The 70,958-nt window shown below is 45.3% G+C and overlaps 2 protein-coding genes across 6 annotated transcripts; one reads left to right on the plus strand and one right to left on the minus strand.

The window, feature by feature from the left end:
* The first annotated feature begins 6,826 nt into the window (after nt 1-6,826).
* Nucleotides 6,827-26,520, plus strand: SRRM2 (serine/arginine repetitive matrix 2). Of its 5 annotated transcripts, XR_006416441.1 has the most exons (16): nt 6,828-6,908; nt 8,407-8,682; nt 9,576-9,680; nt 9,843-10,022; nt 10,508-10,585; nt 10,759-10,821; nt 11,192-11,218; nt 11,571-11,621; nt 11,717-11,806; nt 11,928-12,120; nt 12,228-17,182; nt 19,518-19,802; nt 20,978-21,103; nt 21,254-21,370; nt 22,318-22,406; nt 25,272-26,520. XR_006416441.1 is itself a non-coding variant. In XM_044447777.1 (15 exons), the coding sequence occupies exons 2-15, from the start codon at nt 8,444-8,446 to the stop codon at nt 22,325-22,327; spliced, it is 6,519 nt and encodes a 2,172-aa protein (XP_044303712.1). In that variant the 5' UTR covers nt 6,828-6,908; nt 8,407-8,443; the 3' UTR covers nt 22,328-23,410. The 5 variants fall into 5 exon arrangements, 3 of the variants coding, with proteins under 3 accessions (XP_044303712.1, XP_044303714.1, XP_044303713.1); XM_044447777.1 differs by lacking the exon at nt 25,272-26,520 and having other exon boundaries at nt 22,318-23,410; XM_044447779.1 differs by lacking the exon at nt 25,272-26,520 and having other exon boundaries at nt 19,539-19,802; nt 22,318-23,410.
* Nucleotides 26,521-53,319: 26,799 nt separating this feature from the next.
* Nucleotides 53,320-60,167, minus strand: ELOB (elongin B). Its single transcript, XM_044448068.1, has 4 exons — nt 60,042-60,167; nt 57,491-57,625; nt 55,500-55,608; nt 53,320-53,678 (listed from the first exon to the last, which is right to left on the minus strand). Exons 1-4 carry the CDS (start codon nt 60,042-60,044, stop codon nt 53,566-53,568), a joined length of 360 nt encoding a protein of 119 aa, XP_044304003.1. The 5' UTR covers nt 60,045-60,167; the 3' UTR covers nt 53,320-53,565.
* Between the last annotated feature and the right edge of the window lie 10,791 nt (nt 60,168-70,958).

The raw sequence follows: 70,958 nt of genomic DNA on the forward strand, positions 1-70,958 counted from the left end.
CTAGCCACCTCATCCTCTGCTGTCCCCTTTCCCTTTTGCCGTCAATTGTTCCCAGCATTAGGCTCTTCTCCAGTGAGTCCTTCCTTCTCATTAGGTGGATAAAGCATTTGAGTTTCATTCTCAGTATCTGACCTTTTAAAGAACAGCCAGGGTTGATTTCCTTTAAGATTGACTGGTTTGATCTCTTTGCAGTCCAGGGGACTCGCAGGAGTCTCCTCCAGCACCACAGTTCAAAGGCATCAATTCTTAAGCGCTCAGCCTTCCTTATGGTCCAGCTCTCACAGCCATACATTGCTACTGTGAAAACCATAGCTTTGACTGTGTGTGTGTGTGTGTGTGTGTGTAAGCTGTAGCCCAAAACAACTGGAGAGGGCCAGGCAGCCTACCGCTAGGCTTCCCCCAGGGAGCTGGCTAGTGCTCTGGAAACAGCATGCTGGCCTTTGAGTATGATGCAGCACTGTTCATAAAATTGCACAGGACTGGGCACAAATCAGAACAAAATACCAGCGTGTGAAAATGGCACACTCAACATACCATGATGCAACACCACCGAGCCTGCAGTCTTATCTACGTGGAGCAAACTGAGATGCGATTAAGATTTCCACTGAAATCTCCTGCTAGGTTTGGAAAGTGGAAATGGAAGTCCTTCCAAATTTATTTATTTGTTACATTTGTATACTGCCCCATAGCTCATAGCAAGAATAAAAGCACTACAAAACAATTAATTAGAACCAAATGCAACAATTTGACAACTCCTGGTGATTAAAAATTAATATAGGGTGTAAAACAGTATAAAAGCAATATTAAAATCAATCTATTTTTAAAGCACTTAGTGAATAAAAAGGTCTTCACTTGGTGCCGGAAGGAAAACAATGATTGCACCAGGCACACCTCCTTGAGGAGTGTGTTCCAGAGAGAGAGTGCAACTGCAGAGAAGGCCCTTCTCCTGACTGTCACCCCCTTTACATCTTTAGGATGTGGTTTTTGAAAAAGGACCTCCACAGAAGACCTTAAGGACCTGGTAGGAACATACGGAAAAAGGCGTTCCTTCAGATATCCTAGCCCCAAGACATTTAGGGCTCTGTATTTTAGCGTCAGCTCTTTGAATTGGGCCCAAACTTCCAACAGGCAGTCAGTGTAGCTGGTAGAGGACTGGCATGATACAGTCTTGTGGGTCAGTCCTTGTGACTGGCTGCTCTGCTGTGTTCTGAACCAATTGAAGTTTCTGGGCCGTTTTCAAAGGCAGCCCCATATAGAGCGTATTACAGTAATCCAGGTGAGAGGTTACCAGAGCATAGATCACTGTGACAAGGCTCCCTATGTCGAAAAAAGGGTCATGGTGGGAAGATCAGTCTCAGCTGATAAAAGCTGTTCCTGGTCACTGTGTCCACCTGTGACTGGAAAGATAATTCTAGGTCCAGGAGCATCCCCAGACAACGAACCTTGTCGTTTAGGGGGAGTGCAACCCTGTCCAGGACAGGTTGAATACCTCCCAACTGAACAGATGGTCTAACCACCAACAGCTCCTCTGTCTTGTCTGGATTGTGCTTCAGCTTATTGGTCCTCATCTAGTCCATTACTGGCTCAGGCACTGATTTGGAATGGCCACTGCTTCACCTGGGAGGAACAAGACTGATCAGCTGTTCTGCCCTGTTCTGATCTGTTCTGAAGCTGAGTGTTGTCTGCGTATTGGTGACACTTCAGCCCATACCTCTAGGTAACCTCTCCCAGCAGTTTCATGGAGATGTTAAATAGCATGGGGGATAGAACAGAGCCCTGCAGAACTCCATGGTATACTCACCATGGTGCAGAGCAATAATCCCCCAGCACCACCTTCTGGAATTGGCTGGTCAAGTAGGAACAGAACCACTGCATAGCGGTGCCACCTACTCCTAACCTGGCTAACCTATCCAGAGGGATACCATGGTTGACGGTATCAAAAGCTGCTGAGAGGGTCAGGAGAATCAACAGGGTCATGCTCCCCCTGACTCTCTCCTGGCACAGGTCATCACACAGGGCAACCAAGGCAGTCTCTGGAGGTTCTGCAACTGGGCTTGAAACCCTATTGAAATAGATCCAGATAGTCCGTTTCACCCAAGAGAGCCTGGAGTTGTCCGGCCACATGCTTGTCTTACTCTAGGTTGGTTTCTTAAATATTTGAAAGCTGCTGTCATCATCTTAATCATTTCTTTGTTGGCCAAGTAAGGCCAATGTTTCCAGCCTTTCCTTCTCCATCACTTACATTCCAAAGTCTTGACCAGTTTTTCTTCTTTATTGCTCAGGTGTATGGCAATAGCTGTACAGTGGAGAAATGCTTGCAGGAAATGAAACCACCAAGAAATGCTGATGTAGATTTTGCTTCCACACTAGTGCTCTCTAAGTGACATCATGCACTTGTGCAATTACTATGGAGAATCCAGCTGATGTCTCTATAAACTCATTTCTTGCAATTGCCCCATTTCTTTCTCCTCCCCTCCATGTATCTGCTCCAGTTCCTGGCTCTGACCCCGCCAAGATCTCCCCTATGGCATTTTTTCTGACTTAGAGCAAAATCACAGTAGCCACTTTTCGTGAAGCCCCGCCTGTCTGCATTGCTTGCCATGTATTTCCTGGTGTTACCATCACAGTGACCTGCTCTGCAGCATGGAAGCCTTCGCAGAAACTAACCATTCTGCAGATAAGCTGTTCAGAAGAAGGAGATGAAGTAGCTTTCCTTCCCACCAATCAAGGAGAATAAGGCTATCGAGGGCTACTAGTCATGATGGCTCTATATTGCCTCCAATATTAAACACAACGTGTCTCTGAATGCCAGTTGCTGGGGAACATGAGTGGAGGCTGCAGTCGCACACCTGTCTGCCTGTGGAATATTAACTTGTGTTGGCTGCTTTGCCTCTACAGTCCACCCCTTCCCCCAGTATGTTTTGTGCTCTGTTTACCTTTTTCTTAATAACAACTATTTGTTTTGTGTTGAAGCATAAACATGCTAATTAAAAACACAAGTCTAGTACAAACATGAAGCTCAGCTTTCCACATTAAAAAGCTCTTTTGAAAAATAGGAATACTGGTGGGTGTCCTTTAGCATCTTCAGGTGCCTTTCTTTAATCAACCCTTCCCCAGCCTGATGAGTTGGGCATTAGTGTTATTATTAACATTTCTATATGACGCTCTCTGGGTGGTTTACAACAATAATCATACAATCACACACTCAAGCCACCCATCCAAATTCCAACCAAGCCTGACCCTGCTTAGCTTCCAAAATTTGGCAGGATCAGGCACTTCAGGATATACAGAAGCAATTGGGCATGATGCATGCGAGCTGGGCATGAGGAGTCCTCTAGTCCAACACATCTGGGGAACACCAAGCTTGTTTAAGCTCTTTATATTTCTGCCATCCTGATTGGTATTTAAAGCTACACATGATGGTATGACATATATCTGCTGTACACAAAATGCCCTTTAGGGCAGGGTATTAAACATCCTTCAGCCCAGGCGTCTAATTCAGTGCTGGGTAAGCTTTGGGACCCTTATTACAGTGGTGGACAGAAACAAAGACAAATGATGTTGAGCTTCTCTTTCTCTCCGAATATAAATATATGTATAAATATAAATCTATACTTTCGTGTAAGGGTACAATCCTATGCATATTGAGACAGAAAATAGTTTTACAGTTTCCAGCATTCCACAATGTAAACATGCATACAATTGTTCCCTAAAACTCTTGCAGCCATCTGTCTAAGAAGGGCACGTTAACCTTTTAGAATGGGTGGAAAACATGCAAAAGTTGGGAAAACACCAACCAATTGGCAGTGACGAGAAAGGGTGTAGCCATGTAAGGATATGTAGAGGGATGGATTGGATTGGGGTCCAAGATGGCTTGGACTGGGCTGAACCTTAACTCTTGCTTTATGCAGTGTCCCTTCCCCCTGTGACTGAGTTATACTACATAGTCCCAGGAGGTTCAAATTTGTTCCCAATGTTAAGAAGTTCCCCACAGAGGCACCAACTCTGTTTCTTTACATTGCCAGGATTAAGACTGCCCTCTGTGCATAGGTATTTAATGGCATTTAGTATTTGGGGGAATTTTAAATTTTGTATCATGTAAGTTGCTGTTTTTGTTTTATCTGTACTATGTTTATTGTTTTAATGGAACTGAAAACTGCCCAGAGAAGAATGTATACACTAAATAAAGGAATAACAACAACAACAACAACAACAAAATCTATGTGCCATTGGTGGAGGTTTGTCTCAAGGCACTTGGAATAAGCAGGTGGCTTCTAAGGATTCAGTCCTATCAATTGCAACCTCTCTGTTCACAGAGGCCTCGGAATTTGGAGGCTTCTGAAATTTCTATGTCCTGAATGTCTGAAGTTTCATGATGGGGGTAGCGGTAGGCTGTTGCCTTCTGGTTGTCCTTCATTAGTGACATTTCCTAGATCAGGGGTCGGCAACCTTCAACACTCAAAGAGCCATTTGGACCTGTTTCCCACACAAAAGAAAACACTGGGAGCTGCAAAACCCTTTTGACATCTAAAATGAAGATAACACTGCATATATCATTTTTTACCTCAATGCTATGTATATCTTCATTATGATTTAGCTGCAGCTCTTGTTCAGTCACTAAAAACTGTTATTTTTAATCTTACATTATAAACTAATAGGACTCCTTTCATATATTTTGAATAGGAGAATAGCTTCCTGAAGAGTCAAAGTCAGTGCTAAAGGACTGCATGCATTAAACAGCAAACCCCATAAGTTCGTCAGCAGTAAAAGCAAATGAATCTATCCACATATCATTAAACTTTTGGTTTTCTTCAGAAACTTTTATTTTCTTCGCCTACCACGGGAACTCGCAGATATAGGTGTGTTTAGTGACTGATTAGCAGATAAACAGTGAAGTGATGTGAACTGTGACTGGTCCCAAGCTCAGCTTATATCATTCAGAGGAAGGAGATTACATTTGGACAAAGAATCTTTCCAGTTTCGTGTAACATGAGAGCCTGCAGGAAGCTTGTTCCACTCTTTCCCTGCAATGTCACAATTTACTTGACCTGCTAGCAAATGTTCCTGAGTGGAACCTATTGGTATTTTGTAACTTGGAGCCTTGGTCACAGATCAGCGGCCGTGACAAGTATTTTGGGCCGCAGAGGGATTCAAGAGCCATGTGCGGCTCCGGAGCCACAGGTTGCCGACCCCTGTCCTAGATCAACATTTTAGCCCAACTAGCAATAATGGTTTTGGACTGAGAGGGAATAAGCCTGGAGGAAGCTCAGGGTATCTCATATTGTGACCTCTCTGTCCCATAACTATCAAAATTCTTTAGCCAGCCATGCCAGCTGGAGGTTTTTGAGAACTGTAGGATTTTATCCTATCTACGTATGCTCAGGCTGTCTTTCTAAATTGTCTTATTATATGCAAACTACTGCGAGAATAGTTCTATTGAAGGCAGTTCATAAATGTGGTTATTAAATAAAATGTCTGTGTGTCAGGTAGTGTAGAAAAGCATTAGCGACAACTAATTCAAGATTGAAACCCAGCAGCTATCCTAGTCATGTTCCGTACCAGTTTTGCAGTTTCTGCTAGCAGATTAGCCTGCATCCATTGCTAGTCTAATTTTAAGTCCCAGTCATTTCAATGACCTACTGTAAGTAGGGCAGACATTAGATACAATGCATAGTCTCTTCATTTGGGCAGGCTCTCTGTGTAATTTGGAGAAACTCTAGGAATGCTAAAGCTCTGTGTAGGGTGAATCCCTACAAAGGGGCAATCCTATGTAAGTTTGAATTAGACAAAGCCTACAACTCCCAGCATGCCCCAATATGGATGCAGTGGGCATGCTGGGAATTGCAGGCATTTTTCTGGCTGAACTTACATAGGCCAGTGTCTTATCTTCCCAGTAGATGAAAACTGCATTTCCCAGAAGGCATTGGGCCTGCGGTTCGTATTTTATGCATCCTGGGTAATGTAGTTCATTAAAAATGTAAACTAACTCGACTGAATTAAAAAGCGACCATTGCACACCACGCTCGAGCGCGGTGTACATCATGAGTAGTAAAATGGCAGACAACTGCTTGATGGAAAATATAAGCATCACTTTGCTCTAACCCTACGCTTGTAAGTCTATTAAAGATATATTTGAAAGATCAACATTTCCCATTCGCATTTGCAGGAAAGTCCCTGTAGAAATATATTCTCCGCCTTTTCCCTTCCCGAGGGAAAAGGGTGGAACAAAACCATACACGTTCAGCTTGTAATGCTTTCTGGAAATTGTAGTTTGTCTATCAATAGGGACTGTGGTGTAATTATAGCTGCTGAACTACATTTCCCAGCGTGCTTCACGGAAACGCGACCTACACGGGTTACCATTTGAGAGACGTATTCATAACGCGCACTCCGCTCCCCAAGGAGCTCTCGCGAGATTTGTTGGGTATTCCACTCCCTCCGACTCTAATTTGGGCAGCGCGCGGTGGCTGATGGGAGAGACGTTCCGTTTCCCTTGGTTCTTCTGCACCCGCGACCAGCTGTCTTTTCTGGACTGCCTTGTGCGTAAATCTGATTGCGGCGAGAAAGACTGAAAGGAGAAAAAGAACCTTGGGAAAATAACAAGAAAACTCCGCGTTAAGGCACCTATCTCTATCGCTCCCGCACTCAATCCCAGAGCGCTTTAGAAAATGGCGGACGACCTTCGCGCTACTTGCCAGGCATTTCGGGATCTGTAGTCTCTTCTCTCGCGGAGCCTCATCGGCGTGAAGGGCCTGGTGCCGAAGAGAGACTACACTGTCCAGAAGGTCACGGGCGAGGCGAGGGACAGACGGGAGCGAATTGGACGGGAGGGGGGGCGGTTCCAGCTTTCCTCCCCTCCCCCTTCCCCTCACCCTCCGCCTGCGCCGCGGCTGCTGCTGCTGCGTCGGGTGAGGGAGCGCGAGCGAGTGGCGCAGGCAGAGCGAGCGGCCTTCCCTGGGCAGCGTCAGGGAGGGGGGTGAGAGGCCGACTAGGGCGGGGGGGGGGTCGGCCGGAAGCCAGCAAGCAAGGGGGTGCGGGCGGCCTGGCCTCGGGAGGGAGGGGCCGGGCGTGCTTCGCGGCCACGGTGCTCTGGCGCGGGAGGGGGCCCTGGTGGTATTGAAGCACGGGCGGGTGAGGTCTTCCCGCAGAGGATGGGGCGGGGGCGGCAGAAAGGGTATTGAAATGGGCGTGAATGGGGATAGCAGGCTCCGCCAGGCCTTGAGATGGAGGGGCGTAATGGGTGAGAGTTCTATCTAGGGGAGGCCCAGTATGAACTGATAGGTGCAGCTTGGAACTGCAAAGGGACGGCTATCTAGGCTTCGTTGGCTGAGGTGGGGGTTGTGGAGTTTTTGATAGAAATGGGAGGGGGTTGCCAGGTAGGAGGAAAGGCCCGATCAGGGCTTGAAAGGGTATAAGTAAGTTATAGAACGGTCGATATACTGAGTTAGAGAATGACGGTATGTAAAAGTGAGGTTTGTAGTCAGATAAAGGGCTGTTTTGGACTGGTGTTCAACCACATGAAGTTACAGTGGGAGGATTACTGCCAATTAGAAGATGAGGTGCTGCAGTCTTATGTGTGTTTACTTGGAAGTTAGTCCCACTGAACTTTCAAGAATTGTGTGTGGTACTGAAATCTTAGTTGGAAAGAAGGGGTTGGAACTTGGGGTGGAGTGAAACAGAAGATGTGTATTTGCGTATAAGAAGTACAGTTCAGCACTGTAGTACTTGAGGCATCAGGTACAGCTTGTTGTTGTTTGCAGCTATGGAACATGATAAGTAAATATTTTCTGAGCAGATGAGAAGTCTTGAGGATTGCGGCAGGCACTGTGGACTGGAAATTAAGTTCCTGAGACTTAGTACTTGGGTTTATGCTAAAAAGAAACAGGTAGCTGGGGAGTGATGGCAGTTAAGGATTTGTGTAATGGCACATTTTCCCTGCGAAGCACATATTTTGGGGATCCTTAGATCAGAAAGAGGATACACATTTTGTGGTGGAAGATTTGAGTAGTCAGGAAAAAGTGTCTAGCTGGAAAGATGGTGAAGGATGGGGCAGTTCTCTATGGGGTAGGTGGCAGGATTTGAGAGTGTGGTTTCCATAATGGGGTAGGAATCCTGGGAGGCATACAATGTGCGAGAGGCTTTAGCAAGGGGTGAAGTTGAAATTGCATACATGAAGGAAACATGCAAGCGGTTGTGAAATAAAAAAGGGGAGTGATTTATGGGACAGAATGGGGGATAATATCATAACTTGTTTATGGGAAGGATGCTGTATTTCATGACCTCTTTAGGTTTCATTCTGTTACATATGGCTTGTTGCTCTTGATTGTAGGGAGGTAATGCTGGTATGTGAAAAACATTTGGTGAGATGCTGGCAGCTCTTGCTATATTCTCTGTGTTTTTGCTCAGGTATCAGAGGCACCAGTGGTGCTAGCCGGTGAGAGCCATGTACAATGGGATAGGACTCCCCACTCCCCGGGGCAGCGGCACCAACGGTTACGTGCAGCGCAACCTCTCGGCCGTCCGCCACAAGAAGGATCGTACCGACTACAAGTCAGAAGAGGAGTTGAGGAAACTGGAGTCGTCTCTGGTTAAAAAACCAAACCAGGACATCCTGGACCACGAGCGCAAGCGGAAGGTTGAGCTGAAATGCTTAGAGCTGGCTGAGCTCATGGAAGAACAGGGGTATGTTGTTATAAGGTGGCAGAAGACACTTGCAATATTACAGGGAAAATTTAGAGCTTAAGTGGGGACAGCGACTAGTGACTGTTGGAATGAGCACTCTGGCAGAGTGCTTGTGTGTGCTTTGCCCCCAGAATTTTCACTTTGAACTGTTGGCCACTCTGATCTTTGCAGTGGATCTAGATTATTGATTTAAATAGCTTTGAATAGATAGCACAATGAGGCTTTTGAATATACATGCTGGATGCGGTAAACATGATATTATGGCATTGGCTGCATGCCTTTGTCCATGCTGAGTTAACACAACCCCTGTTGCTTTCAGTGGGACTTGTTCATATTGAAGTGATTTACAGCACCATCTTGTATTTCAGTGATAAAAAGAAGCTGAAGAGAGAAATATGAATAAATCTAATGGAACTTGGCTCAGTCAGTTCCATAAGGATTGCAAGTATAGTATTGTTTGGAAAGATAGCTCTGCTGGATATCAGGAGTGAAAATTGCGTTTTTTATTTGAAGTGGAAAATGATCCTTCTTGTAGCAGTGAAAGTACACCCCATTTATGTATCTATGCAACATTTAAGACTGGTATCTCAAAAAACTTGTAACAGTCCTGTAAGGCAGGTTAATATTATCAGGAATTGCTTATGGTGGATTGGGATCTAGCTAGTTCTTAACAAGAGAAAGGATTCGAAACAAATTTATTCTGGTTTAAGCTTCAGACATTGTTGTTATGCTAGGTGAAAGTAATTGTCAGCTTTCAGGATGAATTATTGGAGCTGTTGCAATTCATGCATTGTGGAAACATTTTGTGGTGTCTGATTAGAGAAGAGCTATTTGTGCATTAAACATCCGTCTGGTCAGCCTTTTACGTTATCTTCTAATGCCTTACAATCCAGGTATGGTGAAGGGGAGATCCAGGAAAAAGTAGCCACTTTTCGGATAATGCTTCTAGAAAAGGATGTAGCAGTGGTCAAGGAGGGAGAATCCCAGCAGAAGCCAACGTAAGTAAGGCATCTTGGAGGATCTTGGCCTTTTTGCCTTGGCATATTGTTTCCTTTTGTTCCCATGCAAGGCTTGTTGCTCTGCAGCTTCCATCCCTCACAATCACATTCCTTCCCCTCAGTGCTCCAGTGGCATCTCTAACTGTTTTCACTTCTCTGCAGTGTCACAGAGACCCATCAGCTAGCTGAGGCCAATGAGAAAAAGAATGAGAAGCTTCGTGCTGCCTTTGGAATTAGCGACAACTATGTGGATGGCAGCTCCTTTGACCCCAACCGCAGGGCCAAGGAGGCAGCAACAGCTGCAGCTGCCAAGCAGCTACAAGAGCAGCAGAAGCAATACAGGTATCTCAGTAAAGAAATGTGCTTCTCTTTTCTTTTTTGCTCTTCATGGATTACAAGGCAGTGCTTTTAAACCTTCTAATGTTTAAGAGTAATGCAAACAGCAATATTTTAAACAAAAGTCTTGCGTTAAGCAATGTAGAAATCTAATTTATGGTGTTGAGATTGCATCAGATGAAACCTATTTCAAAACGTATCTAAGCTGTACTATGCTGTGATATATAAGGTAGTTAGTGCATATTTAAAGCTATGAAGTTTTGATATAGAGCTGTCATTTGGCTAATGTACCTGTGTTACACTTCTAAAGTCTGTTACTGTGGTTTTGTTGTGTCATGAATTCTTAGTAAACATTTTCTTGTTTGTGGAGGAAGATCAGATTTTGAGGTAAAAGAGACTATTCTTGCCTGCTACCTCAGCTGCTTGCAGAGAAAAATGGGAAGTCTGTCTTTTGGGACTTCATCTTTCACCACTTGTCTTTATCTCCTCAGTCTTGTCAAAGAATCTAGCAGCTCCCGTTCACCATCCCCAAAGCAGAAGAAGAAGAAAAAGAAGAAAGACAGAGGCAGGTGGGTGGGTGAACCAAGACATGAATTCCCTCTGCAGGGCTGAGATGCAGGGAAAAGAGTTCTGGGTTGAGTTTGGCATTAGTGAGAGGGAGAGGGCAAGGGAGCTTGGCTTTGGGAATCCACCTTAGTCCTTTTAAAAGGCATAACATGCTCTTTTTATTTGATCCTTCAAGATCTGAAAGCAGGTCACCTTCTCGAAGAGAGAGGAAGAAAAGCTCAAAGAAGAAGAAACACAGGTAAAGTGCCTATTGTGGGGTAATGACTGGCTTAGGGAGTGAGAGATAGAACTGGAGCACAGGATCTTTTTCACTTATTTTCATTCATCTAATTGAGAACAGATGTTTCTCAGAACTTTTTTTTAGGGAAAAGATTCACATGGTTATTAGGGGGTCTTAGGTCTGTGAGCATCACCTGTCCTTTTGTCTCCATATGTTTTTTCCTGACCTGTCCGCTTAAGCATTGTGTGCAGGACTGGAATAGGGTGGGGACTCACACTCCTAACCCAGCACAGGTTCTTGCCAGGTTAATATTTCTGTGCATTGTGTTTGGCTATCTGGCAGCCACCTGTATCATACAAGTCTTTGTTTCTTTTTTTTTTTCTTTCAGATCAGAGTCCAAAAAAAGGAAGCACAGGTTAGTCTTGGTAGCTATTTCCTAGAGTGCTTTTTGGTGGAGGCAGGAGTCTGCAATTTTGCTTACCGTTCTCAAACATTCTTACTCAATGGTGAGCAGAGTTCTATTGGTGAGCTGCTTTGTTGAGTGGATGCTAAAATCTGGTTCTCCAGCATCCAAACCTGACAGGATTGGCTATGCTACATTGATTTTCTGTTATGACAAAGGTGGCAATATTATTCTAGGGATCAGCTTTTCTTGGAAATCAGTAGGGATAGAAAGTGGGGTTTCTGCAGTAGGTAATGTAGGAATTTAGGGTACACGAGCCTTTTTGGTCTTTCCAGAATGTTTCAAAGCAGTATTATTTTCCCAGGACTCCAAGTCCCAAGAGTAAACACAAATCCAAGGAAAAGAAACGAAAACGGTAAGGGCATGTTTTCTGTCACTGCTACTTTGCTCTCTCCTTGCTGAAGCTGACTTTCTACACGCCTCCCACTCATGATTCTAATTTTGTCATAGGTCCACCAGTGAGTCTACATCTCAGAAAGGCCGCCGCGATCGTTCTTCTTCTCCGGATGGTTCTTCCTCCTCAGATGCTTCTCGCAGCAGGTATGGGTTGCAATGGAGATCCAAAAGCTGGGTCTTTTAACTAGATTACAGATCTGGGAAAATAAATAACTTAACTCATGAATAACTTAAGCATCAATGTATGATCATTACTCATTTACAGGTCAGGCAGTGTCACTGCTCAGAAACGGGGGGGCTTAAGACGCCAGAGCAAATCTCCCTCTGCCTCTTCACGAAAACAAGGAGAAACTGAGGTGGCTTCCAAGAATCTTCCAGAGCGAGATCGTTCAACTTCTTCTGAGCCTGCCCGGCGGGGCAGGAGCACAAGCCCTCGAGAAAGCAGAGAAAAACGGGAGGTAGGGGGAAATTTAGAACTGCAGGATTCTATTAGAGGTGGAAGGTGGAAACTGTGAAGTCTGAGTTTCTGTTCTAATTGTTGTTTATTTGCCCTCCCATTGTTCAGAAAACTTTGTCCAAGCATTCTCCGGTACATGAGTCCCGGCAGCGTTCTGCTAGCCCATTATCTCCTAACAAAGAGAAGGAAAGAGAGAAGGAGAAGAAGTCTGCTTGGCATGGGGGTCGTAAAGCTACTCCTTCATTTGAGCTGGATTCAAGGTTCAAGCATTGCTCACCAGTGCCGAATGATCCTACTCGGGAAAAAACCTTTGGGCACAACCGTCCTTCCTCTAAGGAGAGGAGGTCACCTCCCAGAGACTCCCCACAGTCTAAGAAGCAATCAGAAGATCGTAATGGAACTCTCCCACCATCCAAGGCGAAGATGTCCCCTGACCAGAAGGAGCAGCTTGCAGCTTCCTCATCTTCTCCTTCTTCAAAGGCAACTGAGACCAAGTTGAGGAAGGACTCCCATGATGGGTCTCCACCCCAGCGTACCCATTCTCCTTCAGAGAGTGGTAGCTGCTCCTCTTCCTCCTCCTCCTCTTCTTCCCCTGCAGACAAGCCAGCCACAGTTTCCCGTAGCTCTTCCCCAGAGGAGCCTCCCAAAAGACAAGACAAAGAGAAGGCATCTACACGCAGAGAGAGGTCTAGCTCATCTCCTGAAATCTCCCGCTCTGGGCAAAAGCAACCTGCCAAGGCCACATCTCGACGTGAACTGTCGGGCACCCCTCCAGCCAAGAGCACCAAGTCTAGGGCCAGTCGGAGGGACAAATCTCTCTCCCAAACACCCATTACTCGCAGAGGTAGATCTCGGTCCCGCACGCCACCTAAGAGAGGCAGGTCACGCACACGCTCACCACCAAGGAGGGGGAGATCTCGTTCTGCTCAGAGACGTGCCCGTTCCCGTTCCCGCACTCCTCTAAGAAGAGCCCGTTCTCGCAGCCCTCAGTGGCGGGGCCGATCGAGAACACCCCAGCGGTGGGGCAGATCACGTTCACGTACACCACCAAGGTGGGGACGATCTCGTACACCTCAAAGGCGTGGCTGGTCCCGATCTAGAACTCCCCAAAGGCATGGATGGTCTAGAAGCAGAAATAGTGGAAGATGGGGGCGGTCAAGAACACCACCAAGAAGGGGGAGGACACGTTCAAGAACCCCACCAAGAAGAGGCAGGTCTAGATCTAGAACTCCACCCAGGCGAGTAAGGTCTCGATCCAGAACTCAAACAAGAAGAGGCCGATCTAGAACAAGAAGCCCTCCCAGGAGAGGGCGGTCTAGCTCTTCACCGAGGAGAGAGAAATCTTTGATTTCAGCCAGGCGAAGCAGGTCTGGGTCATCTCCAGACCGGAAGGTTTCCAGGATTTCTTCAAGGAGAAGCCGATCTGACTCTTCCCCTAGAATGAGAGAGAGGTCCCGAAAAGCACTGAGACGTAGCCAGTCTGGATCATCTCCTGAATCCAGAAGCAGATTGCGAGTGTCTCCCAGACGCAGTCGATCTGTATCACTTCCAAAGACAAAAAAGAAATCCCAGTTATCTCCTCGGAGTAGTCGTTCAGGTTCATCGCCAAGAACAAGGAAGAAAAAATCAAGAACGCCTCCACGGCACAGTCGCTCTAGTTCTTCTCCGAGGCTGAGAAAGAAATCCAGATTATCTCCAAGGCGAAGCAGATCCCGTTCTTTTCCAACCCCAAAAAAGAAGTCTAGATCTCCTGCCAGGCGTAGCCAATCTAGGACACCTCCAACACTGAAAACTAAATCTAGAATGTCTCCAAGGAGCAGATCTGGCTCATCTACAAGACTCTCAAAGAAATTTGATGCCTCTTCAGTAGTTGATGAGAAATCTAAAATGTCTTCCAGAAGGAGCCGATCTGGTTCATCTCCAGCATTAAGGAGGACATCTAACTCTCCTGCAAGACGTAGTAGATCTGGGTCATCTCCAGGTGTAGAAGAGAGATTGACAAGAAGACGAAACAGGTCTGAGTCTTCTCCAGAAGTGAAAACCAAATCAAGATCAGGGTCATCACCAGGGCTCAAGAAGGAAGTGATGTCATCTCCAAGGCAAAGCCGGTCTAGTTCTTCTCAGTCATCAGTAAGAGAAAACTCTCTATCACCTTCAAGACAAGCAGCCTCCTCAGAGCCAAAGTCCACACCTCCATTGCAGCGAAGCAGGTCTGGGAGATCTCTAGCGGGAAAAGAAAAACCTAGATCACCGCACCCAAGGCAGAGCAGGTCTGGATCACCTCCAACTTTAAGGGAGAAATCTGCATCACCAAGAAAAACTGCGTCTGGATCTTCTGCAGAACTGAAGAAGAAATCAGTTTCACCAGTGGAAAAGTGCAAAACTGATTCTTCGGAACTGAAGAAATCCAGGTCATCACCAAGGCGAAGCAGGTCTGGCTCCTCTCCATTGATCAAAGAGCAGTCTAGATCACCACCTAGGAACAAGTCCAGATACTCACCTGACGGAAAATCTGCATCACCTTTGAAGCAAGTCAGGTCTGGTTTCTCCCCTCCAACTATGAAAGAAAAGTCTAAGTCACCTACCAGGAGAAGTGGGTCCCACTCCTCTCCTGAACTAAATGGCAAGTCTAAATCTCCACCACATCAGAGTAAATTGCAAGAAACAAAAGCCAAATCTGGATCACCTCCACGGCACAACAAATCTGGATCTTTGACAGTATTGGGGAGAGCTACATCACCATGCCAGAAGAGTAAATCAGGTTCTTCTCTCTCTGGGAAAGAGAAATCACAGTCACCCCCAAAGAAAGGTCAGCCTGGGTCATCACCAGTACTTAAGAAGTCTGAGATTCCATTAAGGCGAAGTAGATCTGGATCATCCTCTTCCTCCTCTTCCTCCTCGTCTTCCTCCTCCTCTTCATCATCATCCTCTACATCATCATCCTCTCCAGAGGATGATAAATCTCGTTCACCCCCAAAATTAAGTCGTTCTGCTGCATTATCAGTTAACAAGAGCAAATCTATATCATCTCCAACACGCAGCAGGTCAGATTCCTCTCCAGAACCAGAGAACACCACATCGGCAGCTGTTGCAAAGCACAACAGACCTGGAACTTCTCCAGAATCAAGAGAAATGTCAAGAGCTGCAGTGATGGGGCCTAGATCACCTTTGGAGAAAAAAGATGTGCCCAGAGATGCATGTAGAAGGAGTAGGTCAGGGTCATATTCTGGGGTTAAAGAAAAGTCAAGAACACACTCCAGTGAGAGTAGTTCAGAGTCCTCCCCAGAACGGAAAGAGAAATCTGTAAGCAGGTCTGTCTCACCTGTGAGACCGGCTGTAAAATCAAAAACTCCTCCAAGACGTAGAATGTCGAGGTCACCACCCAGGCCTAGAGCAAAATCCAGAACACCACCAAAGCGTGGCAGGTCTGGATCACCAGCAAGACCCAGAGTGAAGTCCAGAACACCACCAAGACGGCGTAGGTCAGGGTCCTCTCCCAGACCCAGAATTAAGTCCAGAACGCCACCGAGACGACGCAGATCTGGATCATCTCCCAGACCCCGAATGAAGTCCAGAACACCACCTCGCCGCCACTGCAGATCTGGATCATCTCCAAGACCCAGAATGAAATCTAGAACGCCTCCACGAAGACGGAGGTCTGGATCCTCTCCACGAGCCAGAGAGAAGTCTAGAACACCAATTACAAGAAGACGGAGATCTGTGTCACCACAGAGTCCTAGGCGGAAATCTCGAACTCCTCTGAGGCGTGGAAGATCCAGATCAGTCTCCAGAGAGAAGTCAAACACCAGCGTGCATCCACATAGGTCCCAGTCATCATCCCACTGTGATAGACCTAGAAGTTCCTTGCGACGGGGGAGATCTGGCTCTCCCTCACGGAGGAGTCGTTCCCGCTCATTCTCCAGAAGAAGAGACAAATCTAGGGGTTCATTACGGAGGGAAAGGTCTGTCTCCTCTCCAGGTCGAAGCCGTTCAAGGTCCCCTTCTCATCAGGACAGATCTCGCTTCCCATGGAAGGGTGAACGCTCTGTCTCCTCACCACGCAAAGGTCATTCCCGATCACCAGCACGAAGAGAGATGTCAAAGCTGTCTCCACAACGCTCTGCTACCAGTCGGAATGCATCTCGTTCACCGCCCAGGTTAGATGCTTCACGTACCACAGCAACCTACAAAGGCACTGGGTCCAGAGCATCTCCTGACTTTCGGTCGTCTCCTGTGAGGAAGCATTCCAGGTCAGGGTCTCGGGAAATGTGCACCTCCCCAGGAAGGAAATCTCGCTCCCCCCCTGTGCTGGAGAGATACCCCAAGTCTGATGTTCAGGAGAAGCCAGCAACTTCTTCCCTTTGGCACAGCAAAAGTAACACTGCAATTCCTCACACTCCAACTCCACCTCGTGAGGGATCTCCTAAACCACGGAAAAACCTGTCTCCTGCTCCATCCATGCTACGGGAGTCACCTACCGTGTCAAAGAATGGGTCTGCTGTCGTCCGAGATAGCCCAGGAGAGAGGAATCAGATGGTCCATTCTGCCATAGTTCGAGATGATACAATTGCTGGTACTTCTGTGGCGTCAGGGAGAAGCAGTTCCCATGCAGGCTCCCCTTCTCCTGTTAAAGCTACATCGTTGTCCCCCTCCTCCTCCTCTCCCTCCTCCTCTGCTTCCTCTAGCCCCTTGCCAGCTCTGGTTTCTCTGCTAGTCCCACCCTCCAAAGAAGAGGATTCTGCACCGGAAGGGAAAGTGGCTGATAGGCCTGAAGTGCACCTCCCCACCCTTGAGGCTGAGCCACTGTTGACTTCTGCCGCCGTGGAGAACAACGCCCGGAGCAGCTGTTCCACAGCCCCTCAGCTGGCTCTTCCCTCCCCACCGCCTTCTGCCCCCTTGAAAGCAAAGAGAAGTTCATCTGCTTCGTCCACCACTTCTTCATCATCATCATCCTCTTCGTCATCCTCGTCCTCGTCCTCTTCTGATTCTGAGTCCAGCTCGTCTGGGTCCAGCCCCCATGATCAGCCACTAAAGGACATCGAGGCTGAGATTGTACTGAAGCAGTAAGAGCATGTCTTTTTTCCCCTGCTCCCCCAAAGTAAAGCTAGCAGTGATTGTTGCCCTTAGATCAAGCTGGTCCCCATGTCTAGGTTGATAGTGCTGCTATGTTTGCCTTTTTTATCCGTACCCTTGGCCCCACTATCCTCACTCTAATTCTTAAAATTTATGCATTCTTCTCCATAAGGAAAATACTAGGATCGTGGAGAATCGCATTAATTGTCGTTCTTGTGGACTGGAGTGTCCACAACCTTTCCCACCAGATGTTTAAAGTGCATGTTGGTGTCTGCATGTCCGTGGTGAATGCAGTGGAAAGCAAGGGGCACACAGGCACCTCTGTGCATATGCCAGAGAAGCAGTAACATCATCTTGCAACTTTGCTGTGCTGACTGGACACATTCAATCTTGGCATATTTCTAAACCAGCCTTGTAAATAAGCCTACCAAAGTGAAGAGGCTTGGTAACCCGAGTTGTCATAATGGTTAGGCGGGAGGGGGTTTCACTTAGCCAAGGCTAGTGTAGGAACCAGTTGGCTGGAGGACTCGTGCTGGAGTTTTCTGTTCCTGCCTTAAATGTATAAGCCATAATGTGACTTGTGCAGCTTAGCTATCACACATTTTTGCTGCTAATGGTCACTACATTGCCTTTTTAAACTTGGCAGGGACATGTCATAGGTCGTAACTCTTGCGTTTTGTGGCCTTCTGTCCCACTGTCTACACCTTTTCCCTGTATGTCTGCCAGCTTAGAACAGCTGGTGCAGCTGTTAGTCTTTCAAGTTCCACATGACTCTTCCTTGGGTTTGTTTGCTTCATCACAGATAACCCTCTGAAAGTCTTCATTCTGCCCATAGACTTTTAAATGCTGTGATTATGGTCCTTGTCCACCAGGGGCCACCCTTGTTTCACTTCACTGGTAGAACAAGGCATGCTGTCAATCTTTGCACTCTGCCTCACTACCAAATATGCCAGATCCTTCCTGCAGCAAAGCAACTCTCATGAATCTGAATGCTAGGCTCCCTTGGAAAGGATGTAGTTCTGTGAATTAAATGTGTTTGCCTAGGCTTATATATTTTCAATGATTATGCTTTCAGGATTCCAGTGTTTTTGTTATTGCTGTTACTACTAATGGTACTACTATCACTATGTATTATATAATTTAGTAGATTTGGATTTTTTTGGTCAAGGTTAGCATTGCTGAGCAAGGAAATAGGAGTGTAGTGAATTGGAGAGAGGTAAGAGGTGGCAATAACAGGGGTTCTGGCAAAAGGCCGATCTTAGAATCCTTCGTGGAGTGACTGTTTTGATTTAGTTTTCAGCAAACCTGAGATCCTCTTGAGATGACATTTTGCTGGTGAGAGTGCTGCTCCTGAGTTAATCCAGTAACGCTTGAAGTTTTCTGCTCCCTGAGCTTCTGTGCTGCCCTGGTTAGCAACCATGCAGGGGGGACAACCATACCCGCTTTGGGAGATACAGTTGCCAAGATGTGGAAGTGGGAGATTGTAAAGGTTTTATGATTGAGGAACAGCACCAACCATAGCAATAACCTGAGTTTTAAGGACTTGATGGGGATGATTTCCTGCACTTTTCCCATAGACAGCATGACTTGTGAAGTACAGTGGTACCTTGGCTCACGAACTTAATCTGTTCCAGGACTCTGGTTGTGACCAAAATGGCCGTGAGCCAAGTTAAATTTCCCCATAAGGTTCAATGTAGATAAGGTTAATCCGTTCTGTAACTTTTTTTATCAGAAAAAATGTGAAGCAAAGTGACAAAGAACAACAAAGATCAAGACCATCTCCCCACCCCGCTCCCTGCACGACCGCGATCGAGCCCGTTGCACATGCCTGTCATCCCGATGTGCTCGGGGGGAGAAGTGTGCAATCATGGGTGTGCTGGGGGGGGGGGAGATGGGAGTGATCGAGCTGGGGGTGGGGGAGATGGCCGAGATCACGGTTGCGCTCCTGCAGGAAAGGGGGGGGCAATCACGGGTGCGCTCCTGCAGGAAAGACAGGTGTGATCTCGGCCATCTCCCCCCCCCCCCCCCCCCCCCCCCCCAGCACGATTGCGGCCATCTCCTTACTTTGGGGTGGGGTGGGGAGATGGCCGCAATCATGGTCACCACCCAATGTGGAGTTCGTGACCTGAGTGAAAATTTTTATGAAATTTTTGTTCACAATCCGATTTGGTCGTGAACTGAAGCCGAGGTACCACTGTATGTGCTTTTTTTTCTTTTTGGAGGAAACAAAACAGTTGACTTTTTGTTTTGTTAACCTGCTAAGGTCTCTTTAACAGAACCATTCTGCTTGACTCAGATCCATAAAGTCCTTTTTCTTCCCCACTGGCCCCTTTCTCCCTGCTCCAGGCCACCAAGCCCAGTGCTGAAGGAGGGCCCACATGATGAACGGCCTCTAGAAGTGGGCAAGCGTAAGCGTCGCTCTCGGAGTTCCAGCAGCTCCAGCAGCAGCTCTTCCTCCTCCTCCTCATCGTCATCATCGTCTTCCTCCTCCTCCTCTTCAGCCTCTTCCTCATCTTCGTCCTCTTCCTCTTCAGCATCGTCGCCTAAGACTGGGCCCCAGGCCGTCGCCAAGGTGGTTCCCAAAAAGAAACCGTCTCCCGAGAAGAGAAAGTAAGCACTTGGCTATTGAGGAAGATCTGCATTTGGCTGCCATTCCTTGTTAGCAAGGATTCTCTTAATGTGGGGGCAGACCAATCTCCTCCCTGCTAGTCTGACCTGCCTCACTGAGGGGCTGTACTTGTGTCCTCCATATTAACTGTTTAGCTTGGCCAGTGGCAGTGAATACCCAGTGCAAGTGTTATGAGGAGAACGAGGCGGGCAGAGGGGAAGCATCCCTGAGACTGGCAAGTGGATAAGGAAGATAGAGAAGTTTGGGGGTGACTTATTGAGGAGGTGTGGGATGGTGCTGGCAGATTGTACTGGGATGTTACAAGGAAGGTTGTGTATAAAAGCACCTAATCCTGTGCAAAGGAAAGTAAAACCATTTACTAAGAGAAGTTGAATGGGCAGAGTCCTGTCTTTAATAATGCACATGATAGGGAAACTTGTATCTCTTGACTGGTGCTGCATTTTCCTGCTAGCCACCAACAAGGACTAGGAATTCTCTTGTGATCTGAAGCTTTAACCCAGGGTTGATTGTTTGTGGCCCTTCAGATCTTTTAGCCTGTGACTCCCATGATCATTAGCCAGCAGTGGTGAAGTCTGATGGGAAATGCAGGCCAGAAAATTTGGAGGACCACAATTTGCCCACCCCTGCAGGTAAGTGTAACTTCTAGGCAACTTGCATAGCCACCACTCGGCTCTAGTTTCTGAGATTCTGCCTGACATTTCCCACACAGGCTGATGCATTTGCAGCTTTAAGGATTGTGATAAGATCAGTGTCAGTAGCATGATTGGGCCCTCTCTGCTAATGGCCTGCTGATCCTGCTCCTCCTGAACTGTTCAACCTCCTGCTGGCCCAGAGGTGTTGCTGAATGAATGGTATCAGAAACAAGTGTGAGGAGCAGCTTTGCGGCAAGGAAGCAGTGCCAGTGAGGAGGCCAAGGCCCCCTGCCAAAGTCATGCTGAAGTTTCTCAAAACCTAGAGTTGGTCCTGGGTTCAGACTTTTTTGTAAATGAAAGGATTCTGAACACAGTCTCCTAGTCTGCTGTGTGTGTGCTGCAGTGCAGGCTTTTGTGAAATCTTCACTGCTGTCCACTGCTTTGTTTTAGAGTTGAAAATGTGCTGTCCAGTGGCGTGTGGTGAATGCCACTCTAACTAGTCTCTCTTCTTTCTCTGCCCTGAGGTCACGCAGCCCCCGAAAGCCTGCTGACTCCTTGCGTGACTCGCGCTCCCTCAGCTATTCTCCAGTAGAACGGTGTCTGGCTTCCCCTCCGGTCCAGCCACCCTCTGCTCCAAGGGACCGACGCAGGTAGGTATCTTTTAAACCTTTCTGCCTTCCTCTCATATAGGGTCCTTGTGGGTATTAGGGATCTCTTTAGGGTGGGGAAGAAGAGAATATGGGAGAACTTAGAGAAGCAGGACACTTGCATCAGTTCTGTGGTCTCATTCCTTTGCCCAGGGACAGGTCCAGGGACAGATCCTTGCAGAGAAACAGGCGAAGCATCAGCAGGTCTCCAGGACGGAAACGGCGGCGTAATTCTCCCAGCTCCCGACCCCCCCGCCGCAGAACTTCAAGGTAATGACTAAGTGGCTTGCTAATACTAGAATCCTCTGGCATGCTCATGCTGGCTTAAGTAAACCAGAACTGAACTATTGTCAGCAGTCAACTTGATTCTGCCTAGCCAGCTTAGATCAGGTGCTACAAAAATAAGTGGTAGGTCTCTCCTAAAAAGATGGAGAGACTGTCAGTGCATGTAGTCTGAGTGAATGTCCTTGGGTAGGAGCATCCTGGGTTTTCAGAACATCTTCATCTCCAAATTCCTATTAGTCTTGGAGATTGAGATCCAGAGCACCATTTAATGGCTTACAGACACTTGGGGCAGCTCAGTTATTCTGCAGTTGAAGCTAAGGTCTGGCTCTATAAGCTGTCTGGATGGGAGACTACTTGGTTCCCATATGAACACTGCTCTGAGGTTTGTCATCTTAAGTTAATAATATCTTTTCAAGTGAAAGGTCATGCAGTAGACTTCCCCTTTGATATCTATATATGAGTAAGCTTTCTTACTGGTATACCCAGCTTGCAAGTCAGGATTGGCTCCTGAGGCAGCTTATAATTAAATTCTGCATCTGGGTAGGTTGTATTATAAATAGCAAAAGTGCTACGACAGCTGCTTTTTGGCCCCTGGGACTTGCTGCCATAGTTGATGGGTGTGAAGAAAGGATACAAAAGGGGAAGGTGCTGAAGATGGGCTAAAGGTCTGGTTGATAGTAAAGATGCTAACCCCAGAAGCAGCCTCTCTGTTACGTTTATATGGAGACCATGGGACCCCTTTGGAGTGGTTCCTAACCGTGTTCAGACAAGCCAGGCTCTCAGAGCCTTTGTTGTTAACACGGTGAAACTGTGTCTCTCTTGCCTTATCACCACTGGTTTCTTTTAGATGATGTACCCAGGTGTGTTTGTCGCAGGCCAGGTTGCCCGCTCGTTTTAGAATCAAGCCTGTTTTTTCTCCCCTTGTTCCATAGGTCCCCCTAAGTCTCTTGGAGAGTCTGGAATGCCCTTGCCCGTGCAACCACAGACTGCGCCACCCCAGCCTCCCACAGTGCTGTCCCAGGTGGGAGCCCCCCGCCTCCCGATACCCACTGGAAGCCAGTGTGCTTGTGTGTTGCGGGGGGCTCTCCATTTGCCATCGGCTTTTTATTCTCATTAGTTTTTTCCTTCACTGTCCCTGTCTTTATTGCCCATCATTTGTCGGCAGCTACATTCTCCTCTTCCCTGGACATTTCTGCTCAGCACCCACCAGGATCTGCCACCTCTGCGCTCTTCCTCCTCCTTCAACAGTTGGTGACGTTCATTTGATTTTTTTTTCTCTCTCCTGTGAGCATTTTTTTCTGTGCGTTTTACAGCTAAATCTTTACTTCTGTGTTTTGAGAGAGGGGTCTCCTTTTCGTTGATTTAGACATAAAAGGTTAAAAAAGAAAAAGAAAACACAAAAAGGGTGGGTGGGTGGGGAGTAGGGAGATATGTGAGCTAATCTGTTTGATTTAGCGTTTCTCAGGCACTCCTCTGAAATGGTGGAGGGTTATTGAAAATAGGGGAAGGATTGCATGTTGGTCTTGGAGATCTCCCAGAGTTCAGTGTGGAGGGTCTCTGTCATTCGCTAGCCCTCTCTCTGTTGCTCACTGTTTCTGGGTAACTCCTCAGTTGCAAGCAGGTGTTCTTTGACGGAAAGGAGGTAGCTTCTTTCAGTAACCTGCAGCAGTGGGGTTTACTTTTGATGGTGGCAAATCAGAGGATTAGACCATTCCTGCCCCCCAAAACACTGATTTTAATATGCGGCGCTCTTTTTCCTTTTTATCCCTCCCTCAGAGCAGACTCTTTCATATTGATCAGTTGAGCCAGGTCAGGAGGGGTCAAGATAGGGACTGGAAAGGGGACAGTCAGGCATTTTACGGGGGAAGGTGATGGAGATTTTGCTGGAAAGAAGCCGAGAAACCCTAAATCAGGGAGGGATGGGAACAGAAGTTTCTTCATATTTCTTAAAAGCATTTAATTTTTTTTGATATGTACAGCAAGGAGATTTTTTCTGTCAAATAAAAAACTTAAGAAATGCAGAAATTGTTGTTGAATCCCTGAGACTTTTCTCTGCGTCGTTTCTGGGGTTTGCCATAGTCAAATGAGACCTCCAGTGCCTGAGCAGGTGGGTTTCTCCTGCTATGCTGATTTTTTGTCTCAACAGTATCTTTCAGATGTTGATATTGGATGGCTTAGTTCATCTCTTGGCACATCCACTTTATAAAGCATAGCACTCCTTCCGTACTACATAGTCCTATCCAACATTAGACTGCTGTTGCTTCAGAGGAACATGGTTATTGATTTTACTTAGAAAGTATGCTTTGCCTCCTCCATATACCAGAGGTTGAAGCATATGGTAAAAATAAAAATAATTTAAAAAATAGCTTGGGCATGCACATCAGCCTAGTCCAGTCAAATGGTTCACAGTAAAAAGGAGCACTTCAGCATAAATGCTGTTAAGCATGAACTTAGCTGACTTTGCTGGGCAAATTTCACAGCCGTGTTGGAACCACAGCAGGAAAGCACTAGCTTTATTTCTTTTTAAATTGGTTAGGAAAGGGACTGAGCAGGCCCTGTTTAGTTGACTCTGGTTGGAAGGTATGATAGATACATACATGGAAGAGGGAGCCTGGTGTTTCTAAATAGAAGTAATAAAACCATCTTGACCTCCTTCATGTGACACATCAGATCAAGGAGGACAAATTCTATATGGAACAAGTTCTCAGAAATGACTGACCAAAACGACTCTGTATTCCCACTGAGTAACAGTGGGAGAAGTGAAGGCACTACACCACTTCTGATATGGAAAAAAAACACCCCTCTCAAACTCCTGCGCTTCATCCCAGTGGCTAAATTTGATACAAGCTTCTAATAGCAATGATTCTGCTGAAATAAGAACTAAGAAATATTTCTATCCTGACTGGTTATCTTGGATTTAGATTCCTGCCTGAAATGTGGGAAATGCCACTATTTCACATTTGATTGCTTTCTGTCATCTGTTAATCTAAATTGTCTTTTCAAAAAACATATTTCTTACAAATCTGATTTCCTTATGGAGTGGATCCTCCACCCCAACCTTAGCTGTTCCTCAAGAGAATAATGAATACTTCAGGATTCTTGTTTAAAATCGTGGGTGGGGTGGAGGGAGAAAAGGGAAGCAGCAGAAGCTGAGTTGCTTCTCTACTTTCTTGCCTAATACTAGTCTGCTCTTGCCCATATCACTCATTTTGTTATTTTGATCTCGAAAATGCTTTCCGTGAAGTTGTCCGGATTAGTGCATGTTCTTGTCCCCACTGGTTTGCTAAGACTGATGGCAATTCTTTGCCCCTTTCCTTGTACCGCTGAGAAAAACCTACCTGTTTTTACTATGCCAGGCCCACCTTTCCCATACCCAAAGTGATGTGTTTGTCCTACTGGCTCTTCAGCTGAATTTCTTTGTTCTGAGGGAAGTTGTTGCTAAATGGTTCTGCAAAATAGGTTTCTATGTACTTTGATGTCACTGCCTGCAAGTTCTGCATTTGAGGCATTCTTTGGCAAGACTCAGAGCATCAGCTTGCTGTTGTCCAATTGACTGTCTTCTCTCTCGCAGACCAAGAAGAATGTTTACTTTTAATTTTCCTCTCTGGGCAAAGCATACAAAGCTTATTCAACCTTTCTTTGTACTACTCATTTTTTGACCTTTGATAGACCTTTATGGTGCTCAACCAAATAATCATAGAAGGGCTGTTGTGTTCCTTGCAAGGTCTGTTTTTATAACTCCCTTTTTAATGGCAGGCCCTTATGCCATATCACGTTATATCAGTGATTCCAAAACTTACGTAGCTTGGAAGGTGCTGCTTTTTAGTGATGTGTAAGGCCTAAAAGCCCCTTTGTGCCAATAGAGCTAGCTGTGTTTTCCTTTCAGATCTCAGCCAATGACTTTATATGTGAAGAAGATAGCATGAATGATCTAAAACGCAAGTTCCCTTTCTGTTGCTGCCTCATGATACTCCCTCCTCGTCCCCTGGTTTGCCCTTTTGGTTTTTCTTTTATCAACCCTCTTTACTCTTGTCATATGACACATCAGCGAAGTTTAAAATGGGCTTTGCTTTTCAACATGAAACAGAAAGTGTCTGTCTCATGTAGGCTAGAAATGTTTGAAGTTTAGGGCCTGAGCTTGTACTTATTTGAAATAAGCAAATATTAGCTGTGTCACTTTTGGAAAAAAATGGTATAACAAGTTAATGAACATTTATTTTTGATGTGTCTTGGTCTGTTGAGCAGAGAATAGGAAATACATGCATTTATGTAGAAGAGTTTTTTTCTACCAAGCTGGTTTACAATTTTGAATACTAAAAAATTACAAAACAGTTTTCTCATCTAAGAGGAGACAGCACAAGCTCCCTGGCCTTCTACCTTTTTTTCTGCCTTCCCGTGGGGCACATAGGTCTTATATAGTCCCAGGGAAGGTGTGGGGACTGTGAATGATGGTAATTTTGCTTCTTCCTTGTCTCGGGACTCATCAATCTTGAGGCAAGGGAAAGTGGGATGTTGCTGAATGGAAAGCCAATTGGGGATTCTAAGATTGTACAGACTTAACAGAACTCTCCTTTCTCCTTGTCGTCTGAACAACTGCCAGTTCTTTGCAGTTTGTTTTCATTCTCATTGAGGCTTATGTGCTTTTAATTTTAGAATGAAAATAATAATCTTGGTTCGTAAGGTCCTAAGCAAGAGGGCCACAATTAGCAGAACAGCTCACAGCTTGCTTTCATGGTGCTTGCTTTGTATGCCTGCCTGCCTTTGGTGTTTGTGTAGTGATGCTGTGAATTTGCTTTCACAATGAGATACTTAGGGGGACCCTACACAGTTAGTTTAATTAAATGTAATGGGCTACATCCAGATAAGGTTTTTTTTTTTTTTAAACTTAACTGGGGGGAGATTGCTTAGTCATGACTAGCCTTTTCCATTTATTTCAGTGGGAGCTAAGTGCAGCTAGATCTTCTCTGATCCAGCTAGATGGTTTTGCGTCAGAAGCCAGGAAAGGCATAGTTCTGATTCTTAATGATACTTTACAAATAAGCTGCCTGTGTGAAATCCAGACCCAGACCCTCCTTTGTTCCATCTTACCCAGAACGTTTCTACCTTCAAGAATAAACAACAACTATACAATTGTATCAAGATTGATTGTTTATTTAAAAATGATATAAAGTTGGTGACAGCTATGAAGTACATCTGATTGTGTCAAGCACATAGCCACAGCTAATTGACCTCCAGGCAATTCTGGTAACACCCCCCCCCCCCAGCAAAACAAACCCCACTGTGATTACAATGGTGAAGTCCATTAAGCTTGTGCTGGACTGGGAAGGGCTTTATAATTGGCTTATATTTATTATTTATTTATTGATTGATTTATAGCCTGCCTTTTTCCTATAAAGGGCTCAAGGCAGCTTACATCTTCTCCTCCATCTTATCCCCACAACAACCCTTTGAGGTAGGTTGGGCTAAGAGTCTGTGACTGGCCCAAAGTCACCCAGTTGGCTTCATGGCTGAGCAGGGACTAGAACCCAGGTCGTCTGAGGCCCAGTCCCATGCTCTTAACTACTACACCACACTGCCTTCTGTGTACATTTTTCAATGGAAGCAATTCTCAGGATTTTTGCTTCTCGGCTTGTATATAGGCTAGGACAGGAAGTCCAGCATGAAGGGATGGTGGCAATGTTGTGTAAGGAAATTAGGTATAGGCAAAATCATTTTTTGTACATTCTTACTTGGTGCCTTCCAGATGTTTTGAACTCAACATTTCCCAGACTGATGAGGGATATTGGAAGTTGTAGCCCAACGTATGTGGAGGGCACTACAGTGGGAAAGGTTGCCCCAGGCAGAACAATTTTGGTTTTTCCTTACCTGCTGTCCATGCATTGTGTTCTTTCTCTCAAGTTTCATCCCACCTGTAGTTGGGAGTATCACATGTGTGGTATTTGGGAGAAGATAGGTATGGTGATGGAGCAAGAAGGTGTGTGTGATGCTTTCTACAATCACATGATTCTTCCTTCACTTTGTGCTCCCCAGCTCCCTTCCCCGTTCTTCTGCTGGGCTCTCCTTGTTGCCTCCGTTGCTCACAGTACACTCATCCATAAAGTAGGAAACACTACACTTGGACACGAGCGTTTAGTAGTGCTTTCTACTTTATGGATGAGTCCACTGTCTTTAAAAGCTGCATGCCATAACAGGCTCTCAGAGTTGTCTTCAGTGCCAATCATTTCTGTGCTGGCCCTCCCCTGTTGTCTCCCCTGACCCCACCCGCTGGCAGCTCCCTGGTTGTGAAATAACAGGGAGACACTTGCAGGTCTGGGAGGTTTGACTTGACATTGTCTTGCGGGGTTGGGTGAGACAGCATGGTTATAGAATGCAGAACATCCTCACTACCCAGATGGGCTCACAGTCTACATCAGGTTTATGCTGCTTCAGGGAACAGAACAAAAGGGTGAATAAATCAAATCTCTGTGTTTACAGCTTGTACCACACACACACACACACACACACGAAATGGCAAAGAGGCCCAATTCCTTCATGCCTACTAATACTTGTACTTTGCTCCGATACCCAGTTTCTACCCTTCTACTTGGGCGGACACTCTCATATACTCTGCATGCAGAAAACTCAAATTCAGTCATTTCCTGAATTAGGGCATATGTACAAAAAGGAGAAAGAAACTGGAAGAAGTAAAAGAACACCCCAGCTCCACCACCCTCAGGCATCTAAAGGTCTCTTGCTGTTTTAATAAACCTCATCCTTCCTTTCTTGCTCTCCTACATCCCTGCTGGTCATATTGTCCATTTTTTTTCAAAGCCTAGCTTTTCTGTGAGGCATTGAGCCTAGCTTTCTAGAGCTCAGCCCAAGTGCATACAACCGAACTGAATGCATCTTGTTCCCCTCTTCACATTCACTGGTCTTTCTGTTGACACTCTATAAATAAAGCATCAGGCAGATTGTGCTATTTAAATAACTAATACAGGGAAAAAAATTGGAGATGGTGGGACAAAAGATACTGCTCCAAATCCTGCTCTTCTAACCTTGCCTTCTGCCTTCTGGAAACTTTGCTACTGCCTTCTGGAGTGGGGGTGGATTCTAAAACCCATTGAGTTCTGGTTTACCTGACATGGACTAATTCCCAGAGCTGGGGACAAAGCCAAACATCCTGACTGAATCTTCCTCTGATCAAAAAACACCCATCTTCCAAAAAGACTGGACTCCTAGTTACCAGGCATCAGTTCCCACAACCTGCTCTTTACCACTTTCTCTAACTACCTAGCATTTTCTATGTAGCGTGTGGAAATCTAGAGAGCAATTGGTGAGAATGCTTTGTTAGAGGTGATTTCCTGTTCCTGTTCCTGTTTTTTTTTTTTTAAAGCTGGAGTGGGTCATTCATTTTCAGACAAGGAACTAAGAAGAACATGCCAAGGGAAATCAGTTGTGAAAAATGTCTTTGGTATTACATTTTTACCCTTGGTTCCTTAACCTGGAAGTGTTTTCCTGGTAGAATTAAATAAAAAATAGCTTTTTCTTGGGTATTGTAGGGACTTAAGAGCTTGAAGCAGGTCCATGTAAAGAGCTTTGGCTCTTTCTGGCAAGATTGGAGAGATGATCCCTTGGCCTATATGTCCACATGCTAATTTTATAGGGTTTAAAAAAGCCATGCTCCTAAGTAGAAAAATATTTTATTTCTGTTTTTACTTGGGGTTTTTTTGGCAAACTAGTGCCATTTTTAATAGCTCCAACAGACATAATTGAGTTTTAAAATTAACATTTAAATATAAGGGGGTAGGCTCCAAACCCCCTTGGCTGAAAAAAGTTAATAATCCCTTACTTTGTTAATCCATTGGGAAGGTTTGGATGATACGTTGCACCCAGGGTGCCCCTACAGCCACCCTGATCTTAAAAATGCCCTGGGAGCCCCAGCTGTGCCTGACAATCAGGTGCAATGGGGGCCTCAGACACTGGCCTCCTCACTCCAGTCCACCCAGGGGGCTGCAGTGCTGGAGCAGGATGACAGTTGCCTAAAAGGGGCATTTTTGGCAGCTGTCCTCCCTGCATTCCTGTCGCTGTGAGCAATCCCACTCTCCTGGCATTGGCGGGAGTATGGGGAAGGGAACCTGCCATGGGGTGGTGTGAGCTGTCTCTGAAGGGCCACCTCACCCTGGACTTAGAGCACGAGGCAGCCCTTCCTTCTCTGCTGCTCTGCCTTGGTGAGCGGTAGGGAAGGGGCATGGGCCCCCTTGCACTGGGCTCTGAAGGAAGGGCAGCCTTTCCTTCCTCGACACTCAGCTGCTAACTGCCCCACCAACTCCAGCAGCAGCATTCTGACTAGTGTGGCTTGGGGAGGAATTGTACCTGTCAGGACTACACATCTGTAGGGTGCTGATAGGCAGAATTCTCTCCCTAACCCTGCCAGTGAGAATTTCACCATTGGGTTGGAGGGGTGTTTTGCTGCTACTCTTAAGGAAGTGAAGCTTCCTTCTCCAACTGTGCACCTCTGTTGTCTCCTGAGTAGGGCTTGAGAAGGAGGGTAGCCAGTGGCCAGAGTGGTAATCCTCCTTTGCCCCTCTCACTAAGTAACCTGAAGATTTTTTGGCTTGATCATGCCTTGGCGTGTCATTTGGGTTTGTACAGCATGCTAAGCCATGGAGGATTTCCTAAACCCTACAGTAAGCCATGATTTCTTGGGCTTATAAACCACCCCAAGGGAAGCAGAGATGGCTTACATGATGTGTTCCCCTCTCCTCCATGTCTTAGTGTGTCATGTGAATTCAGTCCTTGCTAGAAACATACCTCACTGGTGGTCTGGGTTTTGTTTCAGAGAGTTACCTTGCATCCCCCCTCACTAAATTACAGAAATACAGCTCAAAATCAGTAAAAATAGCTATAAAAACCGCAAACAATGTATTAAAAAAGCTAAGTGTTGCCCACAAGCTAAGTATGGCAGCTTGCCAGCGTCCTCTGCTGTTGTACAAGCTCATAAGTTGGGGGTTCTAATGTTTATCCAGAATAAACTTCAGGATGTTAGATTTTTTAACAAATCTAACAAATATTATTTGTTTCTATTCTAATTGTGTTTGGGCAATACAGGCAATTGGGGCAAATGCAGTAATTTCATTAATCCTCCAATTTTAAATAAAAGTCAAGGTTTTATAAATAAACTGTAGTACAACATATGCGGTATCATTATCCTTGTTTAACTGCTATTCTTCTGTTTAGGAAAATATTTTTTCCATAAAATGGCAGCATAAAGGTCAGCTATGAACCAAGAGGTGACATGATTAATATGTTAATAGGCAGCAAGAACCGACCTGGAGACCTAAACACATTTACTTGGAAGTAAGCCGCCCCAGTTTTGGTGGGACTTCCTCCCCAGGAAGATGTAGTGTGCTGTAGCCTTTGTTCAGTGATCAGTGGCACAAAATGGCGGTGGGAGCATGTTGTGCCTTTCGAGTTCAGTTCAGCTGCACTCCTACGCTCACTGAACTTGGGCGTCAACCTGACTGAGTGCAGCAAGACACTTCTGAGCTAAAGACCAGCGGAAGGGCCTTTGGGATGCAGTCCTGTACCTGTTAACCTACGAGTAACCCAAGCAAACCCAGTGGGACTTTTGACTCAACAAAATGAATTGGATAGTTAGAATTTTTCTCCATGACAGAGCCAAAGGCCTTTGCAAAACAGTTTGTCCCCTGCGGTACAGTAATCTGTAGCCATACGTTTGATTTTTAAAAGAGCAGGGAAGAAAGTTGGATGAAGGTCATTTTCCCTTCCCCCAAAATTAGTTTTCTGCCAAAGAAATCATGGCTTTGGTCAAAACTCTATAGCACTCGGGGAACATGAAGATGACCTGATGACAACCGTTTGCTCAGATCTTTATCTCAGCTTTCCCTAAGCTGATGCCCTCCAGATGTGTCGGACTACAAACTTCAACTAGCTAGTGATGTTGGAGTTCAACATATCCGGAGGGTGCCAAGTCAGGAAAGGCTAACATGCATGTACTTATTTTTCTCTTATCTTCCCCCCCACCCCTGACCCTACAACCTCTTGCCCTTATTTGGAGGTTTTGGCTGGATCTCATAATGCATTAACTCATATTACTCGCTCCAACTGCCAGTGCTTTTTCAAAATACCCCTCTACCTTTCCCTCTACTTCTTGCAAATATGTACTGGGTATAGCAGGAACTCCCCTTCTGAGAAGTTTCTTTGAAGTCCCGCACATTCTAGAATAGGAGGGGGGAAAAAACTTCCTAAAATGGTTTTTATTCTCTTTCCTGTGTCACCCTGTTAAGATTCCACTTGAGGTTGGAAAGCTGGGAAATGACTGCTGTATTCCATACCTTACCAGCTGCCTTGGTCCATGTGGTTGTCTCAGAATAGGGTTCTTGAAAGTTGAGGAATTATGTTCCCAGACTGCAGTAGGGAATCCTGGATCAGCTACATTGCATCAAGAGTTTCATCTTAGTTGGGATATTCACACCCTCAAACACCGCATATTACTGCATGGAAAGGAGATTAGAACAAATGGGAGGAGAAACAGAATTTAGGCAATTTCTGTTAAGCTCCTGCTGTACAGAGAGATGTAGGTTCTCCTTCATAACACTAGAGGGCACATGGATTAGATTTCCCAGAAACCTTGTAGCTGGCTGCCCCAAATGTAAGTGTGCATTCAGTGCAGCGGCCATATTTCCCCTTGCATAACCTGCCAGACTGTATAACTTCCCCATTCCCGTTTCCCATTCTAAGCATGCTTAGAAAGAGGGTAGGGTTGCAGAGTTGGCATTAATATTCTTTGCACTGGTGACCTCCTCCCACATTTCTACTGCCCCCCCTTTAAAAAAAAAAAGCCCAGATCTTCAAATAACAAGAAAAACAAGAAACTAAGAGACTAGAATTCTGGTTCCGATCCCTCTTCCTTCCCCCAACCGCCAGACTTTTTCCAGAAATGCCTATTTCCCCCTGGAACGCACAATAGAACCCCAGGACTTCTAAATCAGCCTTCTCCAACTGGCTGGCCGAGGGTGCAGAAAGTTGTTGCTCAACCGACCTGGCAGGCACCAGCTTCGGAAAGGCTGAGTTAGAGCCTAGCACTCACCCAACGCGCCCCAGGGCGTGCTCTCCTCTCAAAGAAAAGGAGAGCTTTGGTTCCGTATTCCATTAGACCCAAACTTCCCCTTCCCAATCCTGGTTTTAGAAGCCAGGGCTGCTAGTCACATAGCCCCACTCTTCCCAACCCCCGCTTAGGAACCCAGAAAGGGGAGCATGGAAAACTACCTCTTGGTCACGCGTAATCAGGCCAGCCAGAGAGAGCGTTGCCAGCTGAACTGGAGAGATGGCGTTAGGGTAGCTTGGCCCATTTATAGACCGCTTGACGTCCCCTCCCATTCACATGACCATAGCTATCAGTCTCCTCCCTGCCCCAAACCACAGGAAATGTCAAGAGGCCTCTCTTCTTTTAACTGGGGCAGGAAACTGCAGCTCCCCTCCCCAAGCTCAGTCTCGCATACCCCACTCCCCACCTGATGCACCGAGCAGCTGTGGTTAAGTCTTGGGAGGGTGGCGTGGTGGGGGGGGGGGTTCTTAGCTATGTCGGGTTCCAACAGAGGGACTGGGGTGAGAGGGTCCCAGGAGGGCACTTCAGACACCTGCATCCTCTTCTGAGCTGCAGTGTTGTCTGGGCTTCTCTTGTGAAGGCCCAGCTATAGAAGCCTGTTGCAGCACAGAACTTATTTCTGTCAACTTTTTTTTTTTTTTTTTTCCCTTTGTAGTGGAGAGAGGGGACATGCTCATCTGCATCCTTCTATGGCTTTGTTCGTGGTCATGGAGCTATGGCAACATCTCAGACCACTTGCCTGGCTGTGGGCTTAGCAGAGGCTGACCCAGTATGCAGCCATTGCCAGGTTCGCTTAACCTGAATGTTGTGTTCGGATGCATGGAAGTCCCTTTCTCTCATGCCCCCCTTTTCGCTGGCTAAGGAAATGTTAGATGAGGGTGCAGATGTTGCTAAAAGAGGGGCAAACGCCTTGCTGGCTTTTTCATCCACTTAATCAGAATTAGAATCGGCAAACCTTTTCAGCTTGATTGAGAAGTGGAAGTGAGTGAGAGTGTGAGTGGGTGGAAGCAGAGCAAGAAAGATTGTCATCCATTTTATGACTGAGAGGCGATACATCCTGGGAAACTTAATATGTACTTTGCCTGATATCCCTGAGTGAAAAGCCCTGCTTGCTCAGAGAACACAGTCACATAGAACATGTGTGTATGTTTTGTGCATACACAGACCCTGTGCGTTTTTGAGAATCTGCCCAGAATAGTGCAGAGGTGCTCTCCTGAGAGATAGGTCAGGGCTTTCTCCGTGATGGAAGCCACCCTGTAGAATCCTTTTCCTAGAGATGTTTGCTTTTTGTCTTCTCACAGCTGGCAAAACAAGCCTCTTTTGGAAAATCTTTCTCTTTGTGAAATGACTTAGCTATTAAACTTCTGGCCAATGGCTTTTGTAGTGCTTCTAGAAGTTTCGTAAGCCTTTACTCATCCACTTGGATTGTGTTTTACTTTTGTTTTCCAACTGGGAACTGTAACATGGTCATGCATTTATCATAATTTTGTATCTTGCTTCACAGAAGTGTGCATGTGAATACATATAAATAAATCTCATACTTTAGTGTGTGTTTGTGTGTGCACAAATATCTCCCAACATAATGTCTGGGGCATGCTGGGGGGGTTTAAAGACTTTTTCTGTCTAAAATAGGACTGTGTAGGACTGTGCCTTCTATTCTGTCCGACATTTTTCTTGAGGCCTCTTTTCTGGTGCACTGACTTGAGGCATTTGGTGATAATAATTTAGTCAGCTGGCTGCTGCAAGGCTGATGGATGGTCGTGAACTGGCCTTGTTGCCCTACTGGTCCCATCCAATTCCAGGATGCAGTAGTCTCCTTAGGCATCATCCATGGATACAGCTGGAAAACCAAATTTTGCATAAAATTTTGGGGAACTTGCTGGTGGCAGGGAAGGACCATAGATCCAAGTCTTGTAGGAGTAGGAGATGTTCAGGACTTAAATATTTTTCTGGGTAACTAGACCTTGTGGGAAAGTAACCATATGCATGTTTTTAAAATTGCAATTAGTACACATTCTTGAGAAGACTCGATATATAGTAAATCACACCTATCTGTGATAACCCAGGACATAATCTGTGCCAGTTATATCTCACATTTTGTTTTTGACACAAGATGGAGTTTGTGAGTGTTGTAACTCAGCATCAGAGCAAGCCTGTAAGTGTTTAATTGGTGCATCTGTGATTGTTGGAATTTACATACATGGTAACCAGATAGGTTTCTGTTTTCCTTTTTATAAGCAAAAAATGTTATACAAGAACGGTCATTTCTTTGTGAGAAGAAAGTCTTGTTGATTTAAGTGGGTACCCTGTCAGTTTAAATTCTCTCTCCTGTAACTGGTGATGTACGTGCTTCATTAAAGTTCCTTTTCTTCAACAGTCTCTGGTTAAAAGGTGAAGTCACATCTGTTAGCAGTCTGAGACCCAGTCTGAGTAAGCCATATTGGGATAAATTGGCACGTAGTCTGACTCAGGGCATGGCAATGATAAGGGTGCAGGTGGTGGACCCAAAATGTTCTCAACATGTTCCCTGTTGACAGGGAAAATGTCAGAAGTGGACAAACTCTCTTCTGGGTCAAGCTGCTTGCAGGTGCCAGGATTCCTTGGGAAATGCATTGAGAAAAGCAGCTCAGGGCAGTCTTCCCCAACCTTGTACCCTCCAGATGTGTTGGACTGCAACACTGATTCCCTGCCAGGCTGGAGAAGGCTGGCTAGAGGAAACTTGGATGCACAGGGTGCGAATGGAGACTACTGCCCAACTCCAAATCCTGAAATCATGGCTCTTTCAGCTAGGCAAACATTGCTTTTACTTTTGCATAAAGTTACACAGTGTTGGAACTTTGCTGCAAAGAGCATTGGAGGCATTGGGTCATCCAGGGTGAGGAACAGGGAGCTGGACTAATTGGACTGCAGCTCCAGTTTTTAAAAACTGTTTTCAGTCAAGAAGGTTGATATTTTAGGAGAGTGCTGGGAGTAACACTTGCCCAGTCCCTTAGCACAATGACAATTTGCCAGATTCCTCTGTTAGAAATTGTAATATGGATGTAATAATACTTAACACTGATACCTTTGGAAGGGCAGGTGCAAAATGCTGCCTAGGAGATGGGAGACAGGTACAAAAGTGTTGAGGGTCTGTCCAGAATAGTGCTAAGGTGCCCTGCTGAGGTGTGGGCCAGAGCTTCATAAACCTTCACCTTGTTCTTCTCCATGCTCTCTGTTTATCACATGCATGAGCTGTACTCCTGTACTGAGTCTTTTCAGGAACCTTCTACAGCTGAGGAATTTTGGTGGCAACCCTCCCCCACAATACATGGCTGATAAGTTCCTGCTATTCCTTCAGTTCCTCTTCAAATGCCACTGTGGTTGCCTCATAGGGAACCTAGACCTTTCTCTCCAGAGAAGTATGGTACCTTGCTGAGGACACTGAGTGTCTCAGACGCTTTCCCCATTTATCTTGTTTTACTTTTCTTCTAATTCTTCTCTGTCCATCACTATTGCGTTTATCCTAAGTTTGTATCTTGCCTTGCATAAGCAGACATGCATGCATATATATAAATAAACCTCATGTATATGAATAACGTATACATGTGAGTTTGGGTGTGCGCTAAATAAAGAGGACTAAAGGTGGTATAGAGGGCAGAGAGCCCCCATCCCCACTTTTGTATATGAGTATTCTGCAAGGAATGCTGCCACGTATCCTTATGTACTAGCAGGAGTGTTCATATTCAGGGCTCCTTTCAGACAGCCCTGCCTCTCTCCTTCAGAATACCCCAATTCCATTCCCACCATAATATGTTATCTTTCAACAGTCACTCAACATCCGATGAGTTTGTTCAAAGCTTTTTTGGGGGTAGTTTTGTAAATCTCTGGAAGCCCTCTTTATATGCCAAAATATCTCATTTTTCTGTAGCTGTGTTTTGGTTGCGTAGTCATTGGCAATCACTGCCTGAGTTTGCTATGGGAGGGAATTGTAAATATCAGAATCCTGGAAGGGCCTAATTTGTGGAGAGGGTACTCACTTCTTCATTACTGCTTATTAATTCAGAATCAGAAACCCTTACTAGTCTCATGCCAATCGTTCAGTGATCAACCACCTGCCCACTTCTGGAGTAGATGTGCCAATTATCTTATCACAACCCACGTCTGACTCTTGGGTTTTTGTTTTGAGCTGTTGGATTTTGCATCACATTCTGTGGTCAATGCTGTTTTTCAGAGCTTCTGCTCATACTTTGAAAGCCACGTGTGAATATGTATTGTGGTGGGACTTCCTCTAGGATAATGTGAATGGAAAATTTCATATTTATATCATACCCTTTTGTAGGACATTCCAGGTGATGTACATAGCTCTCTCTCCATCCAGGCTGCCCTTATAACAAGTCTTTGAGGCTGAGAAAGTATGTGACTAGCCCAAATTTTCAGTGGGTATTTGAACCCAGTACTCCCAATCGTAGTCCATCACTTTCTAACTCTATGACAACTCTTGTTTTCCACAAATGTGGAAGAAACTGTTAGCCTCTGTGCCAATCCAGTTTGGGGTTATTTTGTTAAAGAAACCTAAAGAATTGGGGGAATTGATTTTGGGTCTGTATATTTCATCCATCTTCCTGCTCTCCTCTCTGCAAGAGTACCCCCCTCCCCTTACACACAGAGAGACACTTTGCTCCCATCTTATACTACTCCAAGTTCTGCTTTCTGGAGAGGAAGTGCTCCTATCTGTGGTAAAGCTGGGTGCCAAAGGGAAGCATGGAATAGATCCTGCTCAGTAGCATTTGCATGAACCTATAATTCAGGAATCTATATGCCTGTTCATACTGTGCTTTAATTTGTTTTATGGGTGCGAATAGGACTAGAATTGAAAGTATTGGATGCTGTTGAAAGTAATGGTTGTCATGTATATGTTTCATGTTTGTGTATATTAAAGTCAGCTGGGAAAAATAGGATTATAAAGTAGATGGATGGTAGTTAAGCCATACAATCCAGAATGCAGGGATTCTGCAGGTTGGTTTTCTCAAACCTGTTTCCCTTCAGAAGTTTTAGATTACAGTTCCTAGGATTCTTGACGATTGGCCATTCTGGCTGTGGCTCATGGGAGCTGAAATCTGAAACTTCTAGAAGATACCAGGTTGGTAAAGTTTGTTCTTGATCATTATTGGCTCCTTTATGAAATTAACAGCTAGACCTTTTCTTATTTCACTTTCCTGCTCTCCTGCATCCCTAGGCAAGATAACATTCTTTATTACTGTGGCTTTTGTTGCTCAAAAAGAACGTATTGTCTGAAGAGATGAAAGCATATTTTTATCTTTTAGGGAAGCAGGATATGGTATGAATGTAGCTGAAATTCTGACCCCTGAACAAAATGGAGCTGTTTTTCTGATTAGAGAAACAAGTGGGTGACTAGGTATGATCTGTGTATGATCTAAAACAAAAGCAGATTTCTGGCTATCTTGAAGCAATTGTGGTGTTGTGAGAAACACCGGCATCTCAGCTGGGCCCTACCTGCGTGCAGAGATAATGGTGATGAGAGGGAGAGAGGGTGAGGCTTACTGGTTGGCTGGCAGTGGTCGGTGGACATGTTGTGGCCATGTGGCAACAGACTAGCAATGACTGTCAAGCATGGTATTGCTGCTTCTGAACATGCGATTCTATCCATTGTCCGTTCAATAAAACTTCCACCCCCATGAGCAATATCCTGCTAAATATCAGTAGCTTGGAAGTGACAGTGCAGAGGGAAGACTGTTGCTTTAAGCACCTGTTGGTGGACATCGAGGGACAATTAGGTTGGCCATTGTGGGAAGCAGCATGCTGGAGAGATGGCCTCTGGTCTGAGCCAGCAGAGCTCTTCACATGTTCTTCTGGGAAGCAGCTGGGGAACTACAGGCCATGCCTTCCTCAGACTTGTGGCTTGCTTCCGTTTCTTACTGAGCACTTCTCAGAAGCAAAGTTCAGTATACAAAGCATGTGCTTCAGAATGCCCTGTGCGTGAAGCCATGTGCTCCGCTCTCCTGCGCTGTAGCACCTCCTTGTTAAAACTTAGAGAAACTGGTTGAGACAAAGCTTGGGGGTTCCCTGTTTCGGAGTCGCTAGTTGGAAATTCTTCAGGAATCAGTGGTTGATGGAAAATCCTTGGTGAGGAGTGGACTTTGAACATCATCTTGATTAATTTTTGCTGAGTTATTTAATCCATTCTGAACCCAGGGATATGGTTGCCCATTTCTCTGGTCTTGTGGCAATGAGGACTTGAGTGCTCAGACTTAGGAGAATGTACCCTTTTGCGGGGTTTGATGTATTCATCACATATATTTCTCGAGAGCTTAGCACCTCTGGTATTTCTCTACGCTCTCCCTAACTCATTGTTCTGAGCCCAGTTTACTAGTTCATGTACCATTGTGATGTAGCTTTATAATTTTTGGGTAGGCAATTGTTTTATTGTGTTAATACAATAATTGTATTAATTAATTTAATGGAGGTTATTTCATACCTTTTTGCTGTTTTCTCCAGCTAAGCAATCAATGCAGTTGACAAGAAGGAAATGCAATGTTTGTGTCACTGTTCATATTGCACACATTGGGGTTTTGTTTTTTGGGGTTTTTTTTTTTTTTGCCATCTCACATTTCTACCTCTTTTTTTTACTAATCTAAATTGTGCCAAACGATACATCAAGCTAGTGGGTGTGGAAGTGAATTCCACTCCTGAAATATGTGCAATATGAAGTTCTTTATTTTGTCTGCCCTGAATCTGTTACCAAGCAGCTTAAAGCAATGACCTCAGGTTCTGCTATTATGAGAGAAGCAGAGAAATGGCTCCTTATCCACTTTCTTTAGACCATGCACAATTTCGTACACCTCTGTTACGTCTCTCCTTACTTGCCCATTTTTCTAAGGTTTAAACAGTCCCAGATAGAGGAGCTGCGCCAGCCTCATAGTTCTTGTATGCTGCTTTGATCTCCTTGGAAAAAGATGGGTTAAGAAGCTGAAAGATAGCTAGTAGTAATAGTAGAAAAGTGCCTTAGTTCCAAAATTTAGTCAGTCAGTACTCTTGGGACTACTGCTGGAAAGGCCCTATTTTCTAGCCCTAACTGAAACTTGGTTTGGTGCACAAAGATGATGGGGATGGTATGGCAGGAGACATTGAACATGTTCACATAACGGAACAGGCCATGGGTTATATGAGTCCGTACTGCCTTCATGTAATCTCCACTAGCTACATTCTTATGGCATGGCAGCTGCAGTAGAAGGCAGAATATTCAGGCTGGCACCAACAAGTGCCACCATTCAACATGGCTCAAATAAGCCACAGCAAGCTTTGGCATGTTAGGTGAACCTGGTTATTCTTTAAGGAAGGTGGTTTGGGAACAAAATTTCCTAAACTAAACCTAGGAAATCTAGAACTGCTGTGTTTGTAGTTACAAGCCTTGTGTTGCTTTTAGCTTCTCTTTGCCATAGGCACGGTGGATGTAGTTACCTGTGCTGTGAATTTTAACCACAGTGGCTGTGATGCAAGGGCCTCCAGTTGGTCTATTTTAAGAGAACAAGTGTTTTACAGTTTGATTGGGAGTGGGAGAGAGCGTGACAGTTGCAGAAGTATTCAGGGTTGTTTAAACTTTTAGAACTTACTGCACGTGCTGCTTAAAAGTGCTTTTGGGTGTTCTTTCTGCTGTTCTGTGCATGTGGGATGTGAATGTAATTCATATGGAGCAGAGCCTGTGTTAAAAGGAATCTAGATGCTTACTAATGGACAGTTTAAATTCAACTTGCAGAGAAGGGGAAGATGGGGAATAGGGAAAGAACAAACCTGAGATTTTAAGATGGCTTTGTATAGTGCCTTGAGCCTAATTAGCATTTTACACGTAAGTAAAATATCTTTGCAGTCTTCATGTGAACATGAGGGAAAGCAGCAGAGGAGAATGAGGTGGGTGGAAAAAATCAGCAAGGGACAAATGTGAGCAGATTTTTTCACGGGGCCTAAGGGAGGTTAGGAATGAACTATTGCCATGCTTGCTGGGTGATGCCTGGAGCCCTCCAACCAGCCCTCCAGCACATCAGGAGGGCAGCAGACTGAAGAACTTGTGCATACACAATTTTAAAAAAATGGTGGTGGGCACAAAGTCATATTTTTCTGGCACTTAGCATAGCTCTCAGTAACCAGAACCCCTTCTATTATGAGTAGTCCTATTTAATTCCTCTAAGGGCCAGTGGGAAGAGTTAGGTGACTTCACTTTCAGGACAGAAGGGTGTTATGGCAGCTATTATTGCATAGAAAAGGCCTGTTGCGTCATGTATTTCACAATGTGGCGTGATGCTTTTGGGACCCCGCCCCCCCCCCCCGCTCCTTCCGCTGAGGGGATCCCTGGAATGCTGCCCCAGAGAATTCTGCCCCGGATGGCTCCACTGCTACTGGCTGGCACAGAGCCTGCTGCAAGCTACCTCTGTCTTCCTGCGGGTCTTCCTTTCCTCCTCCCTTGGTAGGCCTTCCCCTTCATCACTGCCACAGGTGCCCACTTGCCTGCCCTCTGCCTCCAGGCCAAATCTGTACCGCCAACCAAAGGGGAGCAGGCATGAACAGGGGTGGAGGCTCGCTCTTGATGTCATCACAGCGGGCATTTAGGTGGAGATCTCATGAACCAATGATGACTGTAAGGAGTGGGCCCCTGGAGGTGCCAGGCCTAATGAGGCTGTGGCTTTGCTTTTAGAGCGAACAAGCAGGAGTTATGGTGAAATGTTGCTGCACGTTCGCCATCCTCCTGCAGTGTCGTGCTAAGGGCTTCAGCCAACTTTGTGCTCCTGCTCAGGTTTTCTATGGGGAAAAAGTGAAAGGGGTACATTATATTGTCCACACTCCACTATCCTAAGGCTTTTCCTTTATATCCCACACTTGCTTAATTTTAAGAGATAGATTGGAAGACTGAGGGATGGTTTGGTGGGCTTCCTTCGTTTGGTGAAGGTATTACTGGGGCTTATAGAATTCTGCATAGTGTACAGCTGCCTTTCCCGGCTGCTTCATCCCGATGTGTAAGATGCATAGCTGGAGCTGTAATTCTAACACATCTGGAGGGTGCCAGGTTGTGGAAGGTTGGTGTACAATAATTTTTCTTCCTCCCTAGAATTCAAGACCATTTGATTGAACCTGTTTGGCAGTAGATTCAGAACTTAAAGTGCTCCATCACCCATAGTTAACAGTTTTATTTGTCATAAAATGCAGCAGTGGCTCTGAGATCAGATGGCTTTACAATTCATGGCAGGCAAGGCCCCTCAATTTAACTCCTGTTAGTAAACTGGAGCTGTTAAACAGAGCATGCCAATTTCCAGGCAGTGCCAGTTGCTAGAGAGTAACAGTGGGGAATGTGCTGTGCTAGCTGGGTGTGATGGGAGATGTAGTTCACAACTTCTGGTGGGCATCAGATTCAGCACAGTTGTTTTCAGGCATATGGAGTCACTCTGCCTTATTCTTTGTTCTCTCTCCCTGTCTTTAATTCTTTTTGCCAAGAGTATCTACTTTCGTTTGGCGGGTGGGGAGTTTATTAGAAGAAGGGCAACCACATCCTGTCCCTCTAGCATGAGAGAGAAAGGCAAAGGTGCTCGCACATCCGTCTGTCTCTGCCTCATGTTGCTGTGGTGGGTCGTTCTTTCCTGCCCGTCATTGCCTCAGTTATGCTGTCTTCTCACATTGCGAGAGCCAAAGGTCACGCAACTTTCTCAGGTGCCTTGTTATGGATTGTTGGTGGGGATACACCAACAAACACATGGGATGGTTTTACCCTTCCTTTTAGTGTGATGTAAGAAGTTGCTGGTTGGGGGTCAACAGGAAAACCAGACCTAGCAATAGCAAGGAAATGCTAATAGAAGCCACCCTGTGCTATAACCCATAGTCGCTGTTGCCTACCAGAGCAGGAGGCAGAACCTTGCTTCTTAGCTACACTGTGGGGAAAATCCTGGAAAATGATGTAATATGTCTGTTGAATGTCATTTAATGTTCCTTCTCATGCTTTTGTTATGTGCATTGTGCAGCTTCAGCTTCCATTTTCTTTAAAATCATTTCAGGTACCATGGAGATTTTTTTAAAGTAGGGGAAGGTATATGGGGAGTTTATCCCTTTCTCCAAAGCCGTACCCCTGAAATCTCCACCCACCCCAAAGTGGTTAGCAACTTTGCTTTCCATTGTACTGGATTTTTAGAAAATGCTACTATTCTCTCTCTCTCCCTCTCCCTCCCCATATTGCCCCATAGCCAAAGCTCCCTCTCTTTGAAACTCATAGAACTATCATGGGATAAATGGTTTTGGGATAAAACAGCTTTCTTCTGCTACCTTGCTACTTCATGGGTGATCCTTTGGAGACCCAGCCTTAGTTGCACCACTGATGCATGGCTTGTCAGGGTGGGGGAGATGGTGTTTGGGTGGGGGATGGTTGGGGAATGCATGGCTAAATCTCCCCCTCCCCATTGCAGGTGCATCTGCAAAGAAACAAAAGGCAAAGCCTAGCTTAGTTCAGAGCTGTGCTTTGGCATGCGGGGCCAGAGGCTGCTAGAGTGCAGATGGCCCGGGTTCAATCCTCAGCATCTCTGACTGGGGCCAGCTACTGTAGCCTTCTCCAGTCTGGTGCCCTCGAGATGTGCTGGAGTGCAACTCTCATCTCCCTGATGTACTGGGTGAAAAGCATAGGAGTTGCAGAACAGTTGGGGAAGGCTGAGCTAGTAGAGTCACTTATCTCTAAGGAGAAACTGGAGAGTTGCTGCCAGTCAGAGCAGGCAAAATTTGGCTTAGAAGGACATGTGGTCCTGTAGTTGTGCTGGGCAGATCTGGGGCAGTGGCTGGAACCCCAGTGTCCTGGCAGAGCCCACTGCTGAAGGCTGCTTTGGTTCCCTCCAAACAGATTCTCTTTTGTGTCTCCAGGTGGATCTTGCTACCATTCAGACTCACCACAGTGCCTCATTAGTAATGCTCTGTTGGGGGCACCCTGGGAAACTGAAAGAGTTGTTCAGCCCTGCTGACCACTGGATGAGTGGGCCTACAGGAGCGCGCTCAGTTCAGGGGTTCTTCAGACCCCTTTAGGCAAGCTTTCTCTTCTGAAAGAAACACAAAACTGCAATTATCTTGAGTGGAGAGCTGTGATCTGTGCTGTTGCTGCCAAAACATTATCACTTCCCCAGCTTGTTCAGGGAGCACTTTGAGGAGGTTGTGCCCGTGCCCCAAAGTGGGCTGCCAGCCAGCACCATTGCCACAACTTCCCTTTATACACCTCCTGGTTGGCGGCTCGTGCTTCTTCAAGGGCTGCGTTTGGCTCTGGGGTAGGGAGAGGTCCCTACTTGCAGAGGCTTGGTCTTCTCGCTCAGGTGGGCCTGAGCAGGCCTGCAGTGTTTCCACCTCCTCCGAGCCCTTCCTCATTTACCCAGCATTGGTTTCCTGCCGCTCGCCATGGCTGTCGCCTCTGCAGCAGTCTTGGTGGTCTCGTTTCCTGAAGATGAAGCACATATGTCACATCAAGCTGCCATATGTGGCCACAAGCTTTACAAACACCTCTACTCCTGCCCGCAGTATTACCAGCCTTCCTTGAGATTTATGTTAGTCATCTCGTGGCCTATTGACTCCCTGAAGGTGGTAAAGGGTTGGAGGGCACTGTTCCACTTTATGGGAGCTTCAGAGTTGGTTAAAGCTTTTTAGCTCAGGCACATGCTTTGGTATAGATTCTATACCAAAGAATCTATACCAAACTGCCTATAGAAGAATAGGCAGTGGGACCAACATACCACTGGCCATTGGCGGCAGAGGCCCATTGGCGCAGCAGACCAAGGCTTGGGCTAATTTAGGGTTCTTCCTTGGCAATTTTGGGAGAATTGTGGACGCTCATGAAATGGCTGCCATGGTGGTGGTTTGGGCTTTTTTGTTCCTAAAATGGTTGCCATGCTGTGCATGGACAGCCACAAAACACTCACTTCCCAAAAAGCAGTCTTGTGAGATTAAAAGGAATGCGGTTTTCCCCAAAACCTACGTACGAGGCATATGTGAGGTCTGAACTCCTGAAGACAAAGCCACTATTTTGAACTGTGAGATGACAGTGGAGGGTGCCCCTTCACTCTGCAGCATGACAGTTTCCTAATATTTAAATATTAGAACACATATTCTAAAACAAAATAAAAATAAGGAGGCCTGGAGGTGCCAGGATGTGTGCCCACGTTCAGATGCCAGAACAACTTTATTCATCCTATAATCTTACTGCTCTAAAATCCATGCTCTGTCACCGTGGATTGGGCCTGTTTTTATCTCAACACTGCTTAAAATATAGTAGGTGAACCCTGCACATAAAGTGATGGGGAAAGCACAATCTACTTAATTCCAGACTACTGATGGAAGTTGTACATCACAGCCATGATATGACAGCAGGCCTAGCATCCAAATATGGAAAGCTTATTTGCTTTATTAAATGTTTTCTCCCTACTTTCTCTGTGAGCAAACACAAGCAGCCATCTTTAAGTAAACTGAGTAAAACCTTGTATGCATCAATCAGTCAAATCTGTATTATTTTGCATATGAACAAAATGAGGTTTACTGTGAATAAAATCTTTGTATATTTGCTGCACAGCTAACTTGCAGTGGACCCCAGTTCAGAAGCACCATTTCCTCCTGGGTAGATGGTGGGGAATACCATAATCAAATTGTTCGGCAGAATTTCTATACAGATAATTAATTTTTTTGGTCCGCTGCACAAGAAATCAGGTGACTTCCAACCATGCCCTACTTCTGTTTGCCTAGAGGCCAGCATGCATTTACCACTTCGGGGGCCCGCTGCTTGCCCTGGCTGGGTGGGAGATTTGATGGGACCCTAAACTCCAGGCGGTTTAATTTCTGCTCAATTGACTGGGCTAAAAAAAGGCCCAGCTAGCAGCTTCCCCACCCACCACCATAGAACCCACCTGCTTCCGCACCCGTTATACCGTTCCCTTCACTTCCCCATTCTCTCAAAGCTGGGGGTGGGGGGAGAACGCAAAGCAAAACCTGTGAAAGTGAGCATGCACTGGGGAGGCGGAGGGAGAGGTATGTGCACGGGCCCCTCAACTCCTGCCCAGATCCTCATCAGAGCTTGCCGCACTGCACTGGTTCGTCTCGATGCCTTGTAGCTCAGCTTTCCCCAGTGTGGTGCCCTCCACAGCTTTTGGGGGGCAGCATCCATTATTCCTGGCCATCGGTCATGCCGCTCGGGGTTGCAGTACGAAACATTTGGAGGAGGCTACTTTAGGTTTAGTGGGAAAAGGTGGAAAGGGGAATATGTGACATTTTTGTCAAGCGGAACAAATTTGAGGGAGCAATAGGATATTCTAGGTCAAAAGTGGAAGGCCAGAGCATTTCCAGGGGACTTCTCTCTCCACTTCTTTGCCATGGCAAGTTTTTCATTCTCAGCCCCATTATTTGTAAAATAGTTCTTTATAGCCTTTGCCTCCTAGGGCAAAGGCTATAAAGATGGGACATTTTGCTTTTTAATTTTTAAAGAAATATACCACGAAGAGGTGAGATGATTTGAATTGCAGGTTCAAAGTTGATCAGTTGATATTCTTGATCAGTTTCAGGGAATAGCGGGAGTTACTTCTACTTGGCTGGCTATTGCTGGAACCAAAACGGCTTGACTGCTTCAACACAGTACCCCCCCAGATGTGTTGGATGCGACTGGAGGACTCTGCGTGGGGAAAGCTGGACTGGATGTAACTTTAGAAAAGGCTTTTTCAAAAAACTTTGCAGTAAATAGTAATTGGAGAGAAATGGTTCAAGAGGAGGGCTGGTCTGGGGAATTCATGGAGTCTCCTCTACAAAGGGGGATGTCCAAAACTAGGGAAGGAAAAATTATCTTTGTACAACCAAGCACTTTTGTTTTGTTTTGAACAGGAAGGTGTACCTTATACAGTATTTGAAAGCGAATTTACTACTGTTATTGCAGTAGGTTTTTTCCCCCCCCTCTCATTTTTGGTTGTTTTCTTTTTAGCCTCATGGCAGATGACAGGAAGGGCCCACCCCCACCCGATGCAACTGATCTTCTTGGGGTGATAAGGGGCCTCTGGGCAGGGAAGGCACAGGGGAATGGTTTTGAGATGAACACCATTCTGGGTGCAGACATCCTGAGTCATTTGCACCCCACCCACCCTTTCGTCCTTGCTTCCCAGCCCCCTCCACACTTGCTTACAAAGCCAGTGCACATGGAAATGCAAACAGCGAAGTCCTCGAACCTTCCTTATTCTCTTCCTCTTGAGCTGCCTGAATTGTCTTCTCATTTTAGCAACCCCCTGGGTTTCTACAGTGAACCGAGGCGTCCTAGTTTCTAGATCCCTCCCCGCCACTGCCTCTTTCTTGCTCTGACTTGCTAGATTTGTCTTCCCCTCCCCCTTAGGCCCATGCTTGTCTTCCTGTTAGGGTGCTGAGCGCCAGTTTCCCATGATGATGGTGGAAGTAAGCTGTAGCGCCACACTGATTGCCTTATATGGGCAGAAAGATACCAGAGGCGGGGCGGGCGCGGCCTGTGGCGCCATTTTTGTGAGGCAGGATGTGGTCAGCCTGTGGCTTGGTTACTTGCAAAAAGACGTTTGGTTATGCGCTTGCTGGTGGGGGAGGGACAGTTGTCACCTGTGGGGGCTGAGGACTTGGTAACCTGTTCTGAAACTTTCCTGACATTTTGCCCACTGTGCATTTTTGTCGCCCTCTCATTAGCTCCCTCCCCTGCCTTGTAGCCCTGGCTGGGACTGCAAATATACTAGGGGATTTGCAGGGACAGTGATAACAACAACCAAGGAGAGATAGCACACGCCAGAAATTGCACTGTGAGGATTCACAGCTGCATTGTGGCTACAGAAATATGCTGACTGGCACAAAGCCACATGTGTTGGTTTGCAAAATTGCCCATGGGCATCAGTCCTGATCCCAGTAAGAGGCCCTTATACCCTGCAAACACAAAGGGCCAGGCATTGCGAGCAGAAACTACCCCATGTGCAGTCACAACTGAAAGAATCAAATTGATTAAATAGCTATGGAATTATGCTCGAAAACTACACTGACATAACAGAAGTCCTGTATCTGCAACATGCATGCTTTTCCAGCTTGAACCCTCTACTCCAGCCCATGGGAGCAATTCACATGCTGGGGTGGGAGACGAAAAATAAATCTATTCTTTTTCTTGATGCATAGGAATTGGAAAAAGTTAAACATAGCTGAATGCCACTACACTATTCTTTGCAAATCAGGTATCTCGGTACCTTGCAACATGTACATTGCGACCCCAATCATAGGCTTTTTGCACGCTGCCCGTTTTTGGTGCCTCTCTCCTAGTGCATCGAAAGTTACCACCTTGACAGCAGAGTGAGCACACATGTTACATTCAGCCCTATTGTGGTCAGATAGGTTTAATTTAAACTAAAATACAAATATTTCTAAACTTGCTCATATAAATTCACATATGCAAATATGTGTCCATTTTGGGGTGATATGTAAGTGCTTGCCATTGATGTAGTTCTTGTGGAGTTCTTCGTACTTCCAGGATGCCTTTTTCCGCCAAAATAGAATGTAAGGAAATGACTGCTTACAGTATAGGAACCAGAGAAAGTGATAGCTCCAAATTACTACACAGTGTTATGTACTCTTCTTAAAATCCCTATGAAAAATCTACAAATAACGCACACTTTCAAGTATCCTGTTCTCTGAGCTGGTAACTTTACAGTCCTGTTATTAAAGGTCATCAAGCCACACTCAACTGAACAAAACCTTAATTACATGGGAGACCTGGTTTATGTATAAGTGTTTAGGATGGCTGCTATAGATTTTGTCTGCAAGACAAACAAAAGATGAGAACTTCTAGCTCCCCCCACCCCAATCTTCACAGTCCCTTCAGAAGTATAACCACATTCTTAGATGATGGAGAGCTTAGGTGATAGGACAGTTGGCATATCTAAAGGAAGCAATCCAAAAATAAGTTAAGGATAGAGGCCTATTTAAGCCTGTTAAAAATAAGCAAATAGGCAATCCTTACTGAAACAGAAGTAGCTAAAAAGAATTTCTGTAGTTTACAGAAGTAGGTTCTTTATAAGTTGATTACCTCTTTTTATTGCCATTCACCTAATGGCTAATGGAATCAAATTTTGCCAAATGAGTACAAAGTTTCTTTGTACTGTCCTTTCAAACCACAGAGGATTAGATCTAGGTTCAGATGCCTCCAACTGGACTTGCAGACATTCCTGTTCCCTTCATCTTAATGTGACATAGACACGTGGTTTGCCTAACACAACAACCCACAGACCAATCATACTTGAAGTCCACGTATGGGTCGCTGAACTGTATGTTATTCCACTGTGTGGATTCAGTCATGCCAACAAACCATTGTTAACCATGAACAGCCTATGAGTGCCCATGGTTTAATGCTGGATTGTGAACTGTGGCTTGTTTGCAGGGCAGAGGGTCAGGGTACCCTGTTGAATGGGGTTTGCAGGCCAAGACATTTCGAAGGCCACAGATCCATTCATCCCTCACCAGTGGCTATGCTTGTTGCATGAGTCATAGGTGAAAATGCCTTTAATGTCCTAAGTTGCCCATCCTTCCCTGGGTAGCCTTTGGAACAGTGAGGGGTTTCCTGAAAATTGGGTGGGGACACCTTCTGTGAGAAGAGCTGTGCGGATGGGACTTGTTGCTGGAGATTCCTTTTGCATCCATCCTCTCTTGCAACCCATCCCGTTCAGCAGTCCCCATCCAGCCTCCTATGAAATATTTTCCAGGAGCTAAAGGGCCTGCCATAGGGAGGGGGTGAGCGCTTCCTACCAGCCCAGTGACACACTCCCAAATCTGAATCCAACCTTTTTTTCTTTGCTTTGTGTGAGGAAGATCTGATGTTTCAGAAGCCTGCCCAACCTTTTTTTAAAAAACCAAACTGGTAAAATGTGTCAACTTTCAACATGCCTTTGTGTCTTCTATCATTATGAAGTTGAGTTCTTACACAGGGAGGGCTAAAGATGGACCCTGGACAAAGGAGGAGCCAAGATTTAAAAGCGGATGACGCAGGAATATCAGAAGAGGCAGACAAAGAAGCAGTCCAGGGCCAGCAACTGAGAGCCGGCCGACTCGCCCACCCCCAAATGTCCTTTATTCAGCCTGTGCCCCACTTCCAGACCAATCTCCCAAAATGGATCAGAAGTTCCATGCTGCCAGTCCACTTCCTGGTCAATGTCACACAGTGTTTCTATTAACCTTACTTACACTCTCTCCCCTTTCTCTGGCAGCTAGAATAACTCGGATGCTACACCAAATACCCACAGACGGATACTTGTTGTAGTGTGTGGCAAAGGATGTAACCTGTTTACTCAGAAGAATGGGTCACTGAATAATAGGAATGATCAGCCATCAGTACCTATGACCTTTCACACTTTTCTTTGCAGCCTTAAGGACTAGGAGCTTGCTTTTTAAAAAGGAAAAAAATTGAGATTTTTGACCTCTGCTCTCAGAACAGAATCCCATGCTTCACCAAAGCCGTTTTGGAAGCACGGGATGACTTCATCCCTCATCAGTATTACAGCTCCACAGCCCAACCAAGTACATGTTCACTTAGATGCAGGCACGCTGTGTTCAAATGGAGCTTACTCCAAAGTGAATGTGAACAAGATTGCAGCTTTAGTCATGAGTACATTGAAAGATTAGTCACAGCAGATCATTCTCTCTTACACAAGAACGACAACTGTTTTTTTGGAAAGTTACATAAAGCTGTGGTCACACAGCTGTACCTATAGCCACATATGCACAGAGGCAGAGCTCATGCAGACAGTATGTGGCAAATATTCTCCCATATACATAGAACTTTTTACGGTAAACTGCAGCCATGCAACAAGGACAAAGCTCTCTCAGCCCAGCTTTTTCATGATGAGGCTGATTCAAAATCAAACCAGAGTTATCTACCCACACAGCTTATTGCCTGGTTGACCAACCGACATCACTATTAACAAGAGACTTTTCAGCTCCAACACGACAAAGAGCTGAAACTCTGGTGGAGATACTGGGCCAAAAAATTCAGAATTAACAATATACAAGTGACTGCTGCGACAGACACCAAATAGGCAAGATCACAGCCGTCACCCCAGTCCTTTGGTGGTAATTGGTGCAAAGTATGTACTACCCTCCAGTTCTATATTCACAGTCAAGTGTGTTTATTCTAAAGCTGCTGCTCAGACACTGTAGAGAAGAGCCTGGTGGCATTGTTTTAAAAGTTGCCATTGCAGTGGTGACCGATCCAAGACCAATTCCAAGGTGTGCCCTTCTGCTGAATGCTGAGGTAGATTGTAGCCTTCCCCAAACTGGTTTCTTCAGATATTGCTAGATTTCAACCCCTATCAGCCGGAGCACAGGCATTGGTTGGGGTGCTGGGAATTGTAGTAGTCCAAAGCATTTGGAGGGAACCAGGATGAGGAAGGCTGTGTTAGCATGTTGACGTTAGATGGGAGGAGCAGAGTTCAAATCCTCACCCTGTTGGCTTGTGATCATCCCGTAGCCTAATGCACCACAAAGGTTTGCTTAAGAATTAAACAGAAGGGGGTGCCATGGGAGCGGCACAAAGCTACTTGGAGGAAGAATGACCAAGAAACAAAGTGCTCTGCTTAACTGGGCAGCAGATTTAGAAGGCATCATTTGAAGACAAGGCTGTGTAAGCTGGAGCTCTCCAGTTGTTTTGGACTACAAGTCCAGTATTGCTCCAGCACTGGCCATGGATTATGGGAATCATCACCCAACACATCAGCAAGGCACCAGGTTGCCTACTCATTATAAGACATGTCTTGCTAAAACCTGCAACTGACACATACAGTCTGCAAAGGCGTTTGCCCTTCTTTCTCTTTTGCTCCCCTGCCCTGAAATGCCCCTTTTGCATCAGTCCAATCCCAGTTCTCCTTGGGCCTCCAAGGGTGTAGCTTGCTTGATCTGAAAGATAATGACTAACAAGTTCACAGAACGAGCTTACTGCGCACGCTGTGGTCTGAGCCCAGCTCAGCACTCTATCCACTATAATGCGCCGGCTCTCCAGTGAGCTTTTATTTAAAAAGTGTTTAGTGCCCTCTGGTGGGTAGCTCCTTTTATGAGCTATTCTTCCTCTCCTCTAAAAAGTACAGAAACACAAGGCCATCTGTTCTCTACCTTATCTCCCCTGACAACAGCAGCCATTTGCACTAGTATTTTCAGCCTGGTGGTTTACAGGTTATGTTGGACTCTAACTTATAATTCATTGGGTTGAGAGTCAATTTATACACTCCAGATGGAGAATGAGAAAGCCAGCGGTAGGTTCAGTGGCATCCTTTTAACTTTCCACCTATTTTACCCCACCTGCAAAAAAAGAGGGTGGTATCCCAGGACTGACACAGAACTGCTCCTGTTCAGAAGAAAGAGACCAGAAATGTTGTCTTCTGTGTGCTGATGGCAGCTCATACTACATGCAAGTCATACAGTGCAGAATGTCTGAAACCACACCAAATGCTAGCAGTGAATCCTATGGACATGCAAACAATAGTAAGATTAAATTGCAAGAAACCTTTAGCAAACTGGACTGTAATTCCTAAAGCAGTCTTCTTGAACCTGGTGCCCTTCAGAGGAGTTGGACTATAACTCTCATAATTCCCAGCCGCCACGAGCTGTGCACTTATGGGAGCTGCAGTACAACACCTCCAGAGGATACAGGCTGGGAAGGTTGTTCTAAATATCACCAGGGAAATGAAATATGCTGCTCAAAGACCAAATGGGATCACAGAGTTGGACTAGCCAATAGCTGAGTTCCCACCCAATTCAACCCAGGAATCCTAGCGTTCACTTAAATATTGCCAGCAAACAAATATCTACCATCTCACAAAGCAGTCTGCTCCATTGTCTAACAGTTCATATTTCTAGGTCATTTCTCCTGATGTTCAACTGAAAACTTTTGCCGTGCAAATTCCACCCTTTGGTTCTAATCCTGCCCCATGGAGCAAATGAGAACACTCCTACATGACAAATATGTGAGGGAAGCTTTGTGTCCCCCCTCAGTCTTATCTTCTCCAGGCGAAACACACCTAGATCTTTCAACGGTTCCTTAGAGGACTTGAGTTTTGAGACATCTGGGGATCTAGATACAGAACAAACCAATAGCAGGCTTAATGCTGAGATTTCTCCAAGTCATTTTTGGCAGCATAGGTCCGTCTTGAGCAGTTGGCTAGTTGTTCCTAACCTCCTTGCAACCCCACCATGATCCAGTTGTTTGAGGGTGATGGAGCCATGGCATGGGTCCTGTGTATATCATGGTAAGTAGTTTCAGTGCAGATTAACCTTAGGGTTAGGGGAAAAAACCCTTTCCAGCATACACCTTAGACATTACAGCACAGAAAATGGCTGGAGTCCTTTGAGGAAGCCAGGACCCTCCTTTCTGGCATTCCCTTTGACTCCTTAGATTGAGCTCTGCTAATGCAGAATACAGTAGAGGCAAATTTTGTAGAAGCTGGTGGGAGCTGTCAACACAGCTTGACTTTACCATATGAGAGGTGATGATGGGGAGATGTTTCAAAGGGGTTAAGCATTATGCAAGATGAAGAGGAGAATCCCTTGCTAGCTCAGGTCAGTTATCTGAGAAACCACCCTTCCTCTGCCTCGGAAGTGTTGACAGTCAACCATGGTCAACATGTACACTGCAGAGTGTAGCCTCTCTTAGTCTTTACGGTTACAGCAAACATCCTGCACACCTTAAATACCCGAACAAATGTATTGTGACAAGCTAGTTTTTGCAATGCAACCTTCCCCTCCTAGCCCTCCAAAAAAGCAGGGTCCATTTGTGTTTCACAGCAGAGGTCCACCACACAAGACAAAAGGGGGGGAAAAAAAAGAGCTGAGCTTTTATTGTTTTCATAACCAAACTGAAAACATAGCTCCGTGATGAGTGAGGAGAGGTTTGGGAGGATGTGTGGTCTTGCTCAGAGGGGGGACAGTAACTGGGGAACATGGACCTGAGGGAAGGGGCAGTGCCATGCCTCTCTCCACACTGGGGCATTGAGAAAGGGTGGGTGGAGTGAGGAGGGGTGCCATGGGTTGCGCAGCCCGCTCCGCTGCCCTCTGGCTCTCACTGCACTGCTTGCTCATTGGCGCTGCTGCTGGAGTCCTGGGGCTTCATCACGTCTGGGAGCTCCGGGGGGCTGGAGAAGGGATCAATGCGGAGGGGCTCAAAGGCATCTTCTGTGAGGGGAAAAAGACAGAAAGCAAAATGGCCAGTTTCTATTGATGCTATTCTCTGCTTGTATAAGCTGGAATCAGAGTCTGGAACAAAACAATTCCACAAATCACCCACAGCTCACCTTTTGGCTATCCTACTGTAAGCAAAGAGTGATGCAAATGACATACACTTAACTAGCTTGACCTGCTTTTTCGAATAGTACCACTTGTCCCCCTTTCAGCCTCAACATGAATGATTTTACTCCTACTCTGTTCACACTGACATGAATGGGAGTTAGAGGACTCCTGCACCTTGGTGCGTCACCTCCCCCAAGTGCCCCCCAAAAAGACAGTTTTCTATCCAGGAGAAGCAGTGATCTGCTCATTTGCTCAGAGGTGCTGCAGTGGAACTGAAGGGAAGCAGGGCTATCACTAGTAGCTATTCTGTCAAGGTTACCTGAACTGGTTTCATTCCTGCTAGTCACAACAAGAGCTATAATTTCAAGAATTGCTGCCTAGGTTTGCTTGTTTTCTTCCCCTTCCCCTTTCCCTTGTAATGTGTTGTGTCTTTTATATTGCAAGCCTGCAGGCAGAAACAGTCTTGTTTTCTGCTGATCTGTAAAGGAGCTCTGGTGGCTTTAAAAAAAAATAAAGAGGAGAGCAAAAATACTTTGACTAGACAACTAAATTCAACAGTTAATTTCCCAAGGGTAATAAGAAGGAGCTGAAGAACTGGCAACATCAGGTTTTCCCACAGACTCATATGAAGAAAAGAGCTCCTTAATCCTTTGTTCCAGTTTGCCTGACAACTCTTTGATCCTATGAGAATGACGAAATGGAAAGGAGCAGCTGAAGTATATAAGGGAAGGTCTCTGAAAGAAGTGCTGCTGATCTTTATCCAGAACAGAAAGGAATTAATAACTCTTTCATTTGTGTGGAATAAAGTGGCAACAGTATGTAGTAAGTATGAAGAGGGAGCCAGGTGAAAAATCTGTGAGTGTCAGACAGCTCCAAGGACACCAGGTGCCCATCCCACTTATACCCAATTGCCCTCTCTGCTGTCTTCCAAGGAATGACCACAGCAGGAGTGGGGAACCTGTGGCCTTCCAGATGCTATTCAGCTGTGACTCCCATCATCACTGTCCAGGCGATGAGGGTGATTTTATACTTACAGATCTTAGCAGATCTAAGATAGAATTCTGTGCATGTTTAGAGAGACAAAGGTCCTACAGCTCCTAGCCTTTTCCAGCCAGCCTATCTGTAGGACCCGCCTGTCTAAATATGCATGGGAGTGCACCCTAAGCAATATAAAAAGTAGTGTAAATTAATAGGTTCGGCAAGGGGAAACAAGTCATTGTTGATGGAAACCCATTTGTGTCAGGAAACTACAAGTCTGAAGCACTGCTACATACAATACACTGAAGCACTGTTCATACAATGATTTTGCTGATGATCTTACCCTTCCTCCTGCCTATACTGCCTTGAGCCCCATTCTCTCTCCTTGTCCCCTTTACTTTCAGCTCTGCCCACTATGGAAATAAAGACCCTTCTCCCAGTTTTTCCAAAGCTGAATTACGCCCTCAGGCTGAAAGGCCTTCAGCACCATTGTGTCTTCTGGCTGGTTTGGCTAGCATCTACTCTTCTCATTGAGGAAACAGGCTTTTAATCTTCCATGCCATTTTTATACTGCCTTCCATTCATCTAGTTCATTCTTGTTCTAGCTATTGAAGAGTGATGTATTTCAATTGTTAGCCAACCTGAAAATAATCACACTGAAGAGCAGTTTATACATTCAGAAGAGAAATTACTTTCTAGGCTAAACCAAGAATGCAAATCACCACTCACCACTGGTTCTGAAGGCCAAGCCAACTGTCGCTGGTGCCTGGGGCCGTGCTGTCTGACTGGTGAAGCCACAGTCTCCGAGGGTTTTGCTGTCTTCCAGGAGCTGCTCATCCTGGAGGGTAGAGACAATCACACAGGGAAGCAGGAGAAGGCTGAGCAATGCTCCAGTGTTTTATCGCATCTGGGAATCTAAAGCAGCCACTCTGCAGGTGGGGTGGTTAGAGGCAACATGCACGGAGGGCAATGAACGGAGGTTCTGCCACAACTACATCCGTGTGGCCTGCCAGGAAGTAGGCCCCAAACAGCAGCAGTGCATTAGGAGTCAGCCAAGGCATACCCCATCACCATGACAAACTGCAACCACAGAAGGCAAGATTGGGGTGGGTGCATGTTAAGCATCAGCTGGATCTAAGACTAGACCAGCCATTTCCAGATTTGCTCTTTGACAGACTAATATACTGCAAGAGAGGCCAGAGTGAAACTTAGGCCACCATGTTTGTTGAACCAGCTCACTATGCTTGTTAGAGTGTAGAGGACCCACTTATCCTTGGTCTTCACACACTCCGCTCACTTTCTATGGGCAATGACCTTGAGGAAGAGACCATGGATGGACTGGGATTCTATGTTTCTGTCTGCATTAAAGCAGAGACTAGGCGAATCCCAAAGGCAACCCCCTGGCCCAAAAACCACTATCCAATTTCTCTCACCACCTTGAGACCAAAGGGGAGGTAGAATGAAGGACAATATTAAGTGGGATATCTTACATTTGCCAGAAGGCACCCATCCATTGTTGTGGGAAAGGATAAAAATATCTGGGCACAAGAAGAAACTATGCCTCCAATTTTAATTAAGGCACCTCTACCCAAACACCCAACATCCATTTATCTCCAGTAGTACAGACAGGGCTGGATCTTGGGGCCAAAGGCCAGGGATCCACGGCCAAAGGCTTCCCCTAATAACCACCTGATTGGGACAGTGGCAAACAGGCTCAGCATTAGCACCTGGGCCCACATGGGCATGCCAGCACTGGCATTGCTTCCTACAGTATATTTTCTTCCCTAACCTACAAAGCAGAAAAGGTGGTGGGGGATGGGGAGAAATGAAATGCTCACATCTACGGTAATACACATGACCCTCTAGAGACCCCACTTCATAAGACCAGGACCTGAAATGACCTAGCCACACTACTGTCCATCCCCCCAGGTTTCAAACTCTTGGTTGGATTTCTGTGCAAGAGACCTAGAGTGAAATGCCAGCTTAGAGCTTCAGGTAACTGGGTGAGAACTTGGGTGGCAACAGTAGTAAGTAAGTAATGATGACAAAGTATTTAGTTCACTGCCAAGTGCTATATTGCAGCGATGGCATGTATTGAAGCCAGTTCCGTGTTACTTCTCTTGCTTCCATCTCTAGTGAGAGCAAGAAATGGAACCCAGGATATGGCCATACAGGTAGAACAGTAGAGCTACACAGACCCATCCAGACTCAGCTCCAACCTGACTGCAGGGCAGTGGGGTTGGAATAAAACAGAAGTACATAAACTGTTAGAAGGTTTGGATAAAAGGAACCTTTTAGTCCTCACTCACCACCTCATGTTGCATGAGTGAAAAGGAGCCTCTTTGACACTTCAAGATTGATGAAGCTGGTGGCATATCTATTAACTGGATGGTCAGATGCCTGGTTTTGTTCCTCTTATTGGAGTTTGCATCCAGACACTACTTAACAGTTGGATATGTTTATTTTACTGCTGAGATGCAGAAAAAGTTATATATAATCTTAAGTAATGTGTATATGCATCTGAAGTCCCATATGAATGTATCTAAACATTAAAAGTCTGAATGGACCCAAACATGCATACAAAGCCACCAAGGAGGAGAACAACACAAGCCTGCAAGCTCAGCAAGGCAGCAGTTCTTGGTGTCATGGTGTAGCCCACAAAAATAGGGTCCTGGGGAGTATATTCCTTCCCATGTCAACCTGAGTCATTGCCCTCATACCTTGTATAGCCTTTGTTCCTCTGGGGGTCTCTTAAGAATCCCCTCCACAATTCTTTTCAGCTCATACACTGTACTGGATTCCTTGGCGTCTGTGAAGATGGTTGTCTTGTGACGTCGGATCATAAGAAAAACGTCCTAGGGAAGGCGAGAAAAGGCCATTAAAAGGTGGTCAGTCAAACCAGTTCACAGCATTTAGTAATCCACAACATTTAGCTTAGTAGTCTGACACATTTGTGGCCTAAAGAGGAAGAAAAAATAATAAGGAAAAACCTCCAACTTTTATAAAGCATTCCTACTTTCTTTTCTTTGAACCCACCCCAGGAGTACAGGTGTATGGTCATTTATGAGCTTAGTAAGATTATGGAAAGCTGCCCAATTCCAGGTCAGGCTATTCATTGATCTAGCTCTGTATACTTTAATCTGACAGACAGTAGCTTTCCAAAGTTTCAGGCTTTTGGAGGGTTGTTGTAAGATAAAAAGAAACGAGGACAGCATGGGGGGGAATGACCAGGTATGTGTTCCCCAGTTCCTTTCAGTAACTTTCTATAAAATTTCCAGGCTCAAAACCCACCTGGAGGTTCTATCCAATATGACTGCCCATAAACTTTTGAACCTGGAGGATAATGAGTATCCAATCAAGCACAAGAGGAGCATGCACTTTTCCTGCTCTGGAAGATGGTTCATTTTGGCTATCAGTGTCCTTTGCCCCTCCTTGCAAAGAGAAGGGGTTGAAGAATTGTTGGGATTCCTCATATCCTCATGCAGCCTCTCCCAGAATCACTCCCCAACATGCACACATACAAATGCTGGCAGAGTCTGAGCTCCAACTTTGGAATCCATTTTTGATGTCGGAACTGGGACTTTGACCTATCTTATGGCCATCTAGACAGCACTTAGGAGCCATAGGAGCGTGCTCTTAAAAATCCTTTCCCTTAATAAAGGTAGTATGAACCTTCTCTCAGCAGGAAAAGATTCAAGTCACAGCTAGCCACTTGAAGACCAATGCCTTAACAGATAGATAGGATAAAAATATTTGATTCTAAATAGTTTCTCCCCTTACTGTTCAGCACCCTGGAATATTTTAGGTAGAGTGCCTTGCAAATTCTGCTTAAAAAGCCTCCAGTAATAACTTTCTCTTGCCTAAGTTTCAGTAGTTGTAGGTGGCATCTCATTTCAAGCAACTTTTTAAATTTTGGAAGTCTGATTTCCATCATATCCCAAAGCAGCTTCCCCAGCCTGGTGTGCTTTCACTGGCCAAGGTGGCCAAGGATAATGGAACTTGCAGATCAACACACTAGGTTACTTCAGAGGCTAAAACCAACCAGATTCTTTCAGATTTTGTTTGTGCCCTGAAATATCCTTTAATTTAATGCAGTTCCCACTGTTGTCCAACAAACTTTCTTGCAGCTCATATGGTCAGTGAGGCATTTCCTTACATCTTGCTGGCAAACCTGTGAGAGTATTTAGATAAGAGACAACTCAACAAAGGAAACTCTCATCCCTCCCCAATTGATAACACCAGATCCAACTTGGCTCACCAGTGCAAACCACCATGATATGCTAATTCTTGTTATATATGCATTGTGAAATACCACAGTACCAGTACAGGATGAGTTACAAAAAATAAGACTGGCTTTGGGAATAAGCACATGGGCTGTAACCAAGCAACTGTTCCATCTGAGGCTGGTTGGGACATGGTGAGGTGGTGATAGCAGGAATAGGGTGCTGGTATCTTCCAGATATTTTGGATGACAGCTCCCAAAAACCCACCCAGAATGGCCAATGATAGAGATTATTGGAGTTGTAGTCCAATACTTCTGGAGGGCACCAGGTTGCCCACCCCCAGTTTAAAGTAGCACTAGGGAGACCCATTTTCCCCTGCAATAGAAAAGCATTTGAAACGTCCTGGGTGATCTTACTAATTACCCCCTCCAGCCTTTCCTACCTCACAGGGTTGCTGTGAAGCAAACATGAGTTGGAGTTAGGGCAGGCTCATATAGACTGTTTTGGCCTTCATGAAAAAGGGTTCTGATAAAAAATTTAAGAAATTGCTGTTTGCACAGAGTGGGGCAGGGGAGAGTCACGACCTAACGTTGGGATACAGAGAAAGAGAATATGGATGGTGGCGGGAGGAAGATGGAGGAAAAATAGGCAAGATTACTACACGCAGAAGTCGCTTTTGCTGTTGTTTTGAAACTGGGAGGCTAAGAAAGAGTTTCCACCAAAACGAGGGTGGCGGGAGGTGCTACTAGGGAAGATTACGGAGAGCGGAGGCAGAAAAGAGTGGCTGAGCGTAAGGAAGGATAAAAGGGGTTTGGTGACAGAAAATGGGAAGGGAGGCCTGGGAAGGAGAAGACCCCACTGGAGGGCTCTAGGAGAGGAAAAAGAGAAAGAGGTCTGAGTGAGGGGAAGAGGAAATGGGAGAAAAAGAGCCTTCTCTAGTACCTATATAATTACAATAATAATTATAACAGTTAGTATTGTTGTTGTCAGTGCTACCACAGATACTATTACTGGCTCCCCCCTCCGTCCGGAGCCCTCCCCTACTCACCATCTTGCAGCTGCAGCCTTAGCCCAGACCCCCCCAGAGAGGAAAAAGCAGCAGAACCTCCAGTATCCCAACATGCACTACAAACGCCGGGACGGCCCAGCCCGGTTCACTAGAAGAGCAACGTGCGGCGCATGCGCTCTAGCCAGGGAAAAGGGGAAAGACCATAGATGGAGAAAAGGAAGGAACCATTGAGATAGCGGAAGGAAGGTGCGCAAGGAAGCGGCTGCTGGCCGCCATTTCGGGAAGGACACTCTAAATTCGGAATCCGCTGAGACTCCGAGTCACCTTCCTTCAAACGCTTTCTCAAGCTCCATTTTATAGCGCTGTGGTTCTCTTTCGCTGTAGCAGCCATTTTGGGGAGGTCAAACGTTGTTAATCAGCTTTGAAGCCCCTTCCCCGCTCCGGGGGGAACATTTATGATCCTTATCTCTGTTGCATGATAACTGTGGCGCTTTGGCACCAAGAGAATCTGCTGAAGAGATAAGAACGATATTAGCTCTGAGCCATCTTAGGAAGGTCATTTTCCGATGGCTGTCCTACGGTCGTTTCTCAAAAATTTACTTACGGTGAGACGTTTAAATACAGGACGCAGAGCTGAAACTGTCATTTTGTAACGAGAGTCCTCCTCCTCCTCCTCTTTCTCCTCATTCTCTCTTTCTTTCTAACACACACACACTGAGGGCCCACCATTTTGTAGCGTTGTGTTTCTTTGCCCGCAGACACCAGATCCTGGCTCAGCAGCAGCGGCTCCCGACAGTCATCTTTAGGGGCAGTTCGTATAAAGAACAAAGACATTTCTTTATACCAATAGTGGGCAGAAGGTAGTTCAAGATTTCTGACTTCCAATGGTTCTACAACAGTAGCAACAAAGTGCCAGTCCCGCAATTGTACTGTAGAGATGGAGAGAGCTTGGAAGTACCCAGGAATGGTGTGGAAGGATTGTGAGCTCCATTCTGTGCTGGTACTTATTCCTGGACCAGGAATATGGCCAGAGGCATTCTTTTCTTTAATTCTCTGTGTGAGGATTTGATTTTGCACCAAGCACTGGTTGTGGATCCTGGGGTTCTAGCAGACAAAAATCCTTAAGCCTGAAGTTGGCTCATGCTTGTTTCACACTATTTTTCTATGTACTCCTGTTTTTGAAGGGAACTTAGGTGGTCCTGATTAAATCTTTTTTCACAAGAAAATTCAGTTTCATTAGGTGTGACCATAGTTACTTCTCAGTGCAAAAGTAAATAGAGTGAGTTTAGAAATTCTGCAGAATCAAAGATCATTATCTTAGAGACATGATCAATTCTGGATGTAAAGAGTGAATTTTCTGTATCTCACATGCAACATGTACAGTCTCTCCTCTGCCCCTGCATGTGAAAAACTAGCACTTTAGGGAAATGATTTGTCAAAACACTTTTTCTTGATGTGCAAGTTTTCTGTGCGCAAGGGACTCTCCTCTCCTCTTTGCTCTAGGAGTGTCTTTGAAACATGAAAGCTCTGTTCCATTCCCCAAGCATAACATGGCACATTCCAGCAAAAACTTTATGGTCAAACTTTACATGAACTTTCATCAACCTGATACTCTCCATGTGTATAATTGTAACTTTCACTACCGCTAGTCTGCCTAGCTAATAGTTGAGAATCCTGGAAGTTCTAGACCAGTGATGATGAACATTTTAGAGACCGAGTGCCCAAACTGCAACCCAAACCCCACCTATTTATCACAAAGTGCCAACACTACAATAAAACCTGAAATAAGGTTTTAGTTTAGAAAAAAAAAAAAAAACAATTCACAGCCAGTCCAAGCAAATATATATATATATCCTTCACAGCGCACTGAGCGGCCATGCAAAAACTTGGATGAGTTGCGGCTAATGAGTCACAGCTTGTGACATCATCACCTGATGTGGCTACTCCTTTCCAAGCATGCACATGGTCCCTATGTGCGCTGTTATCCGATACTCGGCTGCTGGGGTGATGCTGCGGCGACTTGGCTTTCATACTGACAGAGACGACTCTGCATGCCCGATGTGGCACGTATGCCATAGATTTGCCATCACTGGCCTGACCCTACCCTGGTGCAATCCCCTAAGCCTAATCCTAACCCTAACCCATTCTAAAAACATTCCAACCATCAAAATCATACTAGGACACCATGTTTTTCTAACCCTAACCCTACCCTGGTGCACACCCCTAACCCTAATATAGGGGTAAAATGCCATTGAAAATAATGTGATTTTGAAAAAGCCTTCCTTGAGTAGCTTTTCTGCACAGCTCAACATTTCTGCCCATTCTAAACACATTCCAACCATCAAAATCATGCCAGGACACCTCGTTTTTCTAACCCTAACCCTACCCTGGTGCACACCCCTAACCCTAATATAGGGGTAAAATGCCATTGAAAATAATGTGATTTTGAAAAAGCCTTCCTTGAGTAGCTTTTTTGCACAGCTCAACATTTCTGCCCATTCTAAACACATTCCAACCATCAAAATCATACAAAGACACCTCATTTTTCTAAACCTAACCCAGTGATGGTGAACCTTTTAGAGTCCAAGTGCCCAAATTGCAACCCAAAACCCATTTATTTATTGCAAAGTGCCAGCACTACAATAAAACCTGAAAACTGGAGTTTTAGTTTAGAAAAAAAAAACCCTCACAGCCAGTCCAAGCAAATATATATATATATCCTTGGCAGTGCACTAACCGTCCATGCGAAAGCTCGGACAAGTCACGGCTAATGAGTCGTGGCTCATGATGTCATCACCTGGTGCCGCTACTCCTTTCTGAGCATGCACATGGCCCCTATGTATGCTGTTATCCGATGCTCAGCTGCTGGGGTGATGCTGGGGCAACTTGGCTCGCACCCTGTCAGAAAGGGCTCTGTGTGCTCACCGTGGTACGCATGCCATAGGTTTGCTACCACTGTTCTAGACTCAAACATCTGGAAGGCACCCAGCCAGATGACATAAAGGGACTCATTGCTAACAAGCATGCCAAAGTACTTGATGGTACTTGAGTCTGCTTTTTAACACACTATAGGATCTTCCACATGGAGGGTATCACTAACAATAAAAATGCACTATGTTAATAACTATAGTAAAAGCCAAGGGTCCATCTAGTCCAGGATTCTGTTTACACAGTGGCTGACCAGATGCCCAAATGACAATCCTGTGAGTCTAGCACCTCTCAGCGCATGTTCCCTAGCAACTGGTTCACACAGGCATACTGCCTCTGAAACTGGAGGCAGGATATATTAGAATTAGGAACCATTACCAGCCTTTTCCTCCATGAATTTTTTCAACACCCCTTTTAAAGTAATTCAGATTGGTGGTCACATCCCAACATCTTGTGGCAGCAAATTCCATAATTGTGTGTAGTGTGAAGAACTGCTTTCATCTTCCTGAATGGAATCTTTTTCTGGAAAGGAAAAAGACCAAGGAAGCCATGGAATATGGGGAGGGTTGCAAATCGAAGACATTGCTTTCTGGACGTCTTATAAAATTCTCTGAATGAGGAGAGAGAATTGCACAAAAAAAAGGCTCATTCGGGCAGTGAGAAAGCGGGTTTGCAATGGCCAGGCACATCTGAGACACCAGTTACCACTAAGAGGCAGTGGGTGCCATTTTGTCCAACCCAGGGGGATCACCGACAGTGACCACCAACAGAAAGTTGCATATGTGGCATGCCCCAATTACCTATGTTTTCCTCCACAACCGTCAGTCCATCTTCCGTAGCCTGTGAGCATGCTCAGCCTTCACTCAGCTGATTTTGGGGGACTCTCCATTAGCTTTTTTCTCTTGAAGACTGTTTTGTACTTGTGCGGGGTTTTGTGTTCCCCTGAATCTTCTGATAACCTCTTGCACTTGATGCTGCTGCTTTGGCTAAGTATGCACTAGTGCTCAGATGGGAACAGAGGGAATGACAACACATTCATCTTGGCTTTGCCAGGGCAGCAGCTGCCTATATCCATGACTCCCATGTTTTCCTTCTCTGCTATTCTTCTGCTTTGTGGCCTTTAAATGATGTGCAACTTATGCTGCAACACATCCAATTGTGTGATGCAAGGGGCTTTCCACCATACAGCCTTCTTATATGCGGACACTGCCAATATTAACTTCGTTAGGAAGTAGACAAGGCCATGGAAGCACCTGGGAAGGTTTTTAATAAATTGTTTAATTGTGCTGGTGCAATTCTCTCTCTTTCTCTTTCCCTCTCCCTGCTCCCTCCCTCTGTATGTGTGTGTAATATATTTAAAAGGTTTGAACAAACTGTTGGTAGTGACTTGAACAGTTACAATGAGAGACATGGAAATTAAATCAGGATCTTGGGATGTTTCCAACCAGCATGTAGACTGGCTATGGATGCTCAAGAGGTGATGGAGAGGCATTCTTTACATGCTCAGAGGTACCTCTCTTTCTAACATAGCCCTCCAGATCTTTAGAGAAAAAATGTTTACAAATCTAGCACCAACTCTTTTCATTGCTCTCTATCATCCAATACGCACTTTAAAGTTGCAGAGAGAGCTTCCAGACAGAGGACTGCTATTACTACCAATCAAAGGGCTTTGTGCAACTATTCCGTTTTTCTGCCCCCCCCCTTTTGGTGGAAATAAGAAAAGCAGAAAAAACGATGGCAGAGAGCATGGGAGGGATACAAATGGAGGACATTGCCTGGAATCCTCCCACATAAAAATGTTGTTAATGAGGCAGGGCAGCTGTACAATCAAAGCCTCATCTGGAAGTGTCCCAGATTATGACATGGAAGCCCACCGTGAGGTATTTAACAGTGAGAGGGCAGCTGCTATTCTCAATACTCAGTTCTCTCTCCGGAGTTGTTGTGCTATCTGAACTTGGTGAATATGCATTTTGTGAGGTTTGATCATGCCTTCCATAATCCACGGGCTGTTATATGGTTGTTTAACCCTGGCATAACCCTTGCTCTTTCGCTTCCACGACATGACGATTCCTGAGCAGGCTCTGCACATATAAGATGGTGCCTTTAGGTGCTACGGCTCATCCTGGATTAAGTAACTCACGACAAGATGCAACATGTCATCTGAACCCAGTTGTTATTGAATCCTCTTGTAGCAAAATGTCTTTCTTAGAGAACTTCTACACCTGCAGAGGGAATGCTACAATCTCATCCAGCTACTTAGAATAAAAAGATTACAAACATGCACTGGGAGAAAGCAGAAGAGTAACCAGGAAAGAATGTTTTGATTAACATGTTGCAGATTCCCTGTTGTAACCAAGTGAACAACAGATGCCAATTCCAGTGTAAATGGCTAGCATGGAAACAAGTTGACAGATAATTAACTTAATTGTACAATTGATACATACAAATTGTAAGCAGCAAACTATGCCAAGCTCCCTTCAGATGTCACTGTTTTAGCCTCAGGGTCTTGGCCTAGCCAAGACATTTCACTTCAGATTTGAGGATGGTAGGAAGAAATGAAATCACCTGGGTTTGTAGATGATATACAGTTTATTGAATACAGTAATGAAATATGGATGCAGAATATACACAAAAGCTTCACTTCCCATCATCTGTGGCCCTGCTGGTTCCCTGAATAGACCAGAGTTCTCCATGAGCCTCCAAAGTTGCCTGGGTGAGCGCCATGTCCGGCCAAGAAAAAAAGGCAGCATCTCTTCACATAGATTCCATAAAAGTCTTCTCTCCTGTTTCAGAAGCTATCGGTACAGACAGACTTGACCCTCCTGGGAGAAGAGAACAGCAAAGCTCTTTCAGGAATGCAAACATTTTTGTTTTCACAGCAAAGGCAGCTTTTATTTACAGAACAATTGGGGAAGATAGTCTCAAGGCTGTGATTTCTTGTGCTCTTGTTAGCAGGCTGAAGGCCATAAGGCCTTGATGTGTCTCCAAGCAACTATCTTGGGTTTTGGGCACTGGGAAAGCTCACCACACTACTTGCTGGATCTTACAACCTCCTTGCCATTCTTCTGGTAGAGCTCATCCTGTGCATTCCTAATATTGCATTTAGTGATGGCCAAAAGTACATAAAAGAACTGAAAATAGTTATGATCAAGAATGTAAGGATTTCTCAGGTTCTAATATGTCCAAATCAAGGACCAAGCCCTTTTATGTCACTTTTGAATAGTACTTATAGTCACCTCACCTTGCCTCACCTCTTGTTCTAGCCCTGCTCCAACCTGCTCTACTTCCATCCTTGTCTGCAGGCTGACTCTACCTTACCAGGTACCTGTTCCTATTCTTCCTGACTTCTCCTTGTTCCTGGACATGACTGTCTTTTTGGTACTTGACCTTTGGTCTGTGTGGTTGCCTGAGTTTGATAGTCTCACTGGCACTTGACCTCAGGCTGTTCCAAGACATGCCTCTTGTCCCTGGCCCTCTAAACCTGGTGCTAGCCTTCACCCTGCATCTGTACCCTGGTCCTGGCGTTTTGACCATAGCTTACAAACTTCCCACACCCTGGACCTTACAACTGGATAGTACTGTTAGTTAATCCCTTGTGCTAGAACAAGTGAGTCGTACAAACTGTTACTGAGAATTTATTTCCTAATGTTTGCTTCCTTACTTGGCCCCTTGAGGGCTGTGGAGGCATCCTTTTTCTTCAGCCATCTGGAAGAAAAACTAAAGCATGAAGTTTAATTTAACCCTATTTCTCACATAAATATCCGGGCCCAGTTTAAGGTGTTGGTGATGACCTATAAAGCCCTAAATGGCTTAGGACCTGGGTATCTGAAGGAGCATCTCCTTCTCTGTGTGCCTGCCCACTCCTTAAGATGTAGGTCAGAGGTCCTTCTTTGGGAGCCCTCCTTGAAGGAGATTAGGAGGGTGGCTACCCAGAGAGGGGCCTTCTCTGTGGTGGTGCCCTAGTTATGGAATATACTCCCAGGAGAGGCTTTCCTGGCATTGACACAGTATTCTTTTCGGCACCAGGCCAAAACCTTTTAATTTTCCCAGTATTTTAAGGTTTAGAATGTTATTTTAATTGGAGTTTTATTGTGCAGAATTGATGCTGTGCTTGACTGTGTTTTATTGTAAAAGTGTCCTGAGACTATTTGTTAAAGGATAGTATAGAAAAGTTTTAAATAAATAGAAGAAACATCTGGTAATGCCCATTTCCATGGGCAAATTCTTTCGGTACATTTGTTACAGTGTGCCTGGGTTCCTGAAGGCCTAAGACCCAGAAGAAAATGAAGAAGGAAAAAGCATGATGGGACTGACAAGACCGAGAAAACTGAGAGGCCGGGAGTGGCTGGAGAAGGGAACATAACAGATAAGAGAAGCCCACGCTGTACCATGCAGAGAGAGAAAGGAATGCGACGAGAGTGCATGTGTTCAAGATAAAGACCATTCAGTCATCTCTCCCACAGGCTGGTATTCCTGAAAACCTAGTCTCTTTTATGATCCTGTTCGTGATGGCAATTTATGTGACCGTACTAAAGCAGTCCTTGATTCAGTAAAGAGGAGACTATCAGGTTTCCAAGGAAAACCCTTGTCAAAGAGAGACTGAATGCCAGATCTGGTTTTAAACACTATGCAACATTTATTTTAATGATATAAAGAATACAGAAGAATATAAATTTAGCAATCATCAGCAACAATATCAAGAGGCCTCATTCACACTCGCATTCATGCAACACTCGTACCCACAGCCAACAGACCCTCTCAGTGATCCATCGGGACTGTGGGTGACCAGTCGCAGCACTGTTCTGGCACACATGGGATCTGGAAAGCCCAATCATTTTATACCTTAAAGTTGACTCTATCAGCTTAGTCCAACTGGATCGAACAGTGAACTCCTCTGAGCAGAGCTGACACACAGAAAAGTGCTGGTCTTTAGCTTGAACACACGCACTCTTGTCGCATTCCTTTCTCTCTCTGGATGGTACAGCGTGGGCTTCTCTTCTCTGTTATGTTCCCTTCTCCAGCCACTCCCGGCCTCTCAGTTTTCTCGGTCTGGTCAGCCCCATCATGCTTTTTCATTCTTCATTTTCTTCTGGGTCTTAGGCCTTCAGGAACCCAGGCACACTGTAACACATTTCCGCAGAAGGAAGCTGTTAATGAAAGAAAGAGTAGTCCCAAAAAACCTCAGAGGAGCTTTGTTGGTCCACATTGGATCAGTTTGTACTGTAACTGGAAAATCAAGACTCCTCCCACACCCCCAAAGCTGCCATAAATCTGATCTGAAGGCTGATTGTGCATCGTGTTGGGTTCTCTGTAAAAACTCGGAGAACAAAGAACGTTTGGAAAGAGACAATATTTAAGTAATACTGCTATGTGCTCCGTGTAGGAGTCTCCTATTAACACGTTTGAGTGGCTGAGTTTTTATGCAGGTGGCAAAGAAAGGAGTCTTTATTTCAGGGCTGGCCATCACTGCTTCAGGCAGTGACACCTTAGGGGTAGGTAGGGGAGATGGCAGAAAGACCTTATTATCTGGCCCATACATGTGAAGAACTACAGGCAGGAATGAAACATTTTCTAGAGCCAGCTAATCTTGTGACACAGGCTTCCCACACAGATACTGCAATCCCATACAAACAATCTCGTGAGTCAAGAAAGAAAAATGTCTATCTGAATTCAGCGTATTCTACATTTCTGAAATGGCAGTATGGCCCACAACCTTTCTACAGACCTTGTTTGTTTTCTGATCCCCTTTCCTGTTTTTGCTTAATGCAGCCTCTAGACTCTTGCAATGCCCACTGTAACAAGTTGGTTGATTCTAACAAAGGTTTTATCCTGACGATGGTTTGAGTTTTCAATTTTATTTACTCCTAATAGACTACTGTTAGCATTGTATAAATAGACACATTCCTTTAAAAAAAAATTTTTTTCTGAACTTTTGCATTGCAAAAGCATGAATTATTTCACATAAATACAGGGCATCCGAAAAACTCGAGCTAGCTGTTTTTGGCGTGTCCGTCCACAGATCTGTGGTTATTGCTATTTCTGGAATGGTCCATTCATTCAACTCAATCACGTATCAAGTGCTTTTTGATGCAGTGCACAATGTGGCCATGTGTGCTGAAAGGTCAGGGCACAATGCACCATTGACAGTAGAATTCTTTATATCAGTTTCAAATGCCAATGTGCCATTTTTTGTTTCTTCAAAAGTGGAACATTCTGTGCACGCTACTGGCCCACCCGCAGGGCTTTGAGTTCAATTTGTTACACAATGTGATTGCTCTGCGATTTGTAAACAAGAAGCAAAATATGCGCAGAAGTAACTTTCCTACAACACAATTTTCTGTTTGCTTTTAAAAATATTTTGGTTCTCCCATTTGGTTTAGGCTGTAATCTTACACCCACTGACCTTTCACTGAAAATGATGAAACTTACTTCTGTGTAGGCATGTTCAGTATTGTAGTGCTAGTGTGAACTCAATCATTGTCTAGCTCGATGTGCTCATAAAAATCTTCCTGGGCACTGCTGTGTTTCATTTAAGTTATACTTAGCATTTTCACAAACTGGGGAAATACTTTTCTTTTTTGCCTTGATACACCCTTGGATATTAGTGTGTTAATTATGTTAATGCAATTAGAGTACACTTTTTTTGACATCTAATCAGCAGCTGTGGCTGAGGGGAATGAGCTACATTGGAAATCCCAGGAGGGACAGATTAATTATTTACTACTCTGCAGTGGTCCTGACAAAACTCGCCCCCTGCCACTCTTGGCATCTGGAGGCAAGCTTTCACTGGCTTTCCATTACAGAAAAGTGTGTGTTAATTATATTCACACAATTAACATCATGTCTAGTTAGGTCCTAAAAGAGAAAGTACTGCACAAGGCTTTTTTTTTTTTTTTAGTACCCCTAGATTTCCATTCCCTCCCCCTAGGGAAACATCCTCTGTTTTATATCTCTAAGTTCATAATCCCAGAGCCAGTGCAAATAACTGAGTCTGAATGTCCAAGAATTGGCCACTCCCTGACAAGACCTGCCAAATTACACCATAAAGAATCTCTTGAACCTCAAGCTAAGGGAAACTGGGAACTTTCCACCTTAGTAGCTGAGATGTGGATCAAAGTCTAGGAAAGAAGGGATGGAAGCTGGGCTTAAACTGAGGGAGCTACCAGAGTGTTTACATGTTGGATTTTGACACAGAGCAGCTGTGCTTTGATGGTCTAAATATGGAACAGAACAGATCAAGGCTAACTCTGAGCTAACAGCCTTGCTTCAAGGTTTGATGCAATGTTTTGTATTCAGATAACATTTTAGACTGTAAGTTCAGACAATACAATTTTTTGTATTCAGATAACATTTTAGACTGTAAGTTCAGACACACTTTGCATTCAATTTATTTATCTATGTTGGTCTTTAGATATTGCCCCATTCCCATAGGTTCTGGGTGGTTTACGAGAAATTAAAAACAACAATTCAAATTTAGGCCAAAAACAAGCATATTAAATAAAATGAATTTGGGAAGCCTGTTGGAAGAGATGTCTTCAGCTCCCTCTTGAAGGTAATAGTCTGGGATATATATGATGCATCTCTTCCAGCAGGCCATTCCACAGTTTAGGGGTGACCACTGAGAAAATTCTCTGGGCATTGATGTTAATCGTGAGGAAGCCCACTTCAGAAGGTGATCCCCAAAGGACTGTACTGGGGTGAGGCAGAATATATGAGCAGAGGTGCTCCTGAAGGTATTTTGGACCCAAGCCATGAAGGGCTTTAAAGCTAATTGCCAATACCTGTATATTATCTCATTCCTGGTTTTGAGGACAAGAAGGAAGTAGAGCAATTTGTTGCCATCATATTAGAAAAGCAGTTTGGGGAGACTGGTGTTGCCTAATAAGGCACTTATTCACCAGTGCCTTGCCCAGGGGCACCCAGTGAATTCCCAGCTGAGTAGGATGTGAACAGGGAAGCCTGGTGAATAATGTGGAGCCTGTTTCAGATCCTGAGAGAGAAGAAGATGGCTCTGTGCATGGTAAATGC

This window comes from Varanus komodoensis, unplaced genomic scaffold, assembly GCF_004798865.1.
Source record: "Varanus komodoensis strain SLA01 unplaced genomic scaffold, ASM479886v1 scaffold53, whole genome shotgun sequence".
Classification (NCBI taxonomy): domain Eukaryota; kingdom Metazoa; phylum Chordata; class Lepidosauria; order Squamata; family Varanidae; genus Varanus; species Varanus komodoensis.

Excerpts from the sequence above, each read along its gene's own strand:
- SRRM2 (XM_044447777.1), top strand. The coding sequence starts at position 8,444 with ATGTACAATGGGATAGGACTCCCCACTCCCCGGGGCAGCGGCACCAAC. Across the intron at positions 9,681-9,842 it reads GAATCCCAGCAGAAGCCAAC|TGTCACAGAGACCCATCAGC; the intron begins GTAAGTAAGGCA and ends ACTTCTCTGCAG. Across the intron at positions 21,104-21,253 it reads GCTCCAAGGGACCGACGCAG|GGACAGGTCCAGGGACAGAT; the intron begins GTAGGTATCTTT and ends TCCTTTGCCCAG.
- ELOB (XM_044448068.1), bottom strand. Across the intron at positions 55,609-57,490 it reads AGGAACAAAGGCTATACAAG|GATGAGCAGCTCCTGGAAGA; the intron begins GTATGAGGGCAA and ends TCTACCCTCCAG. Across the intron at positions 53,679-55,499 it reads CTTGGCCTTCAGAACCAGTG|AAGATGCCTTTGAGCCCCTC; the intron begins GTGAGTGGTGAT and ends TTCCCCTCACAG.